Source organism: Solanum lycopersicum, chromosome 7 (genome assembly GCF_036512215.1).
Source record: "Solanum lycopersicum chromosome 7, SLM_r2.1".
Classification (NCBI taxonomy): Eukaryota; Viridiplantae; Streptophyta; class Magnoliopsida; order Solanales; family Solanaceae; genus Solanum; species Solanum lycopersicum.
Window position 1 is genome coordinate 70,088,846 of NC_090806.1, and position 56,441 is coordinate 70,145,286.

The 56,441-nt window shown below is 33.2% G+C and overlaps 9 protein-coding genes across 10 annotated transcripts; 4 read left to right on the plus strand and 5 right to left on the minus strand.

Moving 5' to 3' along the window:
• Positions 1-701: 701 nt before the first annotated feature.
• On the minus strand, positions 702-7,070 carry LOC101264034 (actin-related protein 8). Its single transcript, XM_004243954.5, has 12 exons — positions 6,476-7,070; positions 6,218-6,303; positions 5,976-6,046; positions 5,746-5,813; positions 5,124-5,185; positions 4,699-4,796; positions 3,781-3,862; positions 3,181-3,323; positions 2,334-2,482; positions 1,760-1,893; positions 1,468-1,586; positions 702-1,060 (listed from the first exon to the last, which is right to left on the minus strand). The coding sequence occupies exons 1-12, from the start codon at positions 6,823-6,825 to the stop codon at positions 983-985; spliced, it is 1,440 nt and encodes a 479-aa protein (XP_004244002.1). The 5' UTR covers positions 6,826-7,070; the 3' UTR covers positions 702-982.
• A 6,473-nt stretch (positions 7,071-13,543) lies between these two features.
• Positions 13,544-14,380, plus strand: LOC101259557 (uncharacterized WD repeat-containing protein C2A9.03-like). The gene is made up of 2 exons (XM_026032249.2): positions 13,544-13,687; positions 13,770-14,380. The coding sequence occupies exons 1-2, from the start codon at positions 13,661-13,663 to the stop codon at positions 14,172-14,174; spliced, it is 432 nt and encodes a 143-aa protein (XP_025888034.2). The 5' UTR covers positions 13,544-13,660; the 3' UTR covers positions 14,175-14,380.
• Positions 14,381-16,053: 1,673 nt separating this feature from the next.
• Positions 16,054-18,417, plus strand: LOC101259269 (uncharacterized WD repeat-containing protein C2A9.03-like). The gene is made up of 9 exons (XM_004244282.4): positions 16,054-16,263; positions 16,396-16,566; positions 16,644-16,730; positions 16,831-16,965; positions 17,056-17,166; positions 17,281-17,372; positions 17,479-17,584; positions 17,691-17,777; positions 17,872-18,417. The coding sequence occupies exons 1-9, from the start codon at positions 16,054-16,056 to the stop codon at positions 18,283-18,285; spliced, it is 1,413 nt and encodes a 470-aa protein (XP_004244330.1). The 3' UTR covers positions 18,286-18,417.
• Positions 18,418-18,662: 245 nt separating this feature from the next.
• On the plus strand, positions 18,663-20,096 carry LOC101263732 (photosystem I reaction center subunit V, chloroplastic). The gene has a single exon (XM_004243953.5). The coding sequence runs from the start codon at positions 19,578-19,580 to the stop codon at positions 20,016-20,018; it is 441 nt and encodes a 146-aa protein (XP_004244001.1). The 5' UTR covers positions 18,663-19,577; the 3' UTR covers positions 20,019-20,096.
• A 2,753-nt stretch (positions 20,097-22,849) lies between these two features.
• On the minus strand, positions 22,850-24,482 carry LOC101258975 (zinc finger protein ZAT9). The gene has a single exon (XM_004244281.5). It carries the CDS (start codon positions 24,182-24,184, stop codon positions 23,189-23,191), a length of 996 nt encoding a protein of 331 aa, XP_004244329.3. The 5' UTR covers positions 24,185-24,482; the 3' UTR covers positions 22,850-23,188.
• Positions 24,483-26,436: 1,954 nt separating this feature from the next.
• Positions 26,437-30,577, minus strand: LOC101263435 (WPP domain-interacting protein 2). The gene is made up of 3 exons (XM_019214953.3): positions 30,373-30,577; positions 29,039-30,118; positions 26,437-27,396 (listed from the first exon to the last, which is right to left on the minus strand). The coding sequence occupies exons 2-3, from the start codon at positions 30,114-30,116 to the stop codon at positions 26,693-26,695; spliced, it is 1,782 nt and encodes a 593-aa protein (XP_019070498.1). The 5' UTR covers positions 30,117-30,118; positions 30,373-30,577; the 3' UTR covers positions 26,437-26,692.
• A 3,404-nt stretch (positions 30,578-33,981) lies between these two features.
• On the plus strand, positions 33,982-38,150 carry LOC101258676 (uncharacterized). The gene has a single exon (XM_004244280.5). The coding sequence runs from the start codon at positions 35,096-35,098 to the stop codon at positions 37,994-37,996; it is 2,901 nt and encodes a 966-aa protein (XP_004244328.1). The 5' UTR covers positions 33,982-35,095; the 3' UTR covers positions 37,997-38,150.
• A 608-nt stretch (positions 38,151-38,758) lies between these two features.
• Positions 38,759-39,340, minus strand: LOC101258389 (PRA1 family protein G2). Its single transcript, XM_004244279.5, has one exon. The coding sequence runs from the start codon at positions 39,338-39,340 to the stop codon at positions 38,759-38,761; it is 582 nt and encodes a 193-aa protein (XP_004244327.1).
• Positions 39,341-44,606: 5,266 nt separating this feature from the next.
• On the minus strand, positions 44,607-51,125 carry LOC101263134 (uncharacterized). Of its 2 annotated transcripts, none has more exons than XM_004243951.4 (4): positions 50,926-51,125; positions 49,599-50,004; positions 48,064-49,210; positions 44,607-47,674 (listed from the first exon to the last, which is right to left on the minus strand). In XM_004243951.4, exons 2-4 carry the CDS (start codon positions 49,748-49,750, stop codon positions 44,777-44,779), a joined length of 4,197 nt encoding a protein of 1,398 aa, XP_004243999.1. In that variant the 5' UTR covers positions 49,751-50,004; positions 50,926-51,125; the 3' UTR covers positions 44,607-44,776. The 2 variants fall into 2 exon arrangements, with proteins under 2 accessions (XP_004243999.1, XP_010324223.1); XM_010325921.4 differs by having other exon boundaries at positions 50,692-51,106.
• Positions 51,126-56,441: the final 5,316 nt, after the last annotated feature.

Here is a 56,441-nt window from a genome sequence, read left to right on the forward strand (position 1 = left end):
TATTTGTAGCTATACTCTCTGCCTGTTCTCATGCTGGGCTCGTCGAAGAGGGATGTCACTATTTCGATCAAATGGTACATCAGTTTGGAATAAGACCATCCATTGAGCATTTTGGATGCATGGTGGATCTTCTTGGCCGAGCAGGGAGGCTTGCAGAAGCAGAACAGCTCATTTTGTCGATGCCAGAAGAACCTAACTCGGTCATATTGGGTGCATTGTTTAATGCTTGTAGAATCCATAACGATGTTGAAAGAGGGAGGCACCTATTCAAGCGACTAATCAATTTGGAACCCTCACCTGATCGATATAAACTAGCAGCGTCTTTGTTCGCTAATAATGGAGAAGATCACGAGATTAGAAAGTTGCTGAATGATAAGATCTTGGAAACTAGATGTGGCTTGAGCAATATTCAGGTGGATGGGGTTGATCATGAGTTCATGGTCAGTGATATCGCGAATGACAAAGCTCAAGATGTCTATGAGACATTAGGAGGATAGCAGATCAACAAATCTGGTGAACTCATTTGAAGACACTACCAGGTTAAACAACTTAAGCACAACAATAAGGGCAAAAGCTACTGCAAATGCAAAATATTACCAGCTTGCTGATACATTTGACTCTGAGAAAACGTAGCTGAATGCGAACATTAGCAGTTCTACAACTCTCTAACCAGTGACGAGCACTTGTATTAACACATAACCTGAAAAAGGTGCTCCTTTATTATAAGTCTAGAAGTCCAACTTACAGATATTCACTCCATTTGGAACTACCTCAATAATCTAAGATTTTGTACATCATATGCTTAGCAGATCCGCATGACTGAACGACATAAATTAGTCTTACACTTGATGTATAAATAGCCTTATATTTATATCTTTAACAAATGATCTAATCATTGATGCAATAGTTGATCTTCAGCCACGAGGCACATCAAAACTCTTGATCTTTGGCAATACCACCTGCAGTGCCACTGCAACAGTAATCACCACATAAACTTGCGTCTCGACCTATGACGAAATTGCTTTTTCATCACACACCAGGAACTGGGGAAGGTGCTCAACTGTAGTAAACAGACAAAGAATTTGTATCATAATCAGGTATATGATAAAAAGTTCAATGACAGCAAGAACAAAATATTCATGATCAAGTACATGCTAATTGTCACTTTGATGATAATTACACATTTTTTCCACACCAATCCCCTCAAAAGAAGAGATCATAGTCAAATCATACAGAACTTCTTAAGAACAAAAAAACAACTAACCAAGAGGCAATCGAAAGAATTGGCATGTTCACCTAAGCAGGTAGAGTAACTCTTACCTTTTAAAATGCAAATTTAATATACGATTTTTACCGGAATTAACTAAGTTTTCAATTCAAGGAACCATGTCAAAGTCAAGATTGCCAATAAGCATGAGTAAGAGAGTAAAACTACTGCAACAAATTATGTTGAGCAAGGTAGCTTACATTGCCAATCAGCTTAGCCCCATACCAAGCAGAATCTACGCCATATGGGGGAGGAAGTACTCTGATTCCATTACTCATGCATGGAGGAAGAAGTTCACACACTTCCTTCTCTAATCTTTCTGCAATGTTCATAATAAAAAAAATCAGTACTTCCCTTGAAGATAGCATTTCTTCTTTATTTCGTCTATTAACACTTTCTCATCTTTACTTTCCTAAATTAGAAGAACATGTACAAACACATGATTCCATCAGATACATTATCTAGGGAAAAAGAGCATCAGTTGCAATTCACCTGCTAATCCAGGCAAACATGCACTTCCCCCAGCCAAAACTACTGTTTTGTACCAGCTATCATCAACCATTAATTCAGCGTCATGGCAGTGCTCCATGCACAGCGCCACAGCATTCTGTAAACCCATAGCACGCCTGAAACAAGACCGCAAATCTACTAATTTTCCATACTACAGATCCTTGTTCTTTTTTGAGGTAATTGGGGGGTGGGGGTCAGTTGTGTTTCACCAGTTGCATCCACAAAAACACCACTTTGTCTAAATGATATAAGTCAAGAAACCGGCATCATCAGTTGACCATAGTAGAGTGTAGACTCAAAATGAGAATACGATGTCTAGAACTGCCCCCACCCGCCCTGAGTACAAATCTGTCTCTCCATTCGCATTTAAGAAAATAAGTTTCAGGAAAGACCTGATGCAACAAGGTTCCAATTGACTACATAGTCCAAATTCACTTTGTCATGTGCAGGATCTACTCCAGTTTTTTAAAAGGCCTTTATGCCCTAAGGGAAGTAATTGAAACTGGAGTTGTTCAATAGTCTTACTAAAAGTCCAAATAAGGTAATATGAACGTACACTCCTGCAATGCGAGGCTGGAACAAAATCTCTCCTGTTTTAAAGCGCTCTTCTGAAAGTGTAAAGCAACCTTCAGACCCGATCTGAAAAGATGCGTTGGTATCTTTGGATAGTTCAGCTTCATAATCAAGTGCAATATAACAAAGGTTCTGCAATACGGACCAAATGGACCTCAGAAAATACTCGAAAACATCACTAAGAAATTAAAAGTAACCGTAACTCTCATGCAGCTAGGCTTTTCAAGTCTATGTTTGTCACAGGATCAAAACTAACTGAATCTAACATGATTTATGTTACTAAGATAAAAATAACAGAGAAATTGTACACTAATAACATCTTTATTTTTAAATAAACAAAATATAGTGAAAAAGTGAAGCAGAAGATCTGCAATAACTCTTAAATTTGTTCATCACATTTTCCTCTTCAGATACCATAAATTTCTGGAAAACTTAGAACTTAAATTACTTTGCAAACTTTACAGATTATTGTAATTCGACAATGTGTAGTCAAGAAGAAAGTCACAAAGAACTCACACAACTAAGATATGCATTTAATGGTTTATTGAGGTTATCAGCAGCTAGTGCATATGCAGTAGTGCTGGAGCTATGATTATCTGACCAAGCACTTCTCAAGATTGTTAGTATCTAGATGTGGCAGTAGAGGGACGCGGCAATTCAAAATTTTATGTACAACGAAATGGTTTCCAGTAACAAAAATGTTACCACGGCATATTTTTGAAGTGATTCAGTAACTTTTCACTTGCAAGGTAGAAATAGTGCAAAGAATCATGTCTAAGTGAAACCCGCTTCCTTCCCACCCTAAATGTTCTATGACAGAAAGTTGATACCTCTTTCAGAGTCCGCACAGTGTAAAGTGACCCAAAATAAATATTCTTCTGTTGCATCTGCTCCTTAAGGAATCCTGTAAGCTTCAATGCTCCAATTCCCACAACTTCCACACCTACTTGGTGCATGACTTTACCGTAGAGAACTGTAAAAGACCAAAAAGTGGCTACACATAAATTATTGAAACAATGCAATCAAATTGCAGACACGAAGAGAAATAAAAACATGCAATCCATGTACGTTGTTCATGAAGAAATTTAAGAGTAAATTAAATCATCAGAAAGAATAAACAATTAGAGAGCACAAACTTTCTTTTTGATAAGGTAATTTAAAAGGAGTAAAGCAAATGTAAGATGAAATTAGTTTAACAAGAAACATTGGAACCCATCTGTGATTCATCTCAGGGGTTGTCTGGTCACCGCTGATTAACTCAGAAAGCTGGAGAATACAAACTCAGTTTCTAAATATCCTACTAGCAACTCAAAAAACAAAAAAAAAACTTTCACAGTTCAAAGAATTAAAAATGAATGAGTTCTACAAAAACAAGTATACAATAAAGTCAAACAAGAACCATAAGTCCAGTACATGAATAAAAAACTTACTTGGAACAATAGATGTCTGGTTAAACCCAATGTTGACTACTATTCCTGAAACTTTCCTTGCAGCAAATAAAGCTAAAACAGCCTATAGTTTTTGAAAGAAAGACATCATAATACTATTATAAATCCAAAATCAGATTATGTCTAAAAATTTGGAAGAATCGTGGTAATGTATAATACAATCTTAGAAAGAGAACAGGAAAAGTTTGCCAAGTTAGTGACATTTTGATCATTTTCTCTCCCCATGTTATTAATGTTTAGTTTTTGCCATTAACAGTATAAAGCATCAAGTACTTCATTAGTTAGTCAAATATGTTTAAGATATTATTAGTGGAAAGTGAGAAGTGGGGCTATTTGACTGAAAACAGTCCATGACCATTAAATAAGAGAAATATGTACTGTTATTTTATGTTAATTAACATTTTCAGGGATGGAAAACTACTGTAATTAACAAAAGAAGTCAAATATATTAGGATGAGGGTACATGGGTATGTATTAAATTGGTGGTAGCAGCCCTAAGTGGCCCAATGCTAAGGCAAGAAGATAAAATCCAATAAACCTAAGGACCAGGACATGCCACAACAACAAGCAAGTGAATGCCTGACTAAGGAAAGGCACACGATAACTGTGAAAGAAAAGCTTATCTGTAGATGTACACTAGCTTATGAAAGGACAGATTCTGCTTTATATGTAACATGTTCATAAATGTCGCTCAACAATGACATAAATGTTTTTTCTTCCTCAATCTAACAAAGTTCTTCTATGAGCTTAGAACTTCTAAGAGTACAACCAAGATTGTTATCTAACAAAGTTTTGCTACGAGCTTAGAACTTTTAAAAGAACAACCAAGATTATCAAAACTAACAACTTTAATCACCTCCGGGAATCCAACATAAGTTGAAGGAAATGAATAAGTACTACCTGGTTGACAGCACAAACAGCAGGAACATTCATGTCAAATAATGCAGAATGGATCGCGTCTTTTAACTGCGTTCTAGCTGCTTTATCAGATTCAGTATCTGTATAGGTAAAGAGAAGTTAGAAAGAAAAAGGAAGGCCTTGGTTTGGTGCACTGAAAAGATCTTACTATGCTCACTTCTTAGTAGTTGAAGATTTAATTGAGTGAGATAACTATTCAAACCTTTTAGCACCTTACCCTCTTGCTCAAAAGTCAAATGGAAGAATGTTCAAAAATAGAGTTGCATGAGCTGATTCATCAAGTAAAAATGGACACATGCATATATTGTGAAATAATATTTGCCCTCTAAACAACAAATTGAGTCGTTGATACGTTATATTTACAGAAATTTGACTGGATTTTCAGCAACGCCCAAATAGAAACTGACCATCATAATGGCAAATCGGAATGGACACAATGATCGGCTGTGTTGAAGTTTTCACCTGCATCCTGCAAAGAATCCATAACAGCAGAAGAGAGAAATTTATAAAAGGATTCCAGCAACCTTGGGTCTAAGGAACAAGCTCATATCTTATCTTCTAGTTCTGGTTTGTAGGGAGCTATACGGTAGTACTCTAAAAAAGATGCGAGGTGTTTTAGTCAAATTCTGGAAGTCATTGTGATTCCAGCCCTTTATACCTTTTGCTCTCTTAAGTGGGTAAAACTGGTGATTTATTATATGAATAGAGGAAATCTTATTAGTGAATTATATGATAAACAATCAGGATATGTGCCACATTGACAACATAATGATACAGAGAGTCCTTTCATAGATAAAACTTTGATGCAGATTCTTCTTTGCCAACCAAATGTCCGTATTACAATCAATTAATAATGTAAAAAATATCGTAGAGGCCTGTTATATGGTGTTAAAAAGCATTTTATGAAAATCAAATTATGTTTGAGAACCAAAAACCTGTTTAGATTGCTCAACAATGGATGTTGGTTTAGGTGGATGTTGTCATATGGGACCAATGTAAAATGACACCAAAAATGAACGGAACACAAACCTGGTGTATATCGTTGAAAAGAAGTGTCTCAATCTAGAATACATTGGAGATTCAATGTTGCCAAACTCCTGTCAATGGTACAATTTTTCAGGAAGGATTAGGGTGAGAATTTGCCGAGCACATGGAACAATACAAGTAGTTAAAACAACAAAAAAAGCCTCAAATAGTCAAAAATGCAAGTGATTTTCACAAATTAACAACTACAACTGTTAACTCATAAGAAAGCTCACCAAAAATGTCGCTGATCTCCCTGACGGAGCACTATACTTACTCCAACCAAATTTGCAATAGCCAGACCCACCTTTTAGTGAGAAAAATCAGAAAGATAAATAAGCTCAAAGAAATCATTTCTCTTTGTACTGTTCACATAATACTCTGTTTCATTAGAATTTATCCTCGAATCAGTTAAAAAAAACAACTAGAGCAGTATGCCAACTAAAAGATCGAGTGTAACACATAGAAAGGCACGCACCATCAATAATAATAGCACCGGGCACTTGAGCACGTTGACCATAAATACTCATGAATGACAATTCTGGTACTGAATTTGGAAACGTCCTACAAATCATACACCTTATCAAACCAGCTACTCATGATATCCTCATCTATACTTCACTCTTTCATCTACTACTCCCTCCGTCCCAAATTAGTTCAGCTAAATTACATTAAACCAATTGGAAAGTTCACCTAATTTGACATTCAAAAAGCAGAACTGTAAAAAGGAATTTACCTAAGAGGTCCAGATCTCAAGTGAGTTTCAGAGAAAAAAGTAGAATCCCAAGGCTCATGGTGATTCTGAAGAAAGTAAATCCATAGGCGATTATCGGAAACAATGTATTTCCAGGATTTACATACAGAAGTCAGCTTAGCAGACTCTTTTGGCCCTAAAATCTTCAAAATTTGAATGAAAATATCTAACGGAATCCGATCAAATTCTCCGGTGGACGCCGTCTGTATATACATCATCATCTGGTCGAACCGATCCATGGAATTGACAGTCGAGATCGAAGTTGAGGTGGAATTGCTCGAAGTGGAACGAGTAGATACGGATTCCCATACCTTGCGCAACAACATAGCCATGGTTGTTGTGGCACGGCTCCAGTCATGAAATGGGAGAGGGTCTAACAGTTTTTAGCTGAATAGTCACTCATTCTTCATGAAACTGAAACTCGTGTTTGCAAACACACACTGATTTGAGCAACACGTGGATAATACGTCTGCCAGATATATATATTTTATCTTCCGCCAAAGTTAAAAAAAATCCATTTGGCGTGCTAATGAACGATTGATTTAATGATTTTTGATCATTCTTTTTATATCATGTTATCAATTTTTAAGAATTTTAGATTTATATTAAATGATAATCTCCTGATAAATTAATAAATTATATTTATATTAATCAGCTTATAAAGTGTTTTTACTTAGCAATTATTAAATTAGTTTATATGTTCGAGACTGAGACCTTGAACATAAAAAGTAATACTTTAGTCAATAAGCCAAGTTGTTTTTATGAGAAAAGGAAGCAATCATGTTGAAGGTCAGTTGTGTGTTATTCCCTCTTCTTTTATAAATTGATGAAGATTTATGTTAGACTTTTTCAAAAAAACAAAACCTCACTTATAAATTTATATATATGAAAACTATATAACTATATAAATTTCCAATATTTTAAATAACAATATAAAAAATCAATCCAGAACAATTAGATTTTCCGCTTGCATCCCACATTTCATTGTCCATGATCCTTTCTAAATCAAACTGATTCAGAGAAATATTATGATAGATACAATTCTAGGGATATTTTTGTTTGTATTATATTTGCGTAAAGTAGAAGATTTTGATTAATTTATATTAAAAAAATATAGAATGATTAAGAAATTTTAAAATGATAAAATGAAATGAATTACTCGTGAGAATTAATCTCAAAATAATATCTCTAAATTTGTGAAAATAAATATGATACAATCCCCCTCTCTCTCCCAATTAAATCTATAGTCAAATTTTCAACTATACATTTTAGATGTCTATTATATATTTCACTAAATGTTTAGGTGACAAAATTTACTTTTTTTGAGAAAGTCAGTAGCCTAAACAATATTAAAATTAATTCAACTATACTATTTCATAAATATATGCATTTTCAATCATTATTTTTTAAAATTGAATGTTTTCTCTCCATGGTAGCATATGCCAATCTTTCCATCTCTCATCGAACCAAAGTCGCCAAGTCATTATCACTATCTTCACTAGATTCATTATTGTAAACTTCTAACAATTCTTATGTAAAAAGTTTAAAACAAAAACAATCAAATTCACCATTTCGAATCACCAAAAAATAATTTGCCAATTTCTCTTTTATAAATTATAAATAAGAAAAAATATCTCTAACGACTTTACACAGCGCAAATTTAATTATTACGTGATTAATCATTGTGAAGCACTTTTGAATCAACTTTACATGGCGAATACTAGTATCATATTCATATCTATTATATTCCATATATATCCATATCTAAGGGTACATTGCATATTCCATATCCGCTATATATTTTGTAATATATAATAAGGAAAATTATTTGTAATAACTTTATATGGTGTGAATTTAAATATGAATTGTGATTTAATTTATCATTAAGAAAGACTTTCCACTGAAATTTATATGACGTAAATACTAATACTTAAACAATATTGGGAAAAAAAAAAAAAGAAGACAAATGGACATTGTGATTTGAGAATGTAATAAGATAAAGAATATTTAGTATATAAGGGAACATATGTTTATTACATTTTTCTCCGCCTCTTACAAAAACCTATCACCATCAAGCAAAAAACAATCACCTAAGTCAGAAATCATTTTTACCTATATTTACTTTTTACGTAGTTGATAAATTAATCAAAGATTCACACAAAAAAATCACATCTAATCTTATGTGTTTTGACTACCTTTTGGTGTTATATATCATTCATCTGGTTGTTTGTACTAACCTTTAAATTTTTGTTGAATTAATTAATTACTACTGTTGGAACAATCTTATGTGTTTTTCATGGTCTTTTTGCAACCATGTTGTAACAGGAGGTCAAAATTAAATGGTCTTTTCTGTAAATGGATGTTCTTTGATATTTAATGTTAAGATGTTTCTGAAATGTAGTTAATTCGCCACCTTTATATTCTCGAGTGACTTCTATGGTGGATAAGATGATTTGAACATATGAAAAGGAGATGCGTAGATGTTCTAGGAAGGAGGTGTGTGAGAGGTTGGAAAGGGTGGGTTTAAAGAGGGTAAGAGGTAGGTCGAACAAGTAAATGAAAGAGGTGATTAGACTTTAGAGGACATGAAAATTTAAGTGTTGTGTTTGTACACACCTTATATCGATGTATCTTATTCGTGTTTTGTTAGGTTTAAAAGGTGTGAATGAAGATTTTATGAAAATTTTGCAACTTTTCTGGTTGTGTCTTTTGACTTTCGAGGGCTTTGTGACCTTTCCGCTAAGGCACCATAATAATTTGTTCACGGTACTGAGGGTTTTATCTTAATTTCAAACAACAAACAATAAATTTTCTGAACTTTTTCTTATTCTGCACAAATAAATCCAGCACTTTACTATCGTTGAGTGGTTTATTCACCGTGGTTTAAGTACCAATACACGAGTAAAATCATTCTATCCTGCAAGAGGATATATTCTATTAATCTCGGATACTTTAGGGGGGAAATTTCCTAAGTTACCGTTCTAAGTATTTTTGTAATACGAATTAAACAACATGTTTTAGTATGAATGTGCGTCAAATGTACTGAGTTGTTTCTTTTTCTGTTGGAATAGATAGAGTAATAGAATGGAAGATGTTTCGGCTGCTGATGTAAGGAGTGGCGCCAAAGATATTCAAGGAATGAAATGGCGTACGAAAACTATCGGGGAGAAAGTTAGGCAAAGAATACTACAATACCACATGAGGAACTGTAGAGAAAATGTTCCTCAATCAGATAAGGTACGTAATACAAACTTGTATTTTAATTACTTTCTAAATGGTTTAGAAGTTGTGTTAAAATATGGATTTGGTGTGATTTTGCCCCTTTGTATGTCAACAGGAGCACAAAACCATTAAGAAAGATTGTGTATACAGTTTCAGATGGTATGCAAGATCCATTAGTCCATCGTTCTCCAACTTCCTGGTAAGTTTCACAGCTTTGTTGTGATTTGTGTGTGGAGTAAACTAGCTAGGAGGCTTACTTAGAGAATAGATTGAATAACATTTTGGAATAATTAAATCATCCAAATTTTGCAACATATATAGCTGAGGAATATGGTCTGGGCAACGTCTAAGAACGATGTGTACCTCATGTCTAATTTTTCTGCCGTGCATTGGTCATCATTGACCTGCACGAAAACAGAGATTCTCGACTTCTCAGGGCATATAGTACCAATCGAGGTATGTATTTTTGAACATCAAATTCACTTATCGTAAATTTGTTTGGACCTTTTTCAATCCTTTCTTTTCTCTTCTCTATTAGAAACATCCTAACAGCTCTCCAGAGGGATTAACTGCAACCGTAGTAAGCATACTCGCGGTAAAAGATAAGTTGCTTCTTGCCGGTGGATATCAAGGAGAACTAATAGTCAAGGTTTGTCAATATCCTTGCAACTGTTTTTTTTATATAAAAAAATACAGTTGGTTTTAGGACTTCCTTTATGTGCAGTATTTGGATAAACCTGGAGTTAGCTTTTGTGCTCGGCCAACATATGATGCCAAAACCACTTGTATCGAGATTAACAACAGTGCCAGGTATTGCATCATCTTGCTTAGTGCCTGAAACTTTCTCGATCAATAAGGTTATAATTTCTTTTTGCTTAGTGAAGATGAAGCTAAATGCGCTATCTATTTCTATGCAGTGGTGCACTTCATTTTATTGCTTCATACGATGATTCTGTAGTTAGGGAATTTGATATGGAAACGTTTCAACTGTCCAACTATTTCCATTTTAACAGGCCAGTTTATGTAAGTCTGTATTCGACTAGTCTATGCATGAACCTGTTTTCGTTTATAGTATCTATCCTATCTTGATACAAAGATCTTTCAGTGATATTACTAAATCCTTTTCCGCTTTTTCTGCTCTCAGCATACATCACTCAGCCCTGATGGCAGGCTTCTCGTAGTAGTTGGGGCTGATCCCGTAGGAATGTTGGTTGATGCCAGGAATGGAATGGTATGTTTGGACATCTCAAATTCAAATTAACAAAATCCATTTTTTCCAGGCTGTTTCTTCTTAACTTCTTGAAAATTTCCGAGTTTTAGTTCATCATTTTTGAAACCAAAATTAATAAGGGTAAAATTATAATTTCACTATGTTAATTATTGCTATCTTAATATGTGTATCATTTCTAAAGTGAACAACTAAATAGGGACAGAGATAGTATTTTGTAAATTATAAATTTTTTTTTAAAAAAAAAGAGACAAATGGATATTGTGATTTGAGAATGTAATAAGATAAAGAATATTTAGTATATAAGGGAACATATGTTTATTATATTTATCTCCGCCTCTTACTCAAACCTATCGCCATCAAGCAAAAAACAATCACCTACATTTTCTCCTCAAGGTCAGAAATCATTTTTACCTCTGTCTACTTTTTACGTAGTTGATAAATTAATCAAAGATTCACATAGAAAAATCACATCTAAACTAATGTGTTTTGACTGTTAATTCACCTTTTGATGTTATATATCATTCATCTGGTTGTTTGTACAAACATTTAAATTTTGGTTGAATTAATTAATTAGTACTGTTGGAACAATCTTATGTGTTTTTCATGGTCTTTTTGCAACCATGTTGGAACAGGTGGTCAAAATTAAATGTGTCTTTTCTGTAAATGGATGTTCTTTGATATTTAATGTTAAGATGTTTCTGGAATGTAGTTAATTCGCGACCTTTATATTCTCGAGTGACTTCTATGGTGGATAAGATGATTTGAATATATGAAAAGGAGATGCGTAGATGTTCTAGGAAGGAGGTGTGTGGGAGGTTGGAAAGGGTGGGTTTGAAGAGGGTTAGAGGTAGGTAGAACAAGTAAGTGAAAGAGGTGATTAGACTTTAGAGGACATGAAAATTTAAGTGTTGCGTTTGTACATACCTAAGATCGATGTATCGTATCCGTGTTTTGTTAGGTTTAAAAGGTGTGAATGAAGAATGAAGAGTTCTGACTATTATGAAAATTTTGCGATTTTTTTAAGAGCTGCGACTATTATGAAAAGATGCGACTTTACTGAAGAGTTGCGATTTTTTCTGAAAAGTTGAGACATTTTCGTAAAATTGTGACTTTTATGAAGAGTTATGACTTTGGACTTTTCCAGGGTGTTGTGACATTTCTGATGAAGCACTATAGGTGTTTATTCACTCTACTGTTTATAAATAGAGGTTTTTTTTCTTTTAGGAAGTGTTATGACTATTAATCTCAGATACTTGAGGGGAATTATCATTCTAAATGTTTTCGTAAGACGGATTAAACAACACGTTTTAGTATGAATGTGCTTCAAATGTTTGAACTCTATTGAGTTGTTTCTTCTTCAGCTGGAATACATAGAATAATAGAATGGAAGATGTTTCGGCTGCTGATGTAAGGAGTGGTGCCAAAGATTATCAAGGAATCCCATGGTATATGAGACCTACCAGGGAGCTAGTTAGGCAAAGAAAACTACGATACTGTAGGAACAGTAGAAGATATACTCAACAATCTGGTGAGACATCAGATAAGGTAATGCAAACATGTATGTTAATTACTTTCTAAATGGTTTAGAAGAAAAGAAAATGTTGTGTTTAATATGGATTTGGTGTCATTTTGCCCTTTTGTATGTCAACAGGAGCACAAAACCATAAAGAAAGATTGTTTATACGATTTTAGATGGTATGCAAGATCCATTAGACCATCGTTCTCTGATCTCCGGGTAAGTTTCAGATGTGTGCAGGAAACTAGGAGGTTATGTAGAGAATAAGTTGAACAACATTTTGAATAATTCATCTATTACTATTTCCAAATTTTGCAACATAGCTGAGGAATATGGTCTGGGCAACGTCTAAGCACGATGTGTACCTCTTGTCTGCTTTTTCTGCCGTGCATTGGTCACCATTGACCTGCACGAAAACAGAGATTCTCGACTTCTCAGGGCATGTAGTACCACTCGAGGTATGTATTTTTGTAAAATTCTCACTTATCGTAAATTGGTTAGGACCCTTTTCAATCTTTTCTTTTTCTCTTCTCTATTAGAAACATCCTAAAAGCTTTCCAGAGGGATTTACTGTAACCCTCGTAAGCACACTAGCGGTGAAAGATAATTTACTACTTGCCGGTGGATTGCAAGGAGAACTTATAGTTAAGGTTTGTCAATATCCTTACTACTGTTTTTTTATTTAAAAAAAACACAGTTTTTTTATTAAAAAAAAACAGTTGGTTTTAGGACTTCCTTTATGTGCAGTATTTGGATAAACCTGGAGTTAGCTTGTGTGCTCGGCCAACATATGATGCCATAACCACTTGTATCGAGATTAACAACAGTTCCAGGTATTGCATCATCTTGCTTATTGCCTGAAACTTTCTCGATCGATAAGGTTATAATTTCTTTTTGCTTAGTGAAGATGAAACCAAATGTGATATCTATTTCTATGCAGTGGTGCACTTCAGTTTATTGCTTCCTACAATGATTCTGGTGTTAGGGAATTTGATGTGGAGACGTTTCAACTGTCTAACCATTTCCAATTTAACTTGCCAGTGAATGTAAGTCACTAGTCTAATAGTATCTATCCTATCTTGATACAAAGATCTTCCAGTGATATTACCAAATCCTTTTCCGCTTTTTCTGCTCTCAGCACACATCACTCAGCCCTGATGGCAACCTTCTCGTTATAGTTGGGGATGATCCCGAAGGAATGTTGGTTGACTCCAGGAGTGGAGTGGTATGTTTGGACATCTCAAATGTACTGCACTGCGAATTATTAGTATAACAAGAGGTTGACTAACAAAATCCATTTTTAACAGGTTGTTTCTTCTCTGTCTGGACATGTGGACTCCTCGTATGCATCAGCGTGGCATCCTGATGGCCAAACATTTGCAACTGGGAATGAGGATAACACATGCAGAATATGGGATATCCGGAACCTGTCCAAGTCAGTCACTGTGTTGAACGATACATTTGGACCTATTATGTCAATTCGCTACACGTCTGATGGCAGATATATGGCTATGGCAGAGTATGAAGATCTTGTGCACATTTTCGATGTAAAAAGTGGATATGTGGTGGAACAAGAAATTGATTTCTTCGGTGAGATAACAGGAATGTCTTTTAGTCCCGATACAGAGTCCCTTTTCATAGGTGTCTCATACAGTGGCCTCCTTGAGTTTAGACGACGACACAACTATTCATATCTTGATACAATGATATGAAAGGCTGCACCAGTAATCAAGCAGATTATATTTGTTGTATTGTTGTGCTATTTGTATGTTTCATAAGAAATTGTAAGCATAGAAAGCTAGACAATTTCCAGTCATTTGAACGACAAAACTGAGAGCATTGTTGTTAGAATTGCATAAACTTCAAATTCATAATTATATTTATATGAGATTGCGAAGTTTAAATCGCGTAATTGAAACTTGTAGTATTGAGTGATTTCTCAATAGACCCTTTGTAACTGGAGATCATGCAAGTATCATTACTTTCTCCTTCTATATAGTTTTTTTCTTCAAATTGCAAATATAACTATAATTATGTTATCAATTATTAACATAACTAAACTAAAATACCAAACTGAAAAGAAAAAAACCAAATTTATTTTGATTTGAAATATTAAATTACACTTTTTCAAAATTAAAAATTTAAAAACTCAATACAGAATCAAATTAAAAAATCGAATGCACGCCTATCATCTATGTGTACAATGTATATTCCATCTCCGTTATATTTTGTAAATTGTAAATAAAGAAAAAATATCCTAATAACTTAATATGGCGCAAATATTAATACTAAACAATGTAGGAAACCAAGAGCTTTTATATGGCGCAAATACTAATACTAAACCATGTAGGAAACCAAAAAAATATAAAAATTCTCAGACAAACGAACATTGTGATTTATGAATGAAATAACATAGAAAAAATCAGTATATAAGTTGAATTTTTTGGACCTCTTCAAATCTATCGTAATCAACAGGCAAAAAAAAAAAACACCCCTCAAGGTTAGAAATTTAATAATCCTTTTACCTCTATCTTTTTTATTGTTTTTTTTTTTAGTGAAAGATGGAAAAACTCATCTAAAATAATTGAATTTTTCGAGTTTTATACTTGAACTAATAATTGAATTTTTCGAGTTTTATACCTGAACTAATAGTTGTTAAAGTTTTTTTTATCTAAGCTATCAGTTTTGTTTCACTTATTATATCTTAGATATCATTATTGTTGATAAGTTGGTTATAATTCACATAGAAAAATTGCATATCTAATAAACTAGAATACTTTATGTGCATTTTTGAGGTTTAACTTTTTACATGAAATTCTACAGCTTTCAAGGGCTCGAATAGATTGATTTGAGAACTTGTTGGATAATGCACAACTACTCCTCAACCTATGCCTGAAATCTCAGAGACACACTTATAATATACTAAGGTCTTATTACCCAACTGAACTTATTTTATTAATAATTTTCTACCCCTTTTCAGCCTACGTGACAGTATCTTGTGGGCCCAATGTTGGTTTACTTTTTTTTCAAACTAGTGCCACGTAGGCCGAAAAGGGGCAGAAAATTACTTATAAAATAAAATAAGTTCAGGGGTAATAGGACCTCAATATAGTATAAGTGTGTCTCTGAAATTTCGGATATAGGTTGAGAAGGTACTTGTACATTTTTCCTTTTATTTATACATAAACAGATAAATAACTAATTTTACCTTGTGATCACCTATGTATACAAGTAATTTGTTGTTTATACGAATCGTTGAAATTTGTTGAATTGATTTAGTTTTATACCGTTGGAGTTAGAGTGTTGTCTCATTCTTGTGCAGGGTAGGCTTGGCAGATAGATAGTATTAGCATTATTATCGTAGTTTTTGTGCTTCGTTTATCACATATTCTGCTTTGTATGGTATGTTACACTTTCTTTATTATTTGTTATGGCTTGTTTTACCTCTAGCTCTATGAGGTAGGAGGTAAGGTCTGTGTATAATCAACCTTCACCTGACCCTACATGTAGGAATACACTGGATATATTGTTGTTGTTGTTAAAGTTAACTTTGATGATTTTGTGTTGAAGATCATTTCGTTGAAGTGTAATATGTCCCATCAACAAGGAGATGATGAAATGGAAGAACTAGATGATTTTATTGATGAGTTTGAAGGCATAGACTTGGATGGCTTTGATTCGGATGTAAATGAAAGGCAATGCATAGACTTGGATGGGTTTGGTTCGGATGTAGATGACTTCCTAGACGTAGAATTGAGTGATGTTGAATCTTATGTAGATGACTTGGATGAAACAGACATGGTTTGTTAATTCATTATGAAAATCTAATTGCTACATTTGTACATGCCTTAGATGTATCATATCCATGTTTTAGTACGAATCTGCTTCAAATGTTTGAACTTTATTGAGTTGTTTCTTGTTCTGCTGGAATAGACTTATAGATCAATGAAAGATATTTCGGCTGCTGACGTGAGGAATGGAAGAGATATTCAAGGGATCCCCTGGGAAAGGGCTACGGTAACCAGAGAGAGACGTAGACAAAGAAGGCTAACAGAATACCAGAACTATGAAAATATTCCTCCATCTGATGCAACACCAGATAAGGTATTTTAGTTACTTTCATGAAAAATGTTGTGTTCAATGTTGATTTGGTGTCATTTTCCCCTTTTGTTTGTCAACAGGAGAGCAAAACCACAAAGAAAGACGGTTTATACTATAATTTCAGATATAATGCATGTTCCGTTATACCAACGTTCTCTCACACTCAAGTAAATTCAGAGCTTTTGTCAACTCTTCTATTTCTTAGAGAATAAATTGAACGACATTTAGAATAACCTGTCTATTCCTTTTTCAATTTTTTCGACATAGCTGAGGAATATGATCTCAGCAACTTCTAAGCACGATGTGTACCTGCTATCACATTTTTCGCTCATGCATTGGTCATCATTGACCTGCGTGAAAACTGAAATTCTCGATTTATCAGGGCATGTAGCACCATGTGAGGTATGTATTTTTGTACATCAAACTCACTTAATGTATTTGTAGTCTTAGCTTGATTATATCAGGACTTTCCTTTTTCTCTTTCTCTATTAGAAACATCCTGAAAGCCATTCAGAGGGATTTACACACACCGAAGTAAGCACTCTCGCTGTGAAAGATAAGTTGCTTGTTGCTGGTGGAGTAGAAGGAGAACTTATCGTCAAGGTTTGTCATGAATGTTCTTAGAACTTACCGCCCTCGTCAATTTACATGTTTAGCTTTTGCTGTCAAATATGCTAAACATGAAAAGGCTTGTGTATATTTTAAAACTATGTGCAGTATTTAGATAAGCCTGGAGTTTGCTTTTGTTCTCAACCAACGTATGATGATGATACCATTACCAATTCAATTGAAATTAAAAACACTGTCAGGTATTGCATCATCTTGTCTATTGCTTGAATCTCTCTCGATCGATTAGGGTATACTTCCTTTTATTAGTGAGGAGGTAGCTAAATTAGATATATGTTTCTATTGCAGTGGTGCAGTTCATTTTTTCACTTCAAATAATGATTGTGGAGTTAGAGATTTCGATATGGAGACATTTCGACTGTTTAACCATTTCCATTTACCCTGGCCAGTGAATGTAAGTCTGTATTCGACTAGTCTATGCCTAAACCTGTTTCATTTATAGTACGCTTGATATTTCAGATATTAATAACTAAATCCTTTTCCCTTTTTAATGGTCACAGCATACATCAGTCAGCCCTGATTGTAGGCTTCTCCTAGTAGTTGGGGATGATCCGGATGGAATGTTGATTGACTCCAGGAATGGAATGGTATGTTTGCACATCTCAGACGTACTGCACTGCGAATTATTAGTATAATAAGAGGTCGATGGGTGGTCAACTAACAAAATTCATATTTTTACAGGCTCTTGCTATTTTGCCTGGACATGTGGACTACTCATTTGCATCAGCGTGGCATCCTGATGGCCGAACTTTTGCAACTGGGAACCAGGATAAAACGTGCAGAATATGGGATTGTCGGAACTTGTCCAAGTCAGTCACTGTTTTGACGGGCAACCTTGGAGCTATTCGGTCAATTAGCTACACGTCTGATGGCAGATTTATGGCTATGGTAGAGTCTGCAGATTTTGTGCATGTTTTGGATGTTAAAAGTGGATATGAGGTGGAGCAGGAAATTGATTTCTTCGGTGAGATATCAGGAGTGTCTTTTAGTCCCGATACAGAGTCCCTTTTCATTGGCGTGAGGAATCGCACATTTGGTAGCCTCTTTGAGTTTGGACGACGACACAACTATTCATACCATGATGCAATGATATGAAGGCATAAGAAATTGTAAGCACAGAAGATGTAGAGTAGAGTGCAGTGATGTACATAAAGCTAGATGATTTTCGGTTAAAAATCTATGGTAAAACTAAACTCAAGACCTCTTGTTAAGGGTGAGGGTGAAGCATTCTCACTTGTGCAACACAACCCATGGTGTTTCTTATTTGCATAGCTAAGTGGCTATAAGCCAGGGGCGGAGCCACACTGGAGTTGGGGTTCATCCCTTCAACTAGTTTGTGTGTTAAATTCTTCAGATTATGAACATTCGTAGGAAAAATATCGGCTCAACCACTGCCTATAATACTTGTGGTGAACGGCGATTGACCATCCAATGTTGTACTCTATCGGTCTCAACTTTATGCTACACTTTTTTCTTTTCTTTTTATCGATGTGAAAAGTAATGACATATTTTTAGTAATAAAATAATATTATTTCATTTTATTTTTATTGAAAGCGATAACGCACAAGTACCCCTCAAACCTATGTTCGAAGTCCCAGAGACACACTTATACTATACTAAGGTCCTATTACCTCCTGAAATTATTTTATAAATAATTTTATACCCATTTTTTGGCCTACGTGGTACTAGCTTGAAAAGAGAAGTCAACCAGCGTTGGGCCCACAAGATAGTGTGTAGATCGAAAAGGGATAAAAAATTACTTATAAAATAAGTTCAGGGTTAATAGGATTTGTGAAATTTGGAGCATAGATTGAAGGGGTACTTGTACATTAATCCTAAAATTATTTATAATTAATTTCAGACTACAAGTTTCAAAAAAAAAAATTCATACCCAAACTCGTTAAACACTCACATAAATTCAGAAATCTACTATACATATCTATAAATATTTGACCAAATTCAATTATTATTATATCAACTTAAGGTTGTCGAAGAATTGCATAAACTTTAAATTCTGAGTTCGTTTTTGGATGAAACATATGAGATCCTCAATCCTTAACTAGATGTCATAAATTAAAAATAAGTAAAATAAATCTAATCATGTAAAAAAATTCATTATATTTGCGATGTAAATAACTTAAACTCATCTAGAAATATGTTAGCCAGTATTTGAAAGAAAAAAAAAAGAAGGTTGGATTAGAAGTTACAAGGATCTCTAATCCAGAAAGAACCAATAAATGAAAGCCAACTCATCTCCAAAAATCTACTTCCTCTCATTTCCCCTCACTCATTTCCAAATCAAATCCTACTGAAATCCCCAATAACCACATATACTCCTCAACACACCCAAATTTGCATTGCATTTCATCAAACAACAAACTCAAAAAATGGCATCAGCTCTGTTTTCTGCACCAACTTTCCAAGGTCTCAGACCTCTCAACAAACCCACCGACTCTTCCCTCTTCCTCAACAAACCCATCGCCTTCAAACCTATCACCAAAAAACCCCGAAATCTCGCTGTGAAAGCTGAACTCAATCCATCCGTTGTCATCAGTTTGAGCACTGGGCTTTCGCTTTTCCTTGGAAGGTTCGTTTTCTTCAATTTCCAGAGAGAAAATGTAGCGAAACAGGTGCCATCTCAGAATGGAATTTCTCACTTTGAAGCTGGAGATGTTAGGGCTAAGGAATATATAAGTTTGTTAAAATCAAATGATCCAGTTGGATTCAATATTGTTGATGTGCTTGCTTGGGGATCTATTGGACATATTGTTGCTTATTATATCCTTGCTACTTCTAGCAATGGATATGATCCCAGTTTCTTTGGCTGAATATCAAACAAAAATATATTTACTATATGTGTTTTTGTTAACTGATTTTATGTGAAATTCATGTGGTTTTGTGCCAAAGAATTACTAGTACTATCTCTGTTTTCTTTTGCATTTGAATTCGACTATGCATCCAAAAAATTTCGCTGTGATGAATGGTTTCCAATAATGCCACGAGGCAGAGAGCCTTTCAACTGAAATAGATCTAATCGGATTGCTTGGTTCCCATTGCTTCAAAAATGAATTGAAAATAATATCTTAGAAGATGACTATATAAATTATAGCTCCATCACTTCGCGTAGGGATCCGTATGGTAGGATATATTAGAGAAAATAATACTGGTATTATCGAATTCCTTTTTTGATAGTGTTTTCAGAATTTTTAACCAAACTAAGTCATTATATAAAACAATTTACCAAAGTAATACATTTTTCTAAATTTTTACAAAACTAGTATAAACGTATTTCACGGTAACGTTTTAGGATATATTTTATTTTTTAAAAACTAACAGCATTAGGTTGATATATGTTACTGTAAGTAACGTTTTACTTTTAAAACGTTATTTTCAGTAACGTTTTACACCTAAAACGTTGCTGTGAGTAACGTTTTAGGAGTAAAACGTTACTGTGAGTAATGTATATCAATCTGACGCCATCAACTTTTAAAAAATAAAATATATCCTAAAACGTTACTGTGAAATACGTTTATACTAGTTTTGTAAAAATTTAGAAAAACATATTATTTTGGTGAATGACTTTATATAATGACTTAGTTTGGTTAAAACCTCGTGTTTTCAATAGTATAACTAGCTAATACATAATCTTACTTGTACGTCTTGTTCAACAGTATTCTTATCAATAATAAATCATGATATTAACAATACAAAACTTTTTCTAAGCTTTTTATTTCTAACATACGTTATTCAATATAATTTTTATACTTCATACCAAGCGATGATGAGAATATATAAAGTAAAAATAATAGTGGGGAATTTTGGAATGACGCTTTCATATATATTATGGTCACGAGAATGTGGGCAGTAAACAGTTGGGACTTAATAATACTTATTTCTTGCCTTTACCATATATTTTTTACCGTTAATTCCCTCCTAAATGTTTCAGAATTATAATCTTTCAGAAAAGGAAAATTAGTCACCATCTTCATTTTCTCTATAGGTGTCATATGAAAAGCTTTTGTAATTTGTTTGTGTATGGCTAATTAATATAAAAAGAATTAATTTAGCCTAGGTTTAAAAAAGTAAATGTATTTTTCAACTTGTAAAAAATAGTTTCTTGTTCTAAATCAAAGTATATATGTATATAGTTTTGCTATGATAAACTAAACTATAGTTTCTACAATAGCTAGTTATGGTAAAATGTTAGCTAGTTATGGTAAAATGTTATATTTAGTTTATCAGTGTAAATACTGGATACATCTAATTTCTGATCCCACGTAGGTAAATATATCAACAAAAAATGATTTTTGCATTATATATATATATATATATATATATATATATAGTGTGTGTGTGTTTTTGGTTTTTCTCCTTTATAGTCTCTTCTTACAAGACCTTCTATTCCTCTTCCTAAGCCGTGACTTACGGTTTGAACACTTACAAATTAACTAATATATCAATTCAATCATCACAATACTTCCCTACCTCTCAAAATATCATTTCTTTTCAAAAGTTAATTTAACTAATTTTTGAAAAATTATATTGGACAGACTAATATTCAAAAACTACATGAAAAATATTGTAGTATAAGTTATAAATCATAAGTTAATTTGACTAATTTAATATTTGAAGTATAAGTTATAAATCATAAGTTAATTTGACTAATTTAATATTTGAAATTTAAAAGTTAAATATTCAAAATCTTTCTGAAAAGTATTTTAAATTGTGATTCTTCTTTTATCAATATGATACTATTATACCCAATATAATATCAATATGATAATATAACATCAATATGATAATATCAATATTATAATATGGTTCTTCTTATATCAATATGACACTATTGTACCCGATATAATATCAATATGATAATACCATATTCAATTTAATTCCACGAGTGAAGCTAAAAAAAATGAATATTTATCTGACCTTAAATTTTTGATAAATTCTAGATTCAAAAAAATTAATTCTCAAATATTAATATAATAAAAAATACATTTCAAAATATCGAAAACGTCACTAGTGATTTGAGATGAAAGGAGTAATTTGTTAAAAGGATTTACACATTCTTTTTTATAGTTATATACTTGCAACCAAAGTTTAGAGTCCAATTGTTTAAAGATTTCCTTTGGTCTTCTATGTGTCCTTGAATTTCTCTTTCTTCCTAATCAGAATAAATGATAAAGTTTGACTAAATTTATCGAGATTTCATTATTTTTTTAGTCTTATTAAATACTACAACAACAATAACATATAAACTGTATTGATTTACAACGGAGACAGAAAGGTTATTTTTGAAAAAGAAATCAAGCAATCACACCACATCTACCTCCCCTTCCGACCCAAACTATATATGGCTTTTAATTTACCAAGATTCGAAGTTTCAAATTACGTGAATTTTGACCAAAATTTTGAAATTCAGTTTTCTTATCATATTAAAATGCAACTTATAGTAATAATTTTTCATTCAAAAATTAATCAAAATTAACTATTGTAAAGTAAAAAGCCAGCAAATGGAGAAAGTAGCCCTCAAACACAACCTAAATATATGTCACGGAGAAATCAACAATAATAATAACAAACCCGAGATAGTGAAGTTATAACAGATCTTTAAGAGAGTTGTTTTTTTATAGATCGACGATTCAAGCAAAAACAATTCTGAGAGAAATCGAAACTAAATTAATAAACCAAGAAATCTTGTGCATATTTATATACATTTGGTGTTTTCCAGCAGGCTTGTTTAGACAATTATGCTTCCAATCAAGATAATAACAAACAAATCCCAACTTCAAAACACCACATAATTAAGCTAAGGATGTTAAACAAGGAAAAAAGAACACAAGCTACGTAACCAAGATGGCTAATTACTAAGTATTTTTGCAATGATTAGAAATTTAAACTGATATATAGACTAAAACTAATGTACTATCGATAACAGTCTGGTGCAGAAAGCATCCGAGGAGTCGATTGATCAAACTTCAAGACTTCAATATTGTTAAATAGAAAAAAAGGGAAAGTAATCAGGATTACCAGCAAGTTCATTGTCATGATCAGAGGGCAATTCATTGAGATCAAAATCCGCAATTCTTCCTCCAGTGGTTGATAATTTGCTATCACCCAACAACTTTGAGCTGCTAGCAGCTGCTTCTTCAATGATTGAATCGTTGGAATTTTCGATTACGATTCTCAACTTATTGTGACTTGATTTATGTCCACCAAGTGCTTGATGAGTTGCGAAGCTTTTCCCACAAGTGTTGCACTCGTATTTTTCAGGCGTTGCTGTAACTGCAACTGAAGCTGGACTATCATGTACAGAATTCAGATGCCTCAACTTCCTCTTCTTTTTCTTCCTATCCAATTCTTCAGAAACAAATTCCTCATTTTCAGCTTTGGAAGTAAGAGAATTACTGTTCGTTTTCTCCAATTCTTCTTCAGGAGTATGATCATGTCCAGTAACAACAGACTCGATTGAATCTCCGTTTGCGAGCAGCATAAGGTGATGAACAGCATCCTGCAATTGTTCATCTTCTTCTTCAGCATTGGGCTTTCTCCCTCGCTTAGCTGTAACTGACCATCCAGGTACAGAAGCTGTTTTTTTCGCTTTTTTTACATCGTTAGATTTCAAATGAGGAGGAAGAATTCCTCTCCATTCCCGTTCAGGATGAGATCTCATATGCCCAAACAACGATTTCATCGATGGAAAAACCTTACCACAGACTTTACAAATTGGTACCAACTCATCATTATTGCAATTTTCTACATCCACTTCTTCACGTGGTTTTGATTTTTCCTTTTTAGAACGAGACTCAACGTGAATTCTCATGTGACCTCCTAATGCTTTACCAGAACCAAATACTTTCTTACACACACGACAAATCCTCCTCTTATTATCTTTCGAAATTTCATCTTCATCTCCAAATCCCATAACATCATCTTTCTCATCTCCTAACACCTCCTTTTCCGAGATCTGATTTATCAGTAACGTACCCATGCCAACTTGAATAACAAGCGAATAAACAAATTTTGTAGCTAAACAGTAAAATTTATAGAAAAAATATATATGTTAACTACGAGCTCATGAGAAGGAGGTAACTTAGCTGAAAAGGAAAGTCATGGCGAGGAAAAAAAAAATTCATGAGCTTAAAAAACGCAGAGATAATTACTAATATGAGAAAATGAGAAGAAGAAGAGGAAGAGAGGGAAGGGATTAGGAAGAGTCATTCTAAAACTGCTAATGTGTGGAAAATTGACTGTCACGTTCTCAACTGAGGCATTGACTGTGGCGTGCCGTGGGTAGGAAAAAACAGATAATGTGTAATCACCTTCTTTTTATTTTATTTTTTTTTGTAAATTTTTATTATTTTTTGAGGTAATTATTATACTTTTAAAATTTTGATTATGTAATTATTCATGTATACATGAGGTTAAACTTGAGTCTAAGTGATCTATCGATAAAACATGAATAAGGTTGCATATACAAAAAATATATTGTTATAGTCAAATGTAAGTTATTTAATTAATAAAGTGATTAAAAAATACATATTTTAATTAATTAAAGATTAAACATGTCGAGTATATATATTTTTTCCTAATAAATATTTTATATTTTCTAATTTATGTTGATTGTTATTGATGATTTATTTTGTAAAATGCGTTTAGAAGGTAAATCTTTTAAGATTCGTCTACCAATCAAACAAAAGAAAGAGAGTATCCTAACCAAATGAAAACTCTTGTGAATTCAAATAGTTTTGAACTCTCAAAGTGATAATTATCTTCATAGATATTCTCCCATTCATTTTACTAAAAATCTTTACCCAATTAAATGTAGATTTTTGTCAAAGAGTATGAAACTTACCAAAACTCTTTGCAAAAATTTTATTTTATTTTACCGTGTGCATTTAATTTCTTACTTTGAATATGGAAAATAGTCATTTATTACCTTAATTAAGTAGTCATTTACTAGTTATGTATTTCTTTCACTCGTAGTATTTGATCCGATCATATTCATGCCTTATTCACACCGCCCAAATCCACATATTAATGCTATATTTCAATTTTCTATATTTCCATATGAGTCTAAATAGTTGTCATGTCGAGAATTAATCTTTAAAACTAAATTAAATTAATATGTACAAACTTTTAAAATTAAAATTTTAGATATTCAAAAAATTATACAAAAACAACTATAAATTGCAATGTTTCTTGATATCAATGGTAAAAGAATATACTTGAATTCATGTAGTTTAACAATTAAAAAGTAAAAAGTGACGAGAGAACAACTTTTTGTTTTTTCCTCACAAATCTTCTCGATGACTTGTATTTCGTGAATTTGAACTCGTAAAAATTAAGGATAAAAATAAACTTTGAATTTCAATCTGACAATGAAATGTTATTTTTGAAAGAAAAAAAAATATTTTATCAAGTATAGCAATGTTTTAAATGGAGTGACATGATCAATGATGAAGACTTGTTTAGGGCCAAATAATCATTAGGTATCCATGGAGTAAGAAGTAGAATATTTATCTAATTTCTTTAGAGCTTGTTTAGTTGGGAAACAAGTTATTTCGGAATAACTTATCCTGCCATTTTATCACAATCAAGCATGAAATAAATTCACCCTTAAATTAATCCTAAAATTAATTATCGCTTATCCATCATACTAAACGAACCCTTTTAAGGTATAAAGTATATTTGAATGGCTCTATAGTCCAGTCAAATAACATAGTTGGAAATAATATATGGTAGTTCAAGCAAGTATACCAGAGGAAAAGGTTACTATAATAAGATAGGAAAAACAAACATTGTAGTAATGGGTTCACATGTCAGTGGCCAGATTGTATTCTCCTTCTAAAGTAAATAAAAAAATACCACACGTAATTCCTTAGAAGGAAAATTATACATAACTGATCAACTACCTGTAATTTACTATCTACTTTAATATTTCAATATTTTTCATACTTAAACACTAGCAATCTTAAAAATAGGCCATGGATAAGAGACATAGTTAGGTCCAAGTATGTGCCAGATACCCGATCTCGGGATCACCATTTAAGTCATACATGGACAAGTTTCGTATGGCTGAAGTTCAGGCTTGCTTTTCTACATGAGCTTCAACAACCATGTGGTTGAATGTTTCATGTGCATACCATTTTTGCTTCAACTTCAAACCGAAATGTCTGAAGTTGTATAGGTTTCTGCAACTCCAACAATCCAATTAGACCATTACATAGTTCATCACACACGAACAGAAATGTCTAAAGTCGTATTGATATGAGACCAGGTTAAAAAACTTCAAAGTGCACAGCCTTTTACAGAAGCAAAAAACGGATCATCTTCTATGATTACCCTTGAATACAGACTCAGCAAAATGAGAAGTAGGTATTTCAGCTATCTATAGACATCTAAAAAACAAACTAATCTAACTTTCAACATTGAAGGATGACGATGTTGATAATAGGGAGTGGAAGAAAAAAAGAGAGAGAAAGAAACTTCTCTAACATTAGGTGGGTACAAGTTCAGCATGATCAGGAGATATCTGCATCAGAAACAGTCCAACAACAACAGCCAACAACACCAACTGTATGAAAAAACACGAACTGTACTTACAGACTTTCTTCTGTAGCTTTAGCTTTTCGGCAGTGCTTGCTAAATCTTCACAGTAAGTTTCCAACTTCTTGGTTTGTGTCTTGAGCACTACAGCCTTTGCTTCGGCATCTCCTAGCACGTGCACCATCTGTGCTTGTTCTGAAGCTAGTGTCTTCTGTTCTTCCAAGAGGGTAAGTTGATATACTGCTGCACTTCTCAACTTTTGTGCTGTTGTTGACAATGCCACATACTGAACTTCAGCTTCAATTTTCAGTCTGAAGAGACTCTCGAACTCACCTTCAGTAGTCTCTTCTTCACTCTTTGAGCTACTACTTAAAATGGCTTCAAGTTCAGTAACTCTTGCTTCCTTGGATTTAGCCAGGTCAGCTGCCTCCTGAACCTGGTTTTGCAACAGTAATATATTCTGCTTTAGGCTATACACTTCAGACTCCAAGGAGTTAAGAGAACTTTGAGCACCATCTCTGTTCTGTGACAGCACGGATGTGCTTGATCTAGGAAAATCTGAGTCATCTGACGTGAAATTTGAAGGTATACCAACATCCTCAAGTGAATGACCAAAGTTAGTATCTTTCCCTATTTCTTTGAATTTCTGAATTTCTGTGTAGAAAGTAAATCAATAAAATTAGTCCCAATGCACGGATAATAAGAAATTCAATGATTTTTTAAGAATATTTCATGGTTTATCAGATTAAATTAGAAAGAACGACAAGGTAAGCTAAAGGAATATGGACTGTGAACAACCAAAAATCAATGGATATACTTATTCAGTGAACAGATCAGTAGAAGTTCTTTAAGCATAGTACAAACATACGACATAGTAAAGCTCATCCAAAAAAAGACCGTTCACAGAAAGGGAACTGGTCCACTACTTCAAAATGATATAATATGTACTTCCCTTGTAATCTGTTTCTGGCGTCAAACAAAACCAACAACTATAACCAACTATCCTTATATGACAATGATACGGATTACACTACTAAACTAGGAGGGCAAGCACCTAAACCTGTCCATCTAATGCTTCAAAAGCAAGAAACAAAGTTCTATTTTAACCAAGACTCTCAACTTCACATAAAATGACTTTTGCTTCTCTGTAATTTGTTTTATCTACAGCCTTGTGGGACAGGAGGCGTTCGGATAGAGTGGGAGCAGGCTGAAATCCCAAAGAAGCCTCTAAAAAATAGTTCAAGGCACACAAGGCACCAACCCTGGGAGCTAGAAGCCTATCCATCTTAACAGTACCTTGTTCGTAGAGAGGGCCTCTTTTGCTGAGAAATGGTCAGGCCTTCCTCACCCATGTGTCCCAAATGTGATGACAATGGCTCTCTTACCAGTGAGGCTAACTTACTACACTGTAAGGTCAGCTCTGAATAACAAATTCAGCAATAAGCATAATTCTTCCATAACAAAAGGAGGTGGAATTGATATCCTGATTTTATTTTCTCTCAGTCAGAAATTAAATTCTTCAAATTACAATCTCTAACACCTCAAGAACATCCTATAGCAGGTATAACAGATTTGAATGAAAGGGTCTGGATGCAGATAAAAGAAAGTTAAGTGCACTTGTGTGAACGGTGAGTCAGAGAAGGAAGTGGTTTCAAGTCCAAACAGAAATAGAAAGTTAATAAGCTTATGTAGACTGTTTCCAGTTAGCATGAGATCCACTTTATCAAAGGTTTGCTAGACATGATTTAAGTTGAAAGTGGTCTCTGTATTTGTAAATACATTCTCAAGAAATCCGCTATTGCTAACAGAAACACGTTCATAGTATAATCCAAGTTATTATACCGATAAAAATTAAAAGAAATAGTAATTGTAAAATACATGACATTAGGCACATAAAAGCTGCTTTTAGAAAAGAAAAGAACACCATGGTCTGATATGCACACACGTTACAGCATGATAACCAAATATAAACAGTTAAATACCTCCTGGAAGAGGAGAACGCATAGCCCATCTCCAAATGATTCTTTAGGGATATGCACAATATAAGGATTATAAATGCTACCTCCTAAAAAAAGATTCACTGACTAATAAACTTGATATTATTGTTCCTAGATGATGCTAGCATATATTTCTTGAATGACGCCCAAATAGGAAGTGTCAAACATAAGTACCATCCTCTAAGCATATTGATCCATCTAGAAAGACGCCACCTAGTGCAACATACAGAATGTGCAAGAACAAATTTATGAGGCAAATCATGATTAATTGATATTATCATTTAAGCAGAAGGATGTACCACTAGCAAGAGCTTCTTGAGCAGCATGGAAGTTGAAGATAGATTCCGTTAGAGGCTCGTGATCAGTGGATGAACCGTGATTCTCACTCTTCTCTTCATTAACATCCCACGGAGATTCAGCAGCTAGATCTTCTTTTGACACATTTTCAGACTCCCTATCATTCCCTCTCTCGAGACCAGCCCCAAGTTCCTCACCAATTGGCCTTTCTCTGTCCTGAGCTTCATCACTGGATTCTTCATCATAGTTCATTGACCTTTCACCTTTTGTACCATTACTTGTAGCAAAGTCACCCTGCATAAAGAGGAAATTAGAGCTTCGCGAGTCAGATTCCATGCTGGAATGAGAGTTTTCCTTCTCGATTTTGACCCTTTCTCCTCTAGGCTTTTTACAAGTTTCAGCCCGACCTTTTCTCTGATGTGGTTTCTGAGCTGATGTGCTCAAGCTCTTCCCACTCAAACTCCTCAACCAATGCTTGTCAGATGGATAACCAAGGTGCACAGGTGCTTCATACCTTGCCTTTGGAGCACTAGCTGCAGTAGAAGACCTACTACTCCGATCCTCGCTGTTCTCTGATTCCGATACAGCAATAAAATTAGGCCCCATAGCCAAACCAGAGTCACCTATTACACCAAATCCATCACTCAGAACTCCAGGATTCATGAATACTGCATTCGTTGATGAAACAGATCCATCACTTTTTTGGATCCTTCCCACAGCAAAAGTTGCAGGTTTTTCTGCATTAGCAAACTCACTCGCCAAACCCCGTTTCAACAGCTTACCGCTGTTAACACTACTATCCCCATCCTGGCGCTGCGCATCCCGCTTCATCCTTTTCCATTTTTTCAACCCAAACCCCTTAGTTATTGGAGAGGATTTCACCAGGGGAGTTGAATAATCCTCAACCTCTTTAATGTCAATTCCCTTGCCTTTCACATCATCCAAATTATTATTACTGCTATTATCCCCAGGAGGACTAGACCCATCACTACTTTCTACCTTGCTTTGATTAGCATTTTCAAATATTGGTGGTGTGATCATTTCCTTATTATTAGCTGTATTTTGTTCTTCCAAGTCCATAACTAGAGACAAATATATATTAAAATTAAACCTTTTTTACGAACCCAGATCAAGATCGAGAACTACCAACCATCATTCCAGCTGACGGATAACAATTGAAACAAAATTTCTCGACAAAATCAATTATGATTGCTTCGACAATTTGCAGCTTGAAAAATCATCATATTGAACAAAATTGAATTCGTTCATTGTAAAAACTTGTACTGCAGATGCAAAAAATTAGGAAATGGAGAAGCAATTAAGTAACTGGGCGTACCTTTTCATTCATTATTCTGCTGGATTTCCAAGAGAAATTCGAAGAGAATTGAGATTATGGAAACCCTAGAATTGGGAACAAATTTGGGAAATTAATAGCCGCCTGAACTGTTGCAACTATCTTTATTGTTTCTAGCCAATTTGTATATTATCTCCGTCGATTCAAAATTCGAAAAATCTCATATTTAATGTATTTTTTCATGAACATCGCATTCAATTCGGAACTTATTATTTAAAATAAAAGATTATTTATTATTTTATTACAATCTTAAACGAACAATACATCATAAAATACTAAATAAATTATATTAATATTCAATTCAAAAGTTTAGATACACATGAAAACTTCGAGTATATAATTATAAGAAAATAAGTTTATTTAAATCATATCATAATAAAAAAATATTTTATATATATTATAAAAAAGTATTTATGATTTTAGTTATTTCCACGTATTGAGAAAACTTATAATATGATTTTAAAGTCAAATGCTAAAAATTAATAGAACAATTTCTATAATATTTTAAAACCCAAAGGTCTCAATGATTTTTTATTTTTTTTCATCTTAATTGTAGAGGAAACTACATGAAGTGCAACCCACGATGATGAAAGGGAAAACATCATGATACTTGTAAATTGAATTGTTAATTACCAATAATTTGGACTAATCTAAAAGGCATTGACAAATATCCTTATTTATTAATCATTCTTATTTTAAAAAATTGTATTGTATTAATATAACGTTTTGAATAACGTTAAGCTCGAATTTAGCAATTTGATATATATATATATATATATATATATATATATATATATATATATATATATATATATATATTATTTAATCTGATAATCAAATTTATATTATTGAATGTCTCACATTTGCCATTATTTACAAAAGTTTAGATTGCAATCTAATATATCTCATATAATTTTCAATTTCTAAATATGAATCTTTAATAACGATCTAAAATGTCGATAAATTTTAAAGAAATGAAAGGTCATTTTTTAAATAGTAGTCTTGAATGGTCAATTCAACCATTCTTCTTCTAAAGCCCAACAAGTCATTGTTTTGGGCCATATCTAGCCCGTAAGCATAATTTTGATAGTCATTTTTGTTCATTTTTATTTTTGAAGTTTAAAAAGAAATTTAAAATGAAACTTTTATTAATAACAAAAATTATTTATATAACTGTTCTAACTTCTGTAGTATTAAATTTTAAGTTGTTTTAAATGAAAATAAAAAATCATAAATGATGAATATTGAAACGGAGCTAGAATTATGCATTATTGACTTGCGTTTATTAAGAAGATAGAAACATTCGTTTCGATCGATATTTTGGAGATTAAAGGTTGAAAAATAATTATGAAGTATGATTAAATTTAGGGTAACTTTCACATATAACAAACAAAAAATTCATATTTGTATGCTATAGCAAACTTTGCATAATTGTGCTCCATAGCAAACATAAAACTGTATAATTTGCTATACATATACAATTGTATAATTCGCTGGCCTAAATTGTATAATGCGCTGGCCTATTTCGCTGCAGTTGTATAATTTGTTTTGCATACAGTTGAATCGAATTAAAATGTATGTATATTGCATAATTATAAGTGTATAGTAAGAAGATATATGTTTTTCTCACTTTATACAAAGAGAAACACAATATATACACTTCTGTTGTATAAAGCTAGAGAAAATTGTATTTCACTGCAATTGTATAATTCGCAATTTTATAATTCATTGGCTTTTTTCTCTGCAATATTTGAAGTAAAATGTTTGTAAATTGTATAATTAAGTGTATAACACGAAGATATACATTTTTTCATGTGTATATACAATTTTCTCTCGCTTTATACAAAACAGAAACAAAATTATACACTTCTGTGTATAAAGCGAGAGAGGCAAGCGAGAATGGAGAGTGGCGAGCGAGATTTTTGGGAGAGAGACGCTGGCAAATTTTAGCTAATGTTTGCTATGGAGCACAATTAAATCAAACCCTAGCTATTCCATTTAATTTAAGTTATTAGTTTGCTATTATACAATTTTCTATAATATTGTGAAAAGATCAATATAAAATTTTATTTTACTTTTGGTCAAATTTGTGGATAAACTTGTTACATTTAAAGTAGACAGTCCAAAATAATAAATAAAAATAATAAAAATGTCAGCTGTACCAAGACATTTAAATGTGTTTTAATTGGTTCAATGAATTTAGTTACAAAGAAAGGAACACAACATTATCCAAGTATTTCAATCAATCTAAAATTATATATATGTCTTGTAGTGGAGAGACAATTTAATTTTGCCATCCAATAAAATTCCAACAAAATGGGGATTCCATTTCCATTAAAATTACGAATAAAATAAAATTGAATAAATTAAATGGTTAATGCATGTTTACATATTGATAATGTAAAGAGATTTGTTAGATTATAATCAACTACTTAAAAAGTTACTAGTTCATAATCGTTCATTTACATTTAATTCTATATAGAAGCGTCTCTAAGAAAATATAATTTCATCGAATTCAATTAATATTATATTCTACTTTATTTTAATGAGTAATTTTTTCTTATGTCGATTTACGATAATCTAAATTCATGAAAAGAATAACACAAAAATAAAGTAAAGAATTGCTTATATAAAAATGAACTGTATTTTCTCTCTAGTAATTATGGAATCATTAAAAAGATTATTTAATGATTCCATAATTACTAGAGAGAAAAAAAATAAGGTCAGAAGTATATTAAATTCCAACCATTAATTAAGAAATATTATGTGCACATGGAACAGACAAGTAGTAAGAATAAGAAATGCTAAAATGACAGATCTTCATAAAACTTTTCATAAATCATAATAACATCATTATTATTACAAATAATTTGCTTAATCAAAAGTCAAAATAAACAATAAGCCAAAAAAAAAAAATTACTGTAAAGAAAAAAAATATAACTCAAAATTAAAGCTTCCAATTAACTTGCCGACAGAAGTTCAACTAGAGGAGTTACTGTTTAATTCAAAGTAATTTTCTGAATCATAACTCAGAAATTTCCTAGTGTCAATAGCATATTCTTTGAAACTCGATGAATAATAAATTCGTCTCTCTATCATGCTCTGGTTTTATATACATCTTTTGCTTGTGACGAGTCTAGAGTATGTAATATACAGTTTAAAACTTGATAGATAACAAGTCATCTTTTTCTATACCCTTCTTCATTAAATGTCAATCTATTATGCGCGATAACTATCTAACATCTTATTTGTAATAAATTTAGTAATGTGCGTCTAACTCAGACATTAGCATTTAATTGAAATGGCAGGGCCCATCATCATACTCTAGCATCTTGTAAAAGGGAAAAAACTTTTATATTACAAAGGTGGAATCCTTAGCATAACCTAACTATAAATGTTCCTTTTTTGAAGGCCAACTGGTAACAAGGGCCCATGATGAATCTATTGTTGGCCTATTTTATTTTTTCTTTTATAGTGCATGCATACTCCTAAATAATATCCTTTTCAATTACTCTATTATTTACTTCTTCTATTCCGTTTCAAAATAATTATCGCTTTATTATGTGTCATTTTAACAAAATAAGTGTATACTAATATAAATACACATATATTGAGACAAGGAGCTTTCAAATTATTGATGATTTTAGTGCTCAATGTTGGACTGGTCTCTGGTCCAATTCCCATAGCAAATAATGAAAATACTGTCAGATATGAATAGAGAGCAGCAAACCTGCATTCAAACAGCAATATTTGGTTTTATTCACTTAGAGAGGCATTACTTGTTTTGAATCCCCTTTTTCGCTTTTAATCATAGATTTTAAAATTTTATTTTGAATATCTTTTAGGTCAGATATAAGTTTTAAATACAAATTTAAATTAGTTTTTAAAATTTATGATCAGACAAGAGCTTAATGCCTCATTAACACCAAGGTTACACAGCTCTTCTTTGGTTACTCTCCCAATGCCTTTTTTTTTTCTTTTCTGTATTCATTCTGACCAATCTTTGGACTCTGTGACAGAGTGAAAATTATATACTAATGTACATAAATATTGCTTTTACTAAGTTCAAATATGCAATCTTACAACACATAAAACAAAAAGAATGGCTAAGCCCAAGATAAAAGTATTAAACTAAGCACATAAAATACTACACCACTTAACCACTAAACAATCTGCAGCTTCTTTTGAGAGCATTTTCTTGTAATATTTTATGTTCAAAAACCTCACAGATCCAACTCATATACTAGATTCCCTCTTCTGTAAAAGCTAGAGGGGTCATGGAGACTCAAATCAAATGATGTTTTTCTTCTTGGTTTCAAATGAACCAAATCAAGGTAAAGTAAAACTAAAAAAACAGTCAGTTTATTTTTTTCTGCTTCTTTTGGCTTTTGAGAGGAGCTAATATGTGTTATATGGATCATATTAGGTAAAGACTTTCTTGTTTTCAATGTAGATGTATCCTTTTAGCTTACTCTTATTCAAGTTTTTCTGAGTTCTGACTTAAGGAGGCCCACAGTTGTATGATATTCACATATATGCTTTCAAAAGTCTTTACTGTTGTATTCATCTGATTCTTGAAAAAAGAGAGTTTTGATCCCAACCCCACAAATTAAATTACTTCTGACTAAACACCATATCAAGAATCCAGGATCAAGATCAGTTTTTTTTCCTACTGAAATATAGCATTTTGTTACCTTAGCTGAGAATGGATGAAGTGGAAATTCCTGTTGTTGATACTCAATCCCTTACTATCAAGATTGCAAATTCAGGTCAGCAGAAATTGACAGCAACATCATCTGCATATAACTCACCTTCTCTCATTTCTCCTCCATCTTCTGCATTTGTTTCAGCATTACAATCACCTTACATTTCTCCAAGAGCCACTTTAGTTCCAAATTCAAATCAAGAAACTCCCATTGTTCCTCTTACCTCAGTTGTCCATCCATCCCCACCAGTCTCATACTGCGGCTCGCAATCTGATGATGTTCCCAGCACCTCCTACACTCCACCACCAGAAAGATATGATTTTTCTGATGATCCTACAGACACAAAGCTCAAGATTGTCACCTGTGTCCCAGTTTCAGGACCGGAAACCGATCCCAGGATATCATTTTCTTTCCCTGTCCCTCGAATTTCGTTTGCCAAGGGGTCGGTTTCACCTGCTTCCAATGCTAAACTTAGGAGCTGTGATGTGTATATAGGATTCCATGGTCAGAACCCGAATTTAGTACGCTTCTGTAAGTGGCTCAAATCAGAACTTGAGCTTCAGGGAATTGCTTGTTTTATTGCTGATAGAGCAAAGTATGCAGATAATCAGAGCCATGAGATTGCTGACAAAGTTATATGCTCAGTCACCTTTGGTGTCATAGTTGTCACTGGTTGTAGCTTCTCCAACCATCATAGCTTGGAGGAAATAAGATTCTTCGCGCAAAAGAAGAACTTGATTCCTTTGTTCTTTAACACAGATGCCAACGAAATTGCTAGTCTTTTTAACCACAATGGTGATACCAAGAAATGTAAAGAGGCACTGGATGTAATACTAAAGTGCCATGAGTTTAGATTGGAGACAGATGAGAGTAATTGGAGATCTTGTGTGTCGAAAGCAGCTGGGATATTAAGGGCCAAGCTTGGTAGGAAAAGTGTTGTAGAAAAGTGTACAGAAGGTTTTGAAGAGTTGCCCTTCCCAAGGAATAAAAGTTTTGTGGGAAGAGAGAAGGAAATTATCGATATAGAGACGACTCTTTTTGGCTGTGGCGATTCTTTCGAGCAAGAAAGTGTTGTCCCGAGTGCCAAAGGAGGAACACCAGGACAATCTGAAGGTCTGGCTGATGATGAAAGTGAAGCTGTTGTTGGCAGAGGCAAATACATAAATCTAGAGCTAGGAAAGAACAAGGAAACAAATAAAGAAGCTTGGGTTGAACGAAATTCGCTGAAGAGACCCAAGTACAGAAAATCAAGAAGTGGTAAGGATAAGAACTTGAGTATGAGTGTTGTATGCATAAATGGGTTGGCTGGTGTTGGAAAAACGGACCTCGCTTTGGAATTCGCTTACAGGTATTCACAGAGATACAAGATGGTCTTGTGGGTAGGGGGTGAAGCTCGCTATTTTCGACAGAACATATTGAACTTGTCTTTAAATTTGGGACTGGATGTGAGTGCAGATGCAGAGAAGGAAAGAGGGAGGATAAGGAGTTTTGATGAGCAAGAATCAGAAGCATTCAAGAGAGTTAAAAGGGAGATGTTCCGCGACATGCCATATTTACTAATTATAGACAATTTAGAGACTGAGAAGGAGTGGTGGGAAGGGAAGGATCTTCATGATTTGATACCAACTAACACTGGTGGTACCCATGTAATTATCACAACACAACTCAGCCGGGTAATGAACTTTGATCCGTTGCAGCTGCAGCCATTGTCCACACCTAATGCCATGATATTGATAAGGGGAAGACGTAAAAAGGAGTATCAGGCTGGTGAGGTAGAATTCCTCCATAAATTTGATGAGAAATTGGGAAGGTCTAGTTTTGGTCTGTGGGTGGTTGGGTCGTTGCTATCGGAGCTTGCAATACTGCCATCTGCTCTATTCGAAGCTGTGAATCAGGTTCCAGTTGAAGAAACTGCAAGTTGCTCTAATCTATCCATTCCACATCAACAATTCTGTAGAGACAATCCATTTTTAATGAAAACATTGGTTTTTTGTACAGCCCTCTTGCAGCAAAGCAACGATAGCAGGGACTCTGTTGCTTCAAGAATGCTTCAGGTAGGAGCATGGTTTGCTCCAGCACCCATCTCGGTGAATTTACTGGCAGCAGCTGCAAAGAAAATTCCTGTAAACAGAAACAGGTTCAAAAAGTGGACTAAATGCATGAAAGTTGCTCTATGCTTCTACTCAGGCCAGTGCCTGACAAGCCAAGCATGGAAGAGCGAAGAGGAATCAGCACTGCTACTAGTAAAACTTGGTTTGGCACGAAAAGCCAACAGGCAAACAGGATGCTGGATCCAATTCCATCCCATCACACAGATTTTTGCGAAAAGGAAAGATGGACTAGTTGCTGCTAAAGCCAATATTCAAGGTGCAAGGAAACTTGGAAACCCGGTAACAGATTCTGACCATCTTTGGGCATGTGCTTTCCTTGTGTTTGGTTTCAAGTCTGAACCACCAGTTGTTCAGCTCAAGGCGATGGACATGGTTTTCTTCATCAGAAAAACAGCTCTTCCTTTGGCAATCAGCGCTTTCACAACATTCTCACGATGCAACTCGGCCTTAGAACTCTTGAAGGTCTGCACAAATGTGCTCGAAGAAGCAGAGAAGTCATTTGTTTCTCAAATACAGGATTGGTGCCACGGATCTCTCTGCTGGAAAAAGAAGCTGCAATCTAACCAAAGAGTGGACGAGTACGTTTGGCAAGAGGTGACATTATTGAAAGCTACCCTACTGGAAACTAGAGCAAAGCTGCTACTAAGAGGAGGTCATTTTGATAGCGGAGAGGATCTTTGCAGAACCTGCATTAGTATCCGAACTGTAATGCTGGGACATAACCATGCTCAAACTTTGGCTGCTCAACAAACCTTAGCCAACTTAGTAAGGATGAGGAGCAAAATATGATCCCAAAAAGCCACCTTTTTGGTGGCTCAGTTTTGTTTACTGTCACCAAGCTATTCCCTCTTTAGTTCATGTAACATAGAAATCATCCATTATCAAGTACTTTTTACCACATCAGTTCAACTTATACGAAATGCATATCGATTTCAGCAATTTATTCATTTTGTTAAGCAAATTTAAGTATTTAACCAACTACCATATGATCTCCCTACAACAACTGCAGTATTTTTCCTGCCAGATAGACAGAATAGACATGCTGTGCACTACATTGTATATTTAGTATTATTTCTCTAGTTGGATGAACCATGTCTCATGGCATTTGGTTCATTCGTTTACTACAATTCTGCCTCATTAAACCATTAAAAAGATAGACTTTTTAACTCATAATAAGAGAAACAACGCGAATTCAAACAAATCCATTGAAACAATTGTCAAATAAGAAACAAGATCAGTAACAACAGGTTTTCCTGTAAACTTTTGGAACTCCTCTTCCTTACATACAAAAACCAAAACACTCGGTAAATTCACTCTCACAATCAACAAACAACTACATACCCAATATAGTCCCACGAGTGAACATGTGAGGATACAATGTACGAGAGAACTTATCTGATAAATAAAAATCAACATCCAACCAAAAAATTTATCAAATCCTTTTAACATCTTCTTGCTTTAATTCAGTAATTCACACAACTCTCAATCAACAAAAACACAAAAAAAAAAAAAAAAAAAAAAACTAAAGAAGAATCAAATAATGTTGGTGAGTCAGTGTAATGATCCTCTTTCAGCATTTGAAATCAATCCAGAAGAAACGGCGTCGTCTTCATCAACAAACAACCCTTCTGGATTCCTCAAACTTCCATGAATCACTGATAACAAAACTCCCATCATTATACCAATCATCAAACTGTTCAAAATTCCGGTATACCAAACAACAATGGCAGAAACAGTCGCCAGACCGGAAATCACAGCTAGATCGCTAACTTGATGCCCTAGAACAACCATAGGATCCTCCCGGAAGAAGAGAAAAATCAACCACGACGCAAAAATCAAACAGAAGAAAATCAATAAAATTGGTGTTCCGATGAGTGAACAAGCTGCGCAAGCAGAGATGAGAATAGCATAATTAACGGAGAAGTACTTCAAGTTCCTGCGGACGCGAATTGCAGCATCGGAGAAGGATGTCGGAATGTCAACGGCGCTTGCGCCGGCGATAAATTCCGGCCATGGTCGACTTCGGGAAAGGAAAGTGTATATATTTTGAACGGACCGGTTGATGACATCACCGCCGGCGATCGGGATGGTGGTGTAGGTGGCCGTGGTGACGGAGGTCGGCGGTGATGGCATATTTGTGAATTATGTTAAAGTTTGACCAAAGTGTTATGACCAATAATATACCCAATAAGTATTCATGTCTGCATCTCGTGATGTTATCATCAGTTTAAAAGACGCCAATTTCGCTTTTTTTGATAATAAATAATAGTGTAAGGTTTGAATAATTACAACAACGTCTCATGTAATATCATAAGTGAGTCTGACGAAAATAATATGTATATTTTTACTTTTATCATTGTGAAAATAGAAAGTTATTCTTAACTGCTCAAATAAATTATATAGAAAATAAGCATGTGAAATAAATATAACAATGAAAGAAATCATGCTATAAATAATGAAGAAAACAATAATAACAATGTGAAAAACAATAAAATAAAGTCAATTAAATATGAGGAAATATTTAAATTGAAGAACAAGATAATTAGAAAGTAATACTAATAATATTAAGCATTAACCAGAAAACATTAGAATAGACATAGTCTTATTTAAGGTCATATTTTCGATAAACATAGGTGCCACATATCATTATTTTCGTAAACAAAAAATTGTGCTATTAAGCAAATTTATACAATTTAATTATTCATCATACATATAGTTTGCTATAACTATCACTCACAAGTAACATTATACATTAATTTTTTGAGCTGACTTCGATTTTATATAATTAGTCACATTTGTATATGTATAATTCGCAAAAATATACAAATACATATGTATAATATCCAATATCTAATCAATATACATGTACAATTCACTTATCTCCCACCCTATGCCCTTTCTCGCTCGCCTCTCTCCTCCCTCTCCCTATCTCGCTCGCCTCTTTCCTCTCTCTCCCAATTTCGCTTGCTTTTTATACAAATGCGTGTGTATGTAATATACAATTATCTAACCAATATACATATACAATTCACCTCACTCTCGCTCGCCTCTCGCCTCCCTCTCCCAATCTCGCTCGCCTCTCTCCTCTCTCTCCCAATATCGCTTGTCATGTGTACAAAGACATACGTATAATATATAATTATCTAATCAATATACATATACAATTCACCTCTCTCCCACTTTTTGCTCTCTCTCTCGCCTCTTTTCTTTCTCTCCCAGTCTCGCTTGTCTCTCTCCTCCCTATAAATGTAGCTACGAATTATAATTATCAAATTACAATTATGAAGAGTAATTAGACTATTTTTTAATGGCTATATGTGAAAGTTCTCCTTTTGTAAATGATTTGACTTTATTTATTTTTAGATTACATGTGATTGGTAAAAATCCAAACATGTTGGGTCAATATTTGGGCTTTAGCCCGAAGGGTCTTAACCTCATTTCACACTATGCGCTCAAGACTCTAATTGGACTTGCTTCATTTATGTAAGATGGGCCTGGAGTAATATAAGCCCAAATATTATGGGCTGCTTTCTAAATCATCGAAATTTTGCACAAATAATATAATACTATATTATTGTTATTATTTAAATTTTATCGTTCTTGAATAAACTTATATAAAAATGATCTCGACGCTACAATTTACGCACATTTTGTCAATCCGGCAAGACTTGTAACTGATTTAACAAGGTATAAGAATGATATTTAACATTGTGTATGAAGTCCAACACTGATTTATTAATATAGGTAGATATCACAATTTCAAAGGTAACCTTTTTATTTGGCCTTCTAGTTTGAAGAGGCAAATACATAAATCTAAAGTGATGTGTGATTTTAATCAAAACCAAAAATTGGTTCACGTTCAAATTATATAGTGTGCTAGATTTTCCACATCTTTAAATATAAAAGAAAATGACATTAAAATAATATGCACTAAAAATAAAAATTGGTTATTAGCCAACTTTATATCATTAAAATAATAACTTTTCATTATTGAAATAATCTGCACCATATCGAAGATTTGAGTTTTGTCAAATTTGCATATGTATTTAAAATTTCTCTCGCTTTATAGAAAACAGAAACAGAATTTATACATGTCTGTGTATAAAGTGAGAGAGGCGAGCAGAGGGAGAGTGGCGAGCGAGAACGGGAGAGTGGCGAGCGAGAATTTTTGGAAGAGAGGCTGGCAAACTTTGGCTAATGTTTGCTATGGAGTACAATTAAATCAAACTCTAGCTACTCCATTTATTTTAGGTTATTAGTTTGCTATTATATATAATTTTTCCTTTAATTTATTTATCTTATTTTAGCTTATATGAAATTTAAGAAAGTAAAAAAATAATTTTTTAATCGTTTGATCATAAATTAAAAATATATCAAAATATCTTCTAATCATATGGTTATAAATCATGCAAAAAAGTTAAAACTATCGAGTGTCTTAAAAAAGAAAAAAACATTCTTTTTGAAATAGACTAAAAAAAAAATATCAAACAAATTAAAACATTTTCCACAAAAATACTTTTGGTTTTTTTCCTTAGAAATATATACAAAATGGGAGGAAAAAAGAAAGAACTAGGGTGGAAAAAATGGGATCAGGTAAGGAGAAAAATCGTCAAACCTTAATGTTATGATTATAAGTAAAGTAAAAATAAAAATATATCGATTACAGTTTTAGATGAATTGATCACTCATTTTAATGACATGATAATAGATATAAGTTTTAACATTAAATTTTCTAATCACTTATTATCATTTAAAAAAAATTAAGTGCTTAAGGCCATGATAAATTAAAGTCAAAGATACAGGACACACCTAATCATGTTGTAATTATTTAATACTCCTTAAGTTAATGAAAGTAGGTGTAGCATATTATAATTCTAACTCACAATATATATGTGCATTCATCACACAAGACTAGAATCTCTGGATAGACGCAATATTCATTTAAACTTGTAATTTATATTTAGAAGAGAAGAAAAGTGATGACGAACATCACCATGCAAAATATACAAAGCATATCTTTATTTCTATGAACGTATGTTCGAATTAACTTGTGTGTTGATTAATTTTATAAGATACATATTTGTTATTAATTTTTCATTAACACAAATATTCGATAATTCTACTTATGTGAACACAATTTAAAAAAACACAACTAACTTGAGTGTATTTCATATATATGTATATAGGGTTTGACCTTAATTAAAAGACGATTGGTACCACTTTCGACACTAATAATTGTTTCTACTTATTATATATATCATATATTATATAAAGAACAAGTTATAAAGATTTGTTCAGTGGGGATTGATATCAATTTACGCTGTAAGTGCATATATATCATTACATAAACTGGATAATTAAAATAAATATAGTCAACCTTCACTAATAAATATAATATTATAATTAATATAATAGTACTGTTATGTTATATGATTAAGAACATCATCCAAAATCCTCAATGAACATAAAGTTACTGTTTCAAGATTGTGTTTTTTTTATTTTTACCTAAATTTAGTAAAACATCGTTATTTAAGAAAATACGAAAACTTTCGTATACATATCATGTTGTTTGTCTCCCTCCACGCCACCCCTGGCCCCTGCTAGCCAACTTGCTCCCACTCCCTCACCCTCACCCCAACTCCTCCACCTCACATGATATTTATATACTTTAATTTTGAGATATTTAAATATGTAAATGTCTTAAATAATAATTCGCATTTTATATGACATCCTAGGTCACGTGTTTGTTTGTTCAATCTTATTGAGTATCTAAAGTTTGTTGAAGTCAAAGTTAAAAGACGTATTTATACGTGTCAGAGGACAACTTGGTCATCTTCATATATTATTATTCTTATTGGTATAGTGGGACCTATGTTTTCCACCCAAAAACATGTAACACTAGTCATCTATTTTGTTGTTGTTTTTCTATTTTTTGTTTTACTTTTGACTAAGTGTGTAAAGGGACAACCACAAGTTTGGTCGTACACACTAACATAATTTTCTTGCAATTTTGTAACGGCTATTTTTCTTGATTGCTACCTACATATATTATTATGTCCATTTCATATCTAACACACCCTACGTACGTAACTTAGGACTTTTCCCACAAATTTGGATTATTATCATTCTTCTACTAGTTATTATTATTATTCATCATACCAATATTATAAACAACACCAAATATATTTTTTCTTATACGATCAAGGGATCTTAATTCATTGAAAATTCACAAAAATGATTGTTTATATGCGATAGACCCTTATAAAAACCCTAGTAGTAGCTTTGGGATCTTTTTTTGGTTGGAACCCTCTAATTTCTCATATTAGTAGTAAAAACAACTACTATTACTTGATATTTAATTTGTGTATAAGTAAGGGATTCGTATGAACTTGTCTATTCAGCACGAGATATGGTAATGTATTATAGATTTAATAGTAAGAATATCTAAAGATTGAACACATCAAATCGTGAAACCTTCTCTAAGAAATAGAAAAAGACATAAAGGAGCGTCAATGAGTTAAAACTTTTTTCCCTGCATGCAATAATACAAATGCACCCACCACACGTACACCACTGCAGCAACAACAACAAATTGTCTATTATGTTCCCCCACCACCCTCTTCTAGCAATATGTTTATAAATATAACTCGAATTTTTCAAAAATGTTGTTATTTTTAAAGAGTCTAGAGTCTGAATACTCACCCAACGATCAATTTTGAGAAGTCTGAGCTACAAAATGTTTAACCATCTCATACTTTCTCTTTTGTTACCACATGAAATATAGGGATATCACTAAGCATATATTGTTGTTTCACCATCAAACGTGCAAATGCTGAATGAAGTGAATGCAGGTCACATCAACATTATATATATAGCCATGCAAGGCAACTTATATATATATATAGCTGCTGTCATTCCACTACTCCCACCAGTGACTCATTTACAACCTGTAATGTTCTAATTGATCTTTCTATTCAACTAGACAATAATCCAATCAGTCAGTGGCAAAATAAAAAATTTCGCTAAAATGATCAAGGTTTATAATTTGTTGAATTCTATATAGAGAGTATAAAGGGTGTTCAAATGACCACCCTTCACTTAATTCAGTGGTTGCGTCAAGCCAACAATAGTTCTACCATCCTAATTGTTGCTCGGACTCTTCAATAATGCTAATGGACGGATATCAGATCCTTGAAAAATATACTTTATGAGTGCGGCAATATTTTTTGATGAGTCTAAGCAGTACAGCTAAAAGAGCATCATTAGTATATGACCATTATATTGGAAGCAAAGAGATGTTAATAGGAAACCAATTTAGAAGTTCATATCCTTTGGAAAAACTCATTATTTGAGGACTTTTTATACATTAGACAGACACTCCAGGGAACTTTCAACTGGCTTCAGTAATTAAACTGCTTTATATATATTATATATATCTATGGAACTTTCAGTACTGTTTTGAGTAAACATCAAACGCTATGAAAGCGAAAACCCAAACTAGAAAAACTCATCTGCTCAACTTTGCCGCGTTTTCTTTTGTCAGTCAAGATGTAAAAGACGATTTCTTGGTTATGAAAAACCTGGAGAATAATATAAAGATGATCTAAAAGGACCTGCAGGTGATGAGGAAGCTGAGAAAGAGCTCGGATGAACTAAACTACAACCGTCTGGGTTGACATTCCATGTCTTAGCAGGAAGCTCATTCACTTGAGTAAGCAAATTTGCATTCTGAGCTGCTCCAGTTTCACCACGCGGTCTATTTTCACAGAGATCCACAAACCTTGAGGTATAGCCTGAGCTAATCTGCATTTTCCCTGAGTTCATGGTGTATGGAGAATTAGCCTCGTTTTCTGGAGAATCATCAATTACAATAATTTCTCTGACAGCATTTGGCCCAACTGAAGTTGCATTCTGCCAATGAGAGATGGGAGTTGCTACAAACTTCTTCATATCACATGTCTCGTTTGGTCCATTTCGCACAGTATGTAAGTTGCCCCTACCTAAATAGTCTTGTCTGCCAAAGGGGGCACCCATCAATCCACTGCCACTGCTCTTACACAAAAACGAGGCTGGAGATGTAGGGGATGGCTGTACTTGTGGCCTTGAGTAACTGTCTTGACTTTTGAAACCATTTAACAACCTGACATCAAAATGCTGTACTGGATCACCACTTTGAGGGAAGTGAGGGACAAGACGATTATGCGCATCCACCTGATGGAAGGAGTTGAGATCCTCGTTACGAGATCTGGTGTTTGCCTGGTCAATCATGGAATTCGAGTGCGATGATCTTTTCAGTGGGGAATCTTCATCTTTGTTGATGACCATTAAGTCCTTCCCCATCAGCCTGAGAACTGGATTAGAAGCAGATGGACTAAAAGACTCGGATTCACGAGTTGGGAGCTTGAACTCAGAATCAGCAGAAATACCAAATTGAGTATGTGCCGTGGCCGATGATTTAGTGGGGTCATTTGTTTCAGGTCCTGAACTCGAGTCACTTAGAGAAAATGAGTTGCTCTTCAATATGATATTATTACATCTTGTGAGTGAATCACGGCTCAACTGATTCTCACTCGCAGGAAAAGGGGAAAGGGCGATGGCTCGTCGCTGTAACAGCTGTGACTCTTCACGATTCACAGCAAACCCTTGAGATGTTCCTCCTTCTTTCCTGACACAACAACATGGCTTATCATTTGTAAATCTGAAAGTTCCTTTTCCAGGAAATAACGCATTTGCATCAAATTTGTCCAGTCCATCTTTATCATTTCCTGTGTTTGCAGTCGGACGTAGTGCGACTGAATTTTCGACCAGAAGATCAACAGTTCTTCCAGAAAAGCTAGACCTTTTATCTTCCCAGCCAGTGTGGCATTTGAGCATTTCTGATGAATCCCTTCCACTGTCATACAAATTACCCGAATATCTTGAGCCAGTTCTAGCCATAGTTGAGTTAGAAACTGTTGATGCAGCAGACGTAGGCGAACCAGAAGAATCCTGATCAATGAATTCGGGATGATCTGCAGAAGATTGAATTCTGCTGCTGGATAATGATGAACTCCCATGAAGGTCTTCTGAGCTCATACGACCAGGACTAGGTAAAAAGGATCCCGGTGGTCCTGGTATGGGGATTGGATCAACCTCCAAAAAGTAATTCCCTTGCCCATCAGCGTTAGATCCTAATTCAGCAACATCATGGACATCACCATCAATCATCCCTTCAACACCTAAAATAGGATCTTGTGAACATGTTGCAGCTTTGGTTCCAAGAAAAGATCCTTTGTACTCTTCGCTAAACAATTGTGACTCGCAATGAGTCCTAGCAGGCCCAGACATCTCATCAGATCCAGCATCCATAGGCTTGCTAAAACTCGTAAAATCTCCCCTCCCAGCAAGTTCAGAGACAGTTGGATCCATAGTCTTATCACTCTTACTTTGATGATTCGCTTTCACAGATCCCAGTGCATCAGATGCACCTGCTAAAATGCTGCCAGTTTCATTATCAGAATGGGTCAAAGCAGACGATTGTGAGCTCTTTAAGCCCAGAGTGCCTTCCAAATTAGAGGCCATAATTCCCTCTCTATTTTTCCTGATGCTTAAAACCTCAGATCTTTTAACATTTACCCAATCACGATTCCTGCTTCCTTGGATTTTTGTTTCACTGAGATTTCCTCTTAAACAAAGTTTCTCTCCTTCAGTCTGGAAAACTTCAGCTTCTTCCGATTCTGAGCTGGAGCTCCGACTAGACTTCTTAAAGGAAGCTGTTTTCCACTTCAAATTATATTTAACACCACGAGCAGGCCCTTCACTGACGGACGAAAGGTTCTTTCTCAATGATGACAACTTCCTCGCCTTTGAGGAGAATGATGGATGAGCGGTGGACTGTTCACAGTTGACCTCAGAGTAGTTATCTGTGTTTCTTCCAACTCTCACATTTTTCACAGAAAGTGCATGGCCTGTAGTCATTTTCGGATGATTGTTCACAGAATGGCCATCTACCTTCAAATGTTTTCCTTTGCACCTTTGTAACACTAGGGATCTCTTCTTGTTAGATGGGAGTGAAGATTGAGATGATGAAAAGTCCACCACTTTCTTGTGTAGAGAAGGTGGTTCCTCGCTACGTTCTTCTTGAGGCTGATCAAGTAGCATATTCCCCATTCTTTGGCTACTCTCAGGCAAACAAACAGATGATCTTGGAGATTTCACAAGACCGCTTCTCTTTTTAAATGGATAAGTCTGAGGCAACACATCATTGTCACTTTGCACGCCAGTCGACATATCAGCGCCAGAAAGCTGATGATTGTCCTTATCACTGATCTTCCTTGTGAGGCCAGTTCTCTTTGAACATGCCCATTGTTTTATGGTTGCCAATCCATTTGATAGCATCTGGTCCGCAGATCTGAGGTCCTTATTTAGGCAATCCATTTTGTCAACATTTTCTCTTGGACAAAAGGTGCTCTCTTGACCACTCTTAATCTGTTCATAAAATATTTAGCAACTTAGTTCAAAGCAAATTAATATATTACATACTAGGATTGCTAATTGGTACAAACAAAATATTTTTGATAAAAGATAAATGAAACCCCACCTGCACCCGCCCCTCCTTTCCACCAAATTTACCAAAACAATCATGAAATTAAGCGAACATGAAGGGCAAAGTGCAGAAAGAGATGTTTAACATTGCTCTCCCAATATTCTTTTGTTTTCCGCTCCTAAAATTTTGCAGTAGCATTACTGCACTATAGTGCTACAGTTTCGGAAGCAATGAAATTTTCGAAGATGAGATGTACTAGATAAAAGATGGGTTTCAAGAACAAAACAAAACCTGAGGGAACTTCTTTATGTCCAGGATTTTAAAAACATACCTTGGGACAGTGATCTGGCTTGGACAAGCAAAACTTTTTAGTATGAGAAGCAGATTTCAGAAGGTTGTGATGTTTCTTTCTTTTCTTCGTCAAAATGAATTTGCTTCTTTTATCTCCATCCACCATTTTTTTCTGGAGAGGATCAATAACTGGCTTCGATGATGGTAGCTGCTCATCATTGAACTTGGACAGAATTCGAAGCTTCGTGCCATTGGCGTCAATATAAACAGCACCTTCATTAGCAGTGCATTCAAGGTTCACAGGAGGAGGTTTTTCCAGTTTCTCAACACCAGGTACCTCAGTGATCTCTCGAATAGATAACGTCGGATTTGAGGCCCAGTTGGTTCCATTCCTCCTATCAAGATCCTCCAGTGTACAGCTCTTAGCCGTAGCATAGATATCCACCATCAATCTCGTTTTTCTTGACTTTATCCTGTGCTTAATCACCTTGGGATTTGCTGTCCACTTGGCTGTTGATGACTCTCCAGAGAGACACTGATCGATGTGAGCATTCAACGTGGTGTTTGATGAGGATGTGAAAGTCTTGCAAACTGGACATACTTTCGAAGCCATTGCCTCAGACACCATGAAACTGTTTGTGGTAGTGTCTGCCTCGTCTACGTTCCGATCTGTGCCGTTGCCAAATTTGACCATTAATCTGCACTTTTTCGCTGATTGTTGTTGTACTGTACTCCCACTCTTGTTTGACATGGGAGGTTTCTTGACCAGAGGTTCCAGCAAGTTAACAGCTTCTGCTCCCGAGCAACGCTGTTTCCTTGTTTCAGCTGTTGGAACTGAATCAATCTCAGAACAAGACCGACTCGTTAACGTTGAACGAAACACCTTTTCTCTATCAGATCCACTTGAATTGATATTTCTACAATCCACAGCTAGTTTTGGCATACATATTCTACCACTGCTAGAACTAGTGGGCACAGGATCATCATCTAGCTCAACATGTTTCTCCTCAGAAGTGACTATATTGTCCTTGTCAGTCGAACGATTATCTACAGCACATTCCTTATCAGATTGAAAAGGAGGTAACAAATCCGTCGTTGCGCCATGCCTCAAACAAAGCTGCAAATTTTTCTGAGAAAATGGCCAATTGGTCTTGATGTCCTTTCTCCTGGTTCTGAAAACATAATCCCTACAAAACATTTCATATCATATGTCAATACCTCAAAACAAAATAGCAAAAAGAACCCCCACAACAAATCTTTAACCGCTTACTATATCACATGAAGAAGAATCAACATAAAACTCATCTCATACACATTTACATATGTATACCATAATAAATATAGTTACATGAAATCTTAACCAAGACTGGAGGTAAAAGACAACAACCTAAAAAAAGACTCATTTTTTTTTGTTTCCCAATATCAAAAATCAATGAGAAACAGTGGATCTGACCAACAAAAAGAAAATTCTCAGATGACTAAAAAACCCCTTTGAACAGTAAAACATTGAAGAGGTGACTAGAAACTAAAATACCATAACAAGACAGAAGCAGAGTTTTTCTTTTTTTTTTTTACCTTATGGAGAATTTGTTGTTGTTATTATCATCAAGGTCAGAGTTGGACAGATCTACTATCTTGTTATCAGAAGAAGGCCTTTCATCACTACTACTACTTTTCAGTAGAGAGATATGACAAGGATCTGGTGGAATGTTTTCAATGGATAACATCTGCTGATAAAATTCTCCCTTCTTCTTCTTCTTGTGCTGTCTTCCCAACAGTCACAAGAACTGCTGCTGCTGCTACTGTAGCTATATTTTCCAAGACTACTACTTAGTCTTATCTCCTTATTATACTTAGCCCTCAGCATAACAGTAGCCTAAAGGCCTCTCCACATATACAAAAATAATATTAATACTTACTGTTAACACAACAAAACCCCACCACCAACAAAAAGATTTACCCTTTCTTCATTAAAATCAACCTGCAAAGATAAAAACAGAAGATCAAGAAATACCCACAAAGACTAAAGAGGCTATCAACAAGTACAATGTTATTTTATGTGTTTTGAAGTAAATCTGAAGCATCTATTTATGTTGAATCATCTTTAAAAGACTAATAGAACAAGAAAAGAACCAATTTTGGGAAAGAAAGAAACCCACAAGCAAAGATGTGAAGAAAGATCAACACTCATGTAATGTTATTTTATGTGGACAAAAACCAAGAAAAAGGTACATAAAATTTATCAAGTTTTGCTTATTGGGGTACAACTAAGCACTATTACACATCAAAAAATCAAAGACCAAACAAAGTAAATCTAATTAAATCTTAACAACAAAGGGATGGTTTTTTTTCAAAAGTTTTTGCTGTATACAATGAACCATATTAAAAACTTTCAGTCTTTTGGTCAAGGATATAGTGGAAAACTGAACAAGAAAACAAAAGGGCATTGAAGTTTAGATAGAGATGAAGAAACCCCTGAAATCAAAATTAAATCTTTTTTTTTTTGGTTTGGTCTTCAATGAACAGTAGAGTTTATGACCAAAGTTCAAAACTTTTTAGCTAAAGACCAGATTTGCTTGTTTTGATCAAAGAAGAGTTAAAACTCCTTGAAAATATAAACCAAAAAAAAAACAGATCATGAAATCAAGAAAAATCTAAGTAATCAAACCTCATCTCACTATTATATACCCCAAACACCAGCTCTAAAAATTAAGCAAAACCCAGATGTAAATGAAGAAAAAAAAGATGACCCAAGAGAGGAAACAAGCAACTAATGGAAAAAGATCAAGTGGGTATGAGAAGAAATCCCCAAAAAAGAAACAAAAATAGAGTCTTTAGTTGATTTTCAAGACACAAAATGAGAAGTTTCCAGAAGATGAAATGAGAATGACAAGAAATATACCAAAAAGTATTACTAGTAGTAGTAGGGACTGGCTGGCTGGCTGTATGGATGGAGATGAGATGAGATGAGATGAGCTGAGAGTATAGAGTAGAGAAGATTGAAAGGAAAGAAGAATAGTGAAGAGATATAGAGAAAGAGCACCACCCACTCATACATCAAAAGAGGGCATCAGGTTCTTCTCTCCACCAAAAAGCAGGTTTGGACAATTAATCACCCACTACCCCCTCTTTTACCCCCCCACCCCCACCACCCACCCACCCTCCTTAAGTGAGAAATAGAAAAATGGTGAAATTTTTTTTGGATTCATATGTTGTTTTTGTACTAAAATTTCACTAATTTTTTATTTGTGCTAAATATAATTTAGTGTTTAATGTTTATATTAAAGTCTGATTTATTTAATCAGGACTTATAAGAATAACTTCATCTATTATATCATAATCGGTACTAAAATTTTATCTACTATGTCACACTAAAATCATATTGAAGAATAATACAAATAATCTCATCTAACACATTGTATCCTGTTGTATAAATGTTTTTCTTGCAAATTTATCTTTAGTTTCAAATTATAAATTTTGATTGACATAAGATTGGAAAGGATGAGTCTTTTAACACATGCAATAAAGAGGGTCATTGTGGTTGGTTATTTGATAAGATTAGTATCAACACAAAAAAAATTTCATAAAATAACACTCTTTAATTGTATTTAATGTATTTTAATTGAATCGATATCTAATAAAATATATATACTTTAATTTTTATAAGATAGAATAATATTATATATATATATCACCCTCTTTAGATTTTTCAATTGCTTTATAATAAATCACTATCACACCATTTCATTCATTAAATCTATGTATAACTAAAACATGAATCAATCCATGCATCTTAAATATTGCAGGACACTATATTAAGAGTAAAATCAAACAAAACATAAAATAATTTTATAAAATAGAAAAAACAAATTCCTTTTCTGAAAAAACAAACGATGAAGGCAAATGTTACTTTTCCGTCACAATTTGTTTATCTTATTTTTTAATTTATTTTTTATAAAAAAATGCTTCTTTGTATTTTTTAACAATCCTCTTATTCAAAATTTCTATAAATTTAAACTATAAAATTAATTACATTTTGATACACTTTATACCTTTTAAATTTATAGTTATAAAATATGAAATTACTTTTTATTTTTTAACTCATTATAACAAGACAAATAAATTAAAACGAGTCAGTAATAAAAGTGGATAAAATGGTAAAAAAGGAGATGGTGGTGTTACTCTACTAAGCTGTCCTATCCACTACCTACCCTATTAAGAGAGGGTGGTGGGGTGGTGTGGGGGGCCCCCTTATTTGATTTTAATTTTTATTTTTTTGTTATGAATTGTTTATTGTTGATTTTTTTCCCCTTCATCATGTTTGTGCTAGAATGTCAGTTTTGGTCCCACATCTTTTATGAAATTACACACCGCTACACTCCCTTTTTCCAATTGTCCACTTCACTACACGACAACTTTTTTTTATTTCTTTCTCTCTCTGTTTAATGATGATGATGACAACAATATAACATTCAACTTGTACTAAGTCTTTTCTTTTGTTCATGTTTTTAATTCTATCCACCTCACTTTTACCCTTCTTTGTACTTTGGGTGAAATTTTATTTTAATTTACCTCATATATTATTTTTAAATCAATTGATGTTGTTATATAAAAGGTCATGTGTAGTTGATAAGTAATATTACTCAGCCTTTTAACTATAGATTTTGATAGTATATTTCAAATATTGAGAAGTTTGTTTGTGGAATTTCAAATGACTAATATGTAGACAAAATACTAGGAATTGGAAGGACATGCATGGATTTTTCAACTCATTTTTTGAAGGAGTTGTAAAATATTGATCTAGCAAGAAGAATCTAACAAGTGATCAATTTTAGTAATTGGTAAGCACTTTGATGTTTATTAAACATATTTATGAATTAAAAAGTATTTTAAACTTAGTTATCCTCTAACTTATTACTCTCTGAATCCGGTATTGTTTGTCATGTTGCGCTTTTCGAAAGTTAATTTGACTAATTTTCAAAGTTAAATTAGATTAAATTAATTCGATATTTAAAAAAAATATTCTAAAACTATATGAAAAGTAACATAACTTGCAATTTTTGCATATTAAGATGATGAAAAATACAACTTAAAATGTTGGTCAAAGTTTTTATAATTTGACCCTCAAAATAGAAATTATAACAAATAATATCGGACGGAGGGAGTATAATTTAAAATGAAAATGAGTATAATTAATTAATATTAAAATAAAGTTTATACATAAAACTTATCATATATTTATTATATTGAATAAATGTAAAAATAAAGTTATTGCTAAGTTGTTGCTTGTAATAAATCATCTCATTGTTTGGTATTTTCGCTGTAATATTTTTAAGGGATTCACACTTAGCTAGCACAATTTTATTGTGTTCGTTTTTTTAGTAAAACACAAGGAAATTGCAGTTAAACTAATTCTACCTTACATAAAATACTACTATATTATATGTAGCTCTAAATATTATGCATATATCTTGACATGATTATCACGCAGAGTTGTGGATGTAACTATTAAAGTTAATAATTAGAATATATGTTATTTATATCATATTTTTTAAAATATGATGTTTTTTTAAATACTGCATAAATATAAGATAATAATTTGTTGTTAGACTGTCCTTAGATTATTACGAAGAAATTGTTGAGTAACATGTGATTAATTTTTCGTAAGCAACTCAATGTTGATTAATTAGTTCACTAACCTTTTGTACATGAGTTAATTACTAGACAATTTTTCATTAACCATGATAATTTTATTTAATATATATAAAGTGTGGTGCACGTTAAATACTTAATGTATTATTTTATTTCGTATGAAACTAAAAGTTAGTCTTTATCTTTTTTTCCTTTGGTTATATAATATCTTGGAAGGTTTGGTCTTAGTCCTTTTGGGCGTACGCTTTCATTTTCTTTTGTCAATATTGCCTTCAATAATTGATAATAAATATTGGGATTTTAATTTATCGAAGACGTAATTCTAAAAAAGAAAATATAAAGATCGTAATTATAATATATATGGTTATTAGATATTCAAACAATATTTTATTTTTTAAGATAGAACTACCGTATCGATCTACTTCTCCTTTATCTTACGGTGCTAATGTAGTAATGTTGGTACTATTTTCTTATTCTTATCACCAACATGTTATTTTTTATAGTTTTATTATCGGATTATAATGTTGGTGCTAATGTGTCTTTTATGAAATTATATTAAATATTTATTATTAATTCTTGATGATTTATTTTAAGAAAGAAAAGAAAGTGAGTTTCTTTGTTATTTTATGACTAAAAAATGTTATTTTTAATTTTGCGTTAATAATTAACCTAACTAGTAAGAAACTAGACTTCTTTTGTCATGATAGTATCTCAAATATCTCAAAACTTTATAGAAATAGCTTAATTGTAAGTTACTCTCTTTAATTTCATTATTATAGCAAGTAGGCATCAATCGTTTTCTAGTACTATTGGATTTATATAGGCCTGCGTTTTTCTCCTTCATAAGATGAGAACCACATAAATCTCCAAATAAAAGAAATCCCTAATATCGATTACACTATTCGTTTTAATTTATTTTTTAAAAATTATTTTTTTTGGTAATTTTTAATTTCGACCTTTCACATGATAAATTGTAGATCATAAGATTAAATGATAATTTATTATATTTAACATATCTATAATTTAACATCTCAAAATTCTTATGTATATTTAACTTCACGTCAAATCAAATCGAACAATATGATTATTTCCGCTTTGAGGTACCATAATTTAAATTTTAAATTCATCATTGTTCACTTTGAAGTTATTCTATCCGTCCATTTTTCACTGTCATAGTTTTATTTAAGACAAACGATAAGAATTTTAATCAATATTTTATGATGTATTTTTTATCATATTGATATTTAAAAAAATACAATTTATAGTATTTTTGGTATAGTTTTTATTTATTTTTTGTTTAAAATATAATATAGTATAATTTAATTTTGAAAATTAATTAAATTATTTTTCGAAAAACGTAACATAATTAGTAGACGGAAACAGTAATTACAAGCATTAAACTAATGCTCTTAATTATAGTTACCTATTTTACCAATCAAACCAATAAATTTATCTTTTTACTGTCTTTGTTATTTATTTATTAGTATAATTTATTTTCAGTGGGAAGTTAGCTTACAACATATTTTGCCTGAAAATGGCTTTAATTAAGTTTAGACCTACTTGAGGATTTTTAAAAGTATTTTGTTATTTAGTTCTTACTTCTTAGTTGAATATATGGTGGCCTACAATCTTTGAATTTTCATCATCAAGTGTGTCGTCATTAATTAAATTTCAACGTTTTCCTATAACATCTAAAGCTTATTTAATTAATTTCAATTAATATAATTGAATTGTCTACTATAAAAAAAAAATCTTTAATCCATTATGACTTATGTGCATTGTTTAGCATAGAACCCTAGCTATTACAATTTTATTTTTTTTTAAAAAAATAATATTAACATGAGTAGGTATATAAGTCTTTCGGCTTTTAAAGAAATAATTAACATAAATTAATGCTCTTAAATCCTTACACTCTTTAATTCCTTTTAACACATTATTTATTGGTCCTAACATCCTATATATTTTGCTAAATCTTTACGTAAAAAAAGAAAAAGTTCGATAGTCGAAAGAAAATCAACTAAAATAAAAAGAATTTTTGATATGATTGGTATAATTATTATCGTCTTATTTATGAGCTCGACAGACGTACCATAACTTTTTTAGAAATACAAAGCATAGGTACATATAGTGGAATTTCATGATTTGGCCCTTCTTCCTACCTCGTGCATATCAATAACTTAGTATATCGGAATATCGATCATCTTTCTTTTTTTAAAAAAAATATTGTGAATTAAGCTATTAATATAATGAACTTGAGGGTCCTCTTTGCACAAGTTTTAAGAGTTGAGGGGGTATCAAGCAAATAACGATTATTTTACACAAATATCGAGGGGTAGATTTTTTTTCTATATTTTAATTTAATTGCAGCACCGCCTTATAATAAACGGGAAAATAAAAATTGAAAAAATGATGATAACATGGATGGCTTAACAACTTTTTAACACACAAAATAAAGTCCATATACAGCTGAACCTCCAAATTAATTAATCCAAAATATATGGAATTTATTTTTTTGAAATTTCGAAAAGAGTGCGTATGGCAGATTATTTTAGGGCATGTTAAGTGTATTTTGATATAATAAATAAAGTATGGTTTTTCTTTGGCTGCCAAAAAAGATGAGACCCCACTAACAAGAAAAAAGAAATCCATGGACAATATTGACAAAATATAATGTCCTGCCCCATCATACAAGTAATGTTAGAGACTTGTTTATACCAATGTCTTATTGTCTACACTTTACAATCTTCCTCTCCAATATTTCTGTAA

What these genes read in the sequence shown, in the direction of transcription:
- LOC101259269 (XM_004244282.4), top strand. Translation starts at nt 16,054, where the DNA reads ATGTCCCATCAACAAGGAGATGATGAAATGGAAGAACTAGATGATTTT. An exon ending in GAAATTAAAAACACTGTCAG is followed by an intron (nt 17,373 to 17,478) that starts GTATTGCATCAT and finishes TTTCTATTGCAG; the next exon opens with TGGTGCAGTTCATTTTTTCA. An exon ending in TTGACTCCAGGAATGGAATG is followed by an intron (nt 17,778 to 17,871) that starts GTATGTTTGCAC and finishes ATATTTTTACAG; the next exon opens with GCTCTTGCTATTTTGCCTGG.
- LOC101263134 (XM_004243951.4), bottom strand. Translation starts at nt 49,750, where the DNA reads ATGTTATCCATTGAAAACATTCCACCAGATCCTTGTCATATCTCTCTA. An exon ending in AACAACAAATTCTCCATAAG is followed by an intron (nt 49,211 to 49,598) that starts GTAAAAAAAAAA and finishes AATGTTTTGTAG; the next exon opens with GGATTATGTTTTCAGAACCA. An exon ending in AGCCAGATCACTGTCCCAAG is followed by an intron (nt 47,675 to 48,063) that starts GTATGTTTTTAA and finishes TTTTATGAACAG; the next exon opens with ATTAAGAGTGGTCAAGAGAG.
- LOC101258389 (XM_004244279.5), bottom strand. Translation starts at nt 39,340, where the DNA reads ATGCCATCACCGCCGACCTCCGTCACCACGGCCACCTACACCACCATC.
- LOC101263732 (XM_004243953.5), top strand. Translation starts at nt 19,578, where the DNA reads ATGGCATCAGCTCTGTTTTCTGCACCAACTTTCCAAGGTCTCAGACCT.
- LOC101263435 (XM_019214953.3), bottom strand. Translation starts at nt 30,116, where the DNA reads ATGGACTTGGAAGAACAAAATACAGCTAATAATAAGGAAATGATCACA. An exon ending in TCAAGAAGCTCTTGCTAGTG is followed by an intron (nt 27,397 to 29,038) that starts GTACATCCTTCT and finishes CTTTCTACACAG; the next exon opens with AAATTCAGAAATTCAAAGAA.
- LOC101258975 (XM_004244281.5), bottom strand. Translation starts at nt 24,184, where the DNA reads ATGGGTACGTTACTGATAAATCAGATCTCGGAAAAGGAGGTGTTAGGA.
- LOC101264034 (XM_004243954.5), bottom strand. Translation starts at nt 6,825, where the DNA reads ATGGCTATGTTGTTGCGCAAGGTATGGGAATCCGTATCTACTCGTTCC. An exon ending in CCAGACATCTATTGTTCCAA is followed by an intron (nt 3,324 to 3,780) that starts GTAAGTTTTTTA and finishes GGTCTTTTACAG; the next exon opens with TTCTCTACGGTAAAGTCATG. An exon ending in ATGTTTGCCTGGATTAGCAG is followed by an intron (nt 1,587 to 1,759) that starts GTGAATTGCAAC and finishes TGAACATTGCAG; the next exon opens with AAAGATTAGAGAAGGAAGTG.
- LOC101259557 (XM_026032249.2), top strand. Translation starts at nt 13,661, where the DNA reads ATGTTGGTTGACTCCAGGAGTGGAGTG. An exon ending in TTGACTCCAGGAGTGGAGTG is followed by an intron (nt 13,688 to 13,769) that starts GTATGTTTGGAC and finishes CATTTTTAACAG; the next exon opens with GTTGTTTCTTCTCTGTCTGG.
- LOC101258676 (XM_004244280.5), top strand. Translation starts at nt 35,096, where the DNA reads ATGGATGAAGTGGAAATTCCTGTTGTTGATACTCAATCCCTTACTATC.